At 40.9% G+C, this 72,089-nt stretch overlaps 3 protein-coding genes across 3 annotated transcripts in view; all 3 read left to right on the forward strand.

The window, feature by feature from the left end:
- The first annotated feature begins 5,877 nt into the window (after nucleotides 1-5,877).
- LOC140377292 (ras and Rab interactor 2-like) lies at nucleotides 5,878-45,533 on the forward strand. Its single transcript, XM_072462644.1, has 12 exons — nucleotides 5,878-5,961; nucleotides 18,358-18,449; nucleotides 21,191-21,407; nucleotides 22,334-22,448; nucleotides 23,913-23,985; nucleotides 26,148-26,239; nucleotides 31,473-32,777; nucleotides 36,887-36,969; nucleotides 37,326-37,554; nucleotides 41,560-41,691; nucleotides 44,106-44,269; nucleotides 45,207-45,533. The coding sequence occupies exons 1-12, from the start codon at nucleotides 5,893-5,895 to the stop codon at nucleotides 45,525-45,527; spliced, it is 2,892 nt and encodes a 963-aa protein (XP_072318745.1). The 5' UTR covers nucleotides 5,878-5,892; the 3' UTR covers nucleotides 45,528-45,533.
- A 3,817-nt stretch (nucleotides 45,534-49,350) lies between these two features.
- LOC140377831 (NACHT, LRR and PYD domains-containing protein 14-like) lies at nucleotides 49,351-66,173 on the forward strand. The gene is made up of 9 exons (XM_072463435.1): nucleotides 49,351-49,424; nucleotides 56,553-58,150; nucleotides 60,120-60,464; nucleotides 62,590-62,757; nucleotides 62,842-63,012; nucleotides 63,088-63,306; nucleotides 64,183-64,356; nucleotides 65,416-65,586; nucleotides 65,859-66,173. Exons 2-9 carry the CDS (start codon nucleotides 56,553-56,555, stop codon nucleotides 65,872-65,874), a joined length of 2,862 nt encoding a protein of 953 aa, XP_072319536.1. The 5' UTR covers nucleotides 49,351-49,424; the 3' UTR covers nucleotides 65,875-66,173.
- A 5,659-nt stretch (nucleotides 66,174-71,832) lies between these two features.
- LOC140377242 (NACHT, LRR and PYD domains-containing protein 14-like) overlaps nucleotides 71,833-72,089 on the forward strand; it is a 6,924-nt gene continuing 6,667 nt past the window's right edge. The window contains exon 1 of the mRNA XM_072462590.1: nucleotides 71,833-72,089. This exon is cut by the window's right edge and continues 954 nt beyond it. Coding sequence (XP_072318691.1) covers nucleotides 71,833-72,089 — 257 coding nt within the window.

Raw genomic sequence — 72,089 nt, forward strand, 5'->3', positions numbered from 1 at the left:
CTTGTGGGCTTAACCTTACTTCTAATTACTTCTACCGCGAATGGAGTAGCTCGGGGAAGGGTGCAGCAGGTAATTATCGGTCTAGTGCACGTTGGAGGAGAAACCATAGCAACGCGCATAAACATCAGGGTCTTTTTAACATGTCCCCAATGTATCTGCGTCTACTCTTTTGTCCGTGTCTTTTGATCTCACTGTTGGGATTGGCTGTTGACAGCAAATGTAGGATCTGTTTGGGGGAATATTTTGCACATGCGTTAAATGTTAAGCCCATACAAACATTAGAATGGGCGTTTGGCATTGACGCTATGACAACGTTTACCAGAGCAGTACAAATCATCGCAAACTGAATCACAATAGTAGAAAACATTGTTGCGTTTGAGGAAAATACAAATACCCGTGTCCAAATGACATTAAGAGACATTTTCAACTGTTGTATTTTTAGACGTGGGGGAGTTTTAGACAGTTTTGTTTCACTATTTTCAGTCTTTTTTGGGATGTTTTAATGAACGCCGTTTTGCTTCCTTTTCCTGTTTAACCAAAGCTTGTCTTCCACATCTCCTCTGACCTACAAATCGCTGCGTTATCTGCTCATTTGTAAATTCCTTTGCCTTATTTGCCTGACCTAGTCTTTCTCAAAGACTGAAGAAGCGTGGAACATAATATGGGGGAAATGATATGGGTTTTGACACACTTTCTGCTACTGCATGATCATTCCAAAGGTTTGTATTCGAGAAAGTAGACTCGTTTTTGTAACTTGCTATAATGGGACGTCCAGAGCTGTGGTTTGAGGTCAGGGTCTGGTCTAGGTCAGAGGCGTGTTGACTGGCACACATTTTAAAACATTTTGTGCAAAACTTGGAGTGGTTGCATTCCTCAAAGTGCAAAGGCTTCAGCAATATGGTTCAGGCAGTTCAAATAAACTCACAACATCCAGCGGCGCATTTGAGGAGAGTGGAAAAGCTTGTCACATGTTCAGGATTAATTCTAAGAAGAAACGTTTTTGTCTCACGACCTGGTCAGTGCTCGATCTCGTCTGATCTGAATTAAATCGATCTATTCTCACAGGCTAAGCGACTGATGTTTTCATGATCTGTGATGTGGCTCTGTGCATTCTTCCCTCTCTGTGCATTTTTGCCATCAAATCACGATCAGTACAACTGCGTGCTTCAACCAGGAAGTCGGCGAGCAGCTGCATTAGCAAATAGTATTGATTTTTGAAGTGTATAATTCCCTCTGCAGCCAGTAGATGGAGCCAAAGCTCAGTTGCTCTGGCGTCTTTCAAGGCTGTGGCAAAGTTATATTATTCTTGTAAAAACATGTCATCTTTTAGTTCCAAAACATGAAATGCCATGAAAAGGTACTCAAGAGCATGTTTAAAAGCTAATAACGCTACAAATAATGCAGAATATTTGTCCTTTAAGATCCAGCATGGACCAGAGATTTGTGTTTAGTTATAGTGTTAAGTGTATAAGTTCACAAATTAACACCCAATGTTTTTTTAAGTGCAATAAACGCATTCAAAAACTTGCTTTTATTTATTCTATAGTTTTTGGGGGGTTAAAAAGTTACACAGCCTTTTACCCCCTTTTTTTTTAAATCAACCAGTCACAAGTGTAAGTTATTTCTCAAAAGTAATAATTAAAAAAGGGGGGAAATGGCTTGTCTTTAAGATAATTGACTGTCTTGTTGTGGAGTTTGCTGTGGTCATTGTGCGTGTGAGAGTGTTTCAGCTTTTGCAGACGCAGCAGAACATTGTTTAAACCGCTACATTAAAAACAGGGAGTCAGATGTAAAAATGTTAATGTTGTTTTTTGTTTTTTTACTGTATGTGTGACTAGAGAAGGAATTATCTGCATTATTAAGATGATTAAGATGCTTGGAAAGTATTTGTGATCCACATATGAGCAAACATATGTCCCAGCTTGTCTCTGTTTGTATTATAAGTGTTTGTAGGGTTCTAGTGTGTGTTTTTGACTCAGGACAGAAAACATCATATTCATATTATTATTAGAAAGCTCATTTTCAACCAAGACTTTGAGGCATTGACAGACTTTATTCTTATATTTGTGTTTCTGAAATACATGAATATCACAGTAACAACGTAAGTTTACAGTTTGATGGTTGTTCATCAGCCAAGAAAGAAGATGCATTTTAATCAGATTTGAATCGAATCTAGATTTACTGTTTTTTATTTGGATTTGTTTTATTATTTATTGTGGAGCCAATCCAGTGTCTCTCAAAGCTTGTTGTTTGAGTTCGGACTTTGAATTACATTTTTTTTGGATGAAATTATTCAAATGTATCAGAAATTTGGGATTTCTCTCTCTTCCTTCCTTCCTTCTTTTTTTTTTTTTTTTACTGCTTTATCGCCCATCCTAAAGCTTCATTCTTGGCCGGTTGTATAGTTTTAGCTGCAGAATATGCTTATTGTACTGCATATTAGTGCGTAACCAATAATTTTACTAAATATTGGAACTATAGTCTCGCCACAAATTAAGATAATCCTTTAATATCCACACAAGGGGAAAGAGGAAAGGACAGATTATAGGAAGTTTCAAAACACACTCTTAATAGAACTCTTATGAACAAAAACAAAAAACTCTATGAGCTATATGATATCAGATGTATTAGATTTTACTCATTATGGTAAAAAAATAAAACGAGTAAGCAGGCCTGTAGGTAAAGCAGTTGAACAGACGGTCAATTGAGGATGTTTTCCTGGTGTTTCCTCATCGTTCGTGGAATTGAAACCACTTGTCTAGACGCAACTCAGACTTCACCAAAAATAGCTCGGGTCAGTTTTGTGCTGCTGCGAGAATCAGAGGAACATTTTGTCATCAATCTGTATTTTGAACACTTATAATTGACAGAAGATTGTGTGTTTACTTGGGTGTTATAGTCGAGTCACAGCATGACCAAAGACGGATGAGTTTAGTTGTGGTATTAATATTTTGTAGATTCATAAAACATTCAGATTACTGTTGTTGTCGAAGTGGTTTTCGATTCTTTTAATAACACTATTCTTGAGTCTCGTGGGGAAAAGGATATGAAGTTCACTGACACATTATTTTGCCCAAATCGTCATTGTTTTGGTTCACGCAGATGCATCCGCTCTGTGTCTGGTCGTCGGGGGCAGCGGGACTTCCTTCCTGTCTGAGATAAAAGTGCACGTGTCAGGGTCGACCCCCAACCAGGACTAAACCAGGACTAAACCAGGACTAAGAGTCAGGACCAGGAGTCAGGACCAGGAGCCAGGACCAGGAGCCAGGACCAGGAGCCAGGACCAGGAGCCAGGACCAGGAGCCAGGACCAGGAGCCAGGACCAGGAGCCAGGACCAGGAGCCAGGACCAGGAGCCAGGACCAGGACCAGGACGTGGAATGTTGTATTGTAACATCCACACTAAGTCTTCATAAATAAATGAGGACTTGGTAGACAGAAGCTGGATTTCGAAACCCTCTTGAAGGTCAGTATTCTAAGGTTTTAAACAAATCATTTCATGTGGTACAGGAACGTGCTGGAGTTGTCCTTAGTCGATTAACCTCGACCAAATGTTGTGTTTGCCGACTAATTATTTACATTATTTATTATGTATTTAAAGTTTCCAGCTTTATTGTGAGGTTATGCATTGTATTGGTCCCAATTTTGGCTAAATGGAGAGGGCTTTGCATCAATAACAAAATCATGATTATCTACTCTTCAAAAGAAATACTGACCTTATTTAATGTTTGTGGAAGCTTGTGTTTAGTTTGTACCTACACTTTTAGTAAGAAATCCAAATCAGGTTTTATAAATGAGATGTTTCAACTGCTACTTTGACACCAACACAATTTAAATACTCCATGCTACTTTTTCAATTGGAAAAGGTAGCATAGAGTTTTTTTGTTAAAAAACATGATGAAAAATCAACTGTTTGCTCTCACTTGGTCAAGTGTTAAATCAACCAAACCAAAGTCACTCAAAATGCTAACTGGGGCTTCAAAATGGTGGCTCAGCGGGGCAGGGCCTGGTTAGTACTGGGATGGGAGACCGCGGGAACACCAGGGGCCACAGTGGGGCGCTAGAGGGAATGACGTTGTGTGTAAATGAATGGCTGGTGGTGGTCGGAGGTGTCGATGGGGCAGATTGTCCCAGTTTGCCCCAGGGCTGCTGTGGCGACCATAATAGTTTAATCACTGAATAATGCAATGTAGTTAACCAAAAAAGTGCTGTATGATGCATAATAATATAATAATATGATGCATAATTAACCCTAATGTGTAATTTTTGTTTGTTCAAAATATCAAGCAGTCAATAATCTCTGCCTCTGGGAAATGCTGCTGTGAAAGTCTCACAAGATGGAAAATGAATCATGGTTCTGCAGAATAACATTTGACACAGACAGCAGCTGGAGGAACTGTCTAGAAAACTAATGAATGGACACAATTTCAGTCCAAAAAGTGGAGCGTTGGAACGAGTTTAAATAAAGGGCTGAAATAATGCAGAGAACTGTGAAACGAGAGTCAGAGCCGTGTCGTTCACTGTGGACAGAGCAGGCGTTTCCTCATGTGCACCGCGGCTGAAGTCTGCACTGTGTTTGACCCACACCTCTGTCCCGCAGACGCTGACCCACATCTCTGTCCCGCAGACGCTGACCCACACCTCTGTCCCGCAGACGCTGACCCACATCTCTGTCCCGCAGACGCTGACCCACACCTCTGTCCCGCAGACGCTGACCCACACCTCTGTCCCGCAGACGCTGACCCACATCTCTGTCCCGCAGACGCTGACCCACACCTCTGTCCCGCAGACGCTGACCCACACCTCTGTCCCGCAGACGCTGACCCACATCTCTGTCCCGCAGACGCTGACCCACACCTCTGTCCCGCAGACGCTGACCCACACCTCTGTCCCGCAGACGCTGACCCGCATCTCTGTCCCGCAGACGCTGACCCGCATCTCTGTCCCGCAGACGCTGACCCACATCTCTGTCCCGCAGTCCCGCAGACGCTGACCCGCATCTCTGTCCCGCAGACACTGACCCGCATCTCTGTCCCGCAGACGCTGACCCACATCTCTGTCCCGCAGACGCTGACCCACATCTCTGTCCCGCAGACGCTGACCCACACCTCTGTCCCGCAGACGCTGACCCACATCTCTGTCCCGCAGACGCTGACCCGCATCTCTGTCCCGCAGACGCTGACCCACATCTCTGTCCCGCAGTCCCGCAGACGCTGACTCGCATCTCTGTCCCGCAGACGCTGACCCACATCTCTGTCCCGCAGTCCCGCAGACGCTGACCCGCATCTCTGTCCCGCAGACACTGACCCGCATCTCTGTCCCGCAGACGCTGACCCGCATCTCTGTCCCGCAGACGCTGACCCGCATCTCTGTCCCGCAGACGCTGACCCACATCTCTGTCCCGCAGACGCTGACCCACATCTCTGTCCCGCAGACGCTGACCCACATCTCTGTCCCACAGACGCTGACCCATATCTCTGTCCCACAGACGCTGACCCACATCTCTGTCCCGCAGACGCTGACCCACACCTCTGTCCCGCAGACGCTGACCCACACCTCTGTCCCGCAGACGCTGACCCATATCTCTGTCCCGCAGACGCTGACCCGCATCTCTGTCCCGCAGACGCTGACCCACATCTCTGTCCCGCAGACGCTGACCCATATCTCTGTCCCACAGACGCTGACCCGCATCTCTGTCCCGCAGACACTGACCCACACCTCTGTCCCGCAGACGCTGACCCATATCTCTGTCCCGCAGACGCTGACCCGCATCTCTGTCCCGCAGACGCTGACCCACATCTCTGTCCCGCAGACGCTGACCCATATCTCTGTCCCACAGACGCTGACCCATATCTCTGTCCCGCAGACGCTGACCCGCTCTGAGGACCACAACATGGCCCACAGCCCAAACACAGAAGAGCCTCCAAGGCGACTCACGGATCGCAGCGGCAGTTTCTTCAAGGTATAACTTCAGAACATATACGTTTATTTTGTTTATTTGGGAATATAGACAGGTATATAGTTATATTATTATATATAATATAATATATATTATATTTTTTAAGACATATTTATTTTAACGCTATGATTACAGGTTATTTTTATGCACACTTTCAAGTTACTTTTTTGCCTGAGCTTGTGGATATTTTAAAGCAGTGGTTTTCAAACGTTTACACCAAGTACCACCAAAGAAAATATTTGGTTTTCCGAGTACCACCAGATCTAGATCGGGTCCAGGGAAGGTATAATCCTAAAAATAAAAATAAAATTAAAAAATGTATCATTTTAGAAGCAAAATTAATTCAATTCAATCTGTACTTCAAAAATAGACCTAAATGTAAAGTGCTTCTTAAAGTGTTTGTTTTATATCACAATATATATGAGAAAGTTTGATTACAGAAAGCTGCTTACATACAAGAGGAACTATAATGTATTATGAAAGAGAATTAAGGATTACACTTGTTTTGTTACGTGTCAATAATCGTGAATAATAGTTGTATCACAATGTTTCTTCTCACAATAATTGGATATCATGACATCCCTAATCGGGTCTGTAATGGGACTATTACAGGTCTAAATCAGGGCTTAACTAGGTCTTAAATAGGAATACAGCATTGCCACAGTTTAGTTTTAACTTTAGATGTCCGTGTGCCACCAGAAGAAGACTCTAGCGTGCCACAGTTTGAGAAACACTGTTCTAAAGCATAAATGTAAATGCCAGCTGACTGTAATTTCCATTAAGGGAAATGTAACTGTTAAATAACTCCATTCTAACATACATTTAAGCATCTGAAGTGTGTAACCGCTTAATCCCAGTTTTGCTAATGAGCTAAATAGTCTGTGGACGAAAAACCTGCAGAGATTAGAGCAACAAAGTTTTCCATTTTCCATCTGTTTGTGTGTTTGCTAAAAATACCACCATTTCCCGCAGGTGTCCAGTTTTCAGCCCATAATGAGCGCTGCAGTTTTTCCCCTCCTCACTGTGAAGGCACTTTGTTTAAGCCCCATGTGCTAAACCCAAACACATAGTTTCCTTTTGACTCCATGGTTCAGTGGCGGCTCAGTCACAGGGCACGTGCACATAAACGCCTGTGCGCGACGCGAACGCAGAGTTACACCCTGCAGTAGTGAGGGAAACGCTGTTCGTGCGGTTTTTAAGGGTGTTTAATTGTTTAGAGCGTGCTGTTTTTACATGTTGTGCTTAGACATACTGTAGGTGGCAGTGTATAATGGATAAGGATCAAACTGTCATGATAACAATTTTTTGAAGTGCGATAATTGTCCCGCAAAATAGCAAGATAAACAGAACTACTTTATACCAGCGACATAACGGTGATGAATAATAATGATGTACTAAAGTCAAATGACTGCACTTAACTGGAATTTGTAGGTATCTGCACTGCACTTGACTGTTCTGTACGTCAGATACTTTATGCTTTTACTCTGCTACATTTGAGTGCAGATATCTGTACTTTCTACTTGAATACATTTTAAACAGGACTAAAATGTATAAAATACTTTTATTAACTGTTTTACACAGCCTGGAATGCCTGAGCAGTCGTTTTTTTTGCACGTTCATAGTTTGAGTTGATGTCTCAACAAATAAAAACTGAAAATCGAGTCAAATCAACATGAATCTGCAAAAATTTTCATCCAAATCACTAGCTTTGCTGCTTTATTAATATTCAAAATCAGTCTGAAATACTTTTACTTTTTACTCTTAAAGGTTTTAAACGGGTTCTTCAATACTTTTTACTTTTGTTTGCTGCTTTTTCTTGAAATTTTTGCTCTTTTATCTGTACTTTTACTTAAGTGACAAAGATAAGTGCTTCTTCCTCCCGAAAGCAGGAGAATCCAAGTAAACTCTTTTCTAAATGTCATAAAAAATGAGCTACAGTTAAACACTTAGTTAGTTAGTATCATTACTGAGCCCTTAATTATTCATATCAAATAAAAATTCCATTCATTTAAAAACAGTCAGATCTTACCAAAATGCTGCACAGACAACAACACATTAGAACAAATACTAAAATACAAATTGTAAAAGCTTATCTCGGTGCCAAAGTGCTCAAGTGACTTTACATCTTACACTTTAACCCTCTAAAGCTTAAATGTTAATGAATTCCTCCCAAAATGTACAACAAACTTCTCTTTTGACATGAAGAAAGCAGAATATTTTTTTTGTGTGTTTTCCTTTTAGATATCTCTTATAATTCCATGTGATTAAAAGCATTTGCCTCGAGTGCGACGTCATCGTGTTGTCGAGTGGTGGAAAAATTGGACACACGAAATAACATCACATAAAAAAAACATCTTCCACCTTCTGAACGGTCCAAAGTCCAACAAATGGCACCGATAACATGAAAAATGTATTGAAACACATGAACTACACATTATAATACAAAAAGGTCTTCCCGGGTTTAGTGATAGTTCTTGTTTAGTGTGAAAGACGTCATTGTCATTTCACTTAATTTACTCCTCGAAAATCGTTGTTATCGCTGTAAATATGAGACGGTGTTTTCAGTCACGGGTTTCTGCTTCCGTAAAGCTTCTGGTGTTTGTTTTTGCCTTAAGTCCTCTGACCTTCACCATATCTAAAGAGCTTCCCTGTCTCCTCCTCCGGGTTTATTTTTCTCTCTGCACAAGTAACAATAGCTGCTCTGTTTTAAGCTAAATTAACCTGTGCGCAGAAGCCGTCCACAACCATCCAGTTTAAACATGCCATACATTCATGTACTTTCCTGGTCGAGATGTAAGATTAATTGAAATTGCAATTTTGAATAGAAGCAAAAGCTGCAATGTTTGAAGTACCATCATTTTCTCCTTAAAAAAACAAAATGCTTTCCACTTTATTCTGCTTAAAAAGATGATAGCGTTGTAGTATAGATCTGTACAAACATGTTCTGAAATACTAAAAACCTATTAAAACAGTGTTGAAACTAGATACCCATTTGAAGTATCAATACTTTATTATTATTATTATTATTATTTTTTATCGCATTAATTTGACCTTTCACACACTTTTAGGAAAGGCTTGGAGTATCAGAATGGAATATTATGATTATTATTATATTATTATCCATAATATTAAATGAACTACTTGAAAATTGTATTCAGTTGTCTAAAAAAGAGTTTTTTGGATTATTATTTCAGTTTTCAAGTCAATATCAAGTGTTATTCTTTGTAGGTTAACGACACAAGTCCTGATTTAGCCTCATTTACTTCAAGTTTCAATTCCTTTTTTCTATTTTATTTTTAGTTAACCTTTATAAAAACACAAAATTACTGTGAGACAAGAAGTTCTGATGCAAACAGTTACCAAATAAACAACATACTAACAGGGAGAAGTGCTGACTATGAAAATGTAAACGAGTCTTTAATATTATAGGTAAAAACACGTCCAATCTAACTTTCTCTCACACTAGAACCACAATAACGACTGAACACGTCACTGAACTGTCCGTCTGCGGTTCAGAGTGACCATGTGTTAGTTTTGTTGTGTAGATCTCTCTTTCCCAGAGTTCCACAGCTGGAGCTCGACTAAAAGCTCAGGGTTTTTACAGAACTGGCTCCACTTAGTCCAGTGACAGAGGGAGAAGGAGGAGACTGTGGCTGTGGTGCTGGTCATTGGAGGACAAGCCTGTAAAAGAGGTCCTCCTAGTGGCTGAAATGTGTAACAACAACCTTACACAGTATTCAGAAGTCAGTTTAGTTTGTTAAATACTTTTATGTTGTTTCAGTTTATGCTCAACTATCTTACAAAAATCTGCTTGAACTTGAGTCCGACCTGAGTTACTATATTGATGACTTGACACTTAAAGACTTAGACTTGGAGCCTATGACAAATATATATATATATATATATATATATATATATATATCTATATATCTATATATCTATATATCTATATATCTATATATCTATATATCTATATATATCTATATATTGATATATTGATATATTGATATATTGATAAAATGATAAATGATAAATGATATATGATAAATGATAAATGATAAATGATAAATGATATATGATATATGATATATGATATATGATATATGATAAATGATAAATGATAAATGATAAATGATAAATGATAAATGATAAATGATAAATGATAAATGATAAATGATAAATGATAAATGATAAATGATATATGATATATGATATATGATATATGATATATGATAAATGATAAATGATAAATGATAAATGATAAATGATAAATGATAAATGATAAATGATAAATGATAAATGATAAATGATAAATGATATATATATATATAGATAGATAGATAGATAGATAGATAGATAGATAGATAGATAGATAGATAGATAGATAGATAGATAGATAGATAGATAGATAGATAGATAGATAGATAGATGTATTTCGACAAAAGTACTCTTCTTTTTACATGTATACATATATACTTTTTGTTGTTTCACTTTACAGGCACAAACTCGAGAGAACTTCTTCTTCATTTATGGCCAGGACTTTTTTTGTTAACACAAAAATCATATAAATGGCATAAATTTGAACTGTATTTTGGTAATTTTGTTTGTAACGCCTTGAAAAAAGCAATTGACTTGTGAACAAAGATTTACAAAGCAAAAACGATTAGGCACTATTTATGAGGAAACTCTTTTGCATGTGAGTCAGTCCCAGCCAATCAGAGCAGAGTTTCTTCATTTCAACATGTGTGCAGTAAATGTAGGGAATAGGGAATTTGGATTATGTAGACAAACCTCAACAAATGTAACTAATTAGCTCTGATGTTTTTGCAAACTTTAGTGTCTCTAAACTGGTGTAGTCTGGGGGTGGAAAGTGTTGCCATATTTGGACATATTTTGTTTTGTATAAGATAAGATAAGCCTTTGTTTGTCCACACGGGAAACGGGGAAATTTTGGTGTTGCAACACAAGTACATACAGAAGTAGGAGAACAGATAACGTATAGAAAGCTTTAAAAAAAAACACTCTGAATAGAAAAACTCTTATAAACAAAACTCCTATAGACAGAACCTGTCATATTCTTAATAAGGAATAGAAAGAAAAAATAAAAATAAGATAAAATTAAAGCCGCAAGCGGCATCCAACGGCCCTCGCGGGCCGCCGGCCTTCCGACTCTGCTCTCTGCATTTTACAGAGATGGCGCTAACGTAATTGTCTAAGAACTAAGACAGCGACACATTGTACATGTTCAATGCTGTGCTTAACCAGTGCAAATGAACACAAATGTGGGTCGAATGTGCAGCTCCAGCGCACAGAGACCGTGACACTTGGAATAAAAATATGGATAACTTTTGATGCCCCGCTTGTGTAGATGATTCTCCCCAAATATGAACTTGATCGGGTATTCGCCCTAGGAGGAGTTTGTTAAAGTGTGAAGCGTAAAAATGTGGTCATTTTAGAGATTTTGCGGTTTCCCCATAGGGATAACATGGGATGTTTCTGTCATCGCTACGGCTACGCTTTACCAAATATGACTTTGGCTCCCATACTTTTATTTTGGGGATGGCAAATGAGAATTGTGTGCAAAATATCATGTCATTTGGAAAAACTCTATTGTTTATAGGCCACTCTGAAGGCCAAATAGTCAGAATTCTGGGAAACGTTTGCGGCTCCGTCGCACAGAGACCGTAAAAGTTATCCTTAAAATTTTGATAACTTTAGATGCCCCACTTGTCTAGAGGACGTACACCGATTTTGAGGTTCGTGGGCAAAACGCACTAGGAGGAGTTCGTTAAAGTGTGAAACATAAAAATGTGGATATTTGAGAGATTTTGCGGTTTTCCCATAGGGATAACATGGGAGGTTTCTGTCATCGCTACGACTACGGCGTAAAAAATAAGGCATTTGTCTGATTGGCTTTTTTGATCGGGACGCCAAAATAGAATTTTGGGTAAAGTTTAGAACATTTTGGTAAAACTAATTTTTGACCTTCAATGTTAATTTAAAGGTCACTCTGTAGGGGGCGCTATCACGCCCATTTCAATTTTGTCATCATAAACTGGTCCAAACTAGAAAGTTTAACAACTGATTCAAATTTGGTCCTAATCGGACTCGTTTTGATCAAATGGGAGCAATTTTTAGATCTGCAATATTCCAAAATAAGTTGTCCAACTTTGCGGCTGCGCCGCACACAGACCGTAAAAGGTATCTCCAAAAATTGGATAACTTTAGATGCCCCACTTGTCCAGAGGACGTACGCCGATTTTGAAGTTGGTGGGCAAAACGCCCTAGGAGGAGTTCGTCAAAGTTTGACGTGAACAAAATGGCTAACACAGCGTGTTTTCATTTTCAAAGGAAGATGGCGGCCATAGGGTAAGTCTGGGGGCATGGCCACAATAATATTTTTTTTTGTCCTCTCGAGAGGAATGCGTGTCCCGAATTTCGTAGCTTTACGCCAAAGTTGACCTCGGGGCGTCTCCCATAGGCGCAATGTATTTTGACTTTTGTCGGTGGCGCTGTCGCGCCATTTTTTAACGAAAAAAAAAATGGCCCAGGAAAAACAAAATTTTTCGCCGATTCTGAATTTTGGGCAAAGTTTGGTGAGTTTTTGAGCATGTTCAGGGGGTCAAATTAGAGTTCAAAGCGCTGAAGAAGAACAAGAAAAAATAGCCGCAAGCGGCAATGATCGGCCCTCGCCACGCCGCCGCCACGCCGCAAGAGGAGGGGGCGCTAACGCGCCCCAATTGTCCTTTTATTACGCCTACTGCTGAATCTGTGACGCTGTCACATCTTCTCCCCTTTGTTTTACCATCAAAAAGCTATTTTATTTTGAATTCTTGGCAAAATGTGCGGCTTTGCCGCACAGACACCGTGACTCTTTGAATGAAAATGTGGATAACTTTTGATGATCCACCCCTGAAGATGAGTCTCACCAAATTTCAGGTTAATAGGGCTGACGCCCTGGGAGGAGTTTGTGAAAGTCTAAAGTGTAAACATGTTCTGGCGATTTCCCCATTGGAATAACATGAAAGGTTTCGGTCATCGTTACGGCAACGCCATAACAATTATGACATGGGTCTCATTGACTTTTTTGATGGGGATGCTAAAATTGAGTTGTGTGTCAAATTTCATATAATTTCGCAAAACTAAACATTTAACCTCCATATAAAATCTGTAGGGGACGCTGTGGCGCCAAATGAATTTATTTCACTTCAAGTAGGTTTAGGGCAAAGAGTTTAACAACTGATTCTAATTTGACGCAATTCGGACTTTATCTGCGCAAACGGCAGAAATTTTAAATATGGGAGATTTCTGAAATTCTAGCTACAGTTTGCGGCTTCGCCGCACATAGGCCGTGAGAGGTATCAATGTAATTTGGATAACTTTTGATGTCCCACTCCTCAGTAGCATTTTCACCAAATTTCAGCTTTTTAGGGCTAACGCCCTGGGAGGAGTTCGTAAAAGTACGACGTTTGGAAAAACTCCGAAGTCATGTTTAGCCATTTTTGAAGCAATATGGCCGACATCTGGTTGGGCGGACGGCGTTGCCGAAATAATATTTTTTACTTCTCTTGTCACCATCTACCTCTGCGCCAAATTTCATGATTCTACGATCAGATTTTTTTTGGGTCATTTCCCATCTCTCAATGCATTTTTGGTACATTTGGGGGCGCTGACGCGCCAATTTTTTTTATTTTAGAAAAGGGAAATAGCCAGAATGTAGAGAGGCACGATTTTTAGAGGTGTGAACATTTTTGTGACTTTTCGTCAATGTTCACTGGGTGAAAAATAGGGGGGTTGGTCCCGAGAAGAAGAAGAAGAAGAAGAAGAAGAAGAAGAAAGAATTAAAGCCGCAAGCGGCATCCAACGGCCCTCGCGGGCCGCCGGCCTTCCGACTCTGCTCTCTGCATTTTACAGAGTTGGCGCTAACGCAATTGTCTAAGAACTAAGACAGTGACACATTGGACATGTACAATGCTGTGCTTAACCAGTGCAAATGAACACAAATATCGGTCAAATGTGCAGCTCCAGCGCACAGAGACCGTGACACTTGGAATAAAAATATGGATAACTTTTGATGCCCCGCTTGTGTAGATGATTCTCCCCAAATATGAACTTGATCGGATAATCGCCCTAGGAGGAGTTTGTTAAAGTATGAAGTGTAAAAATGTGGTCATTTTAGAGATTTTGCGGTTTCCCCATAGGGATAACATGGGATGTTTCTGTCATCGCTACGGCTACGCTTTACCAAATATGACTTTGGCTCCCATACTTTTATTTTGGGGATGGCAAATGAGAATTGTGTGCAAAATGTCATGTCATTTGGAAAAACTCTTGTTCATAGGCCACTCTGAAGGCCAAATAGTCCAAATTCTGCGAAAAGTTTGCGGCTCAGCTGCACAGAGACCGTAAATGTTATCCATAAAATTTGAATAACTTTTGATGCCCCACTTGTATAGAGGAGGTACACCGATTTTGAGATCGGTGGGCCAAACGCACTAGGAGGAGTTGGTTAAAGTGTGAAGCGTAAATGTGAACATTTCAAGGATTTGGCGTTTTTCCCATTTGTGACAGTATATTTGCAGCTCCACGGCACAGAGACCGTACCACTTAGAATCAAAATATGGATACGTTTTGATGCCCCGCTTGTGTAGATGATATTCTCCAAATATGAACTTGATCGGACAATCGCCCTAGGAGGAGTTCGTTAAAGTGTGAAGCGTAAAAATGTGGTGATTTGAGCGATTCAACGATTTTCCCATAAGGATAACATGGGATGTTTCTGTCATCGCTACGGTTACGCCGTACAAAATATGACTTCGGCTCTCATACTTTCATGATCAGGATGGCAAATTAGAATTTTGTTCAAAATATCATGTCATTTGGAAAAACTCTATTGCTTATAGGCCACTCTGAAGGCCAAATAGTCAGAATTCTGGGAAACGTTTGCGGCTCCGTCGCACAGAGACCGTAAAAGCTATCCTTAAAATGTGGATAACTTTAGATGCCCCACTTGTCTAGAGGACGTACACCGATTTAGGGGTTGGTGGGCAAAACGCACTAGGAGGAGTTCGTTAAAGTGTGAAACAGAAAAATGTTGATATTCGAGAGATTTAGCGGTTTTCCCATAGGGATAACATGGGAAGTTTATGTCATCGCTACGACTACGCCGTAAAAATTAAGGCATTTGTCTGATTGGCTTTTTTGATAGGGACGCCAAAATAGAATTTTGGGTAAAGTTTAGAACATTTTGGTCAAACTAATTTTTGACCTTCAATGTTAATTTAAAGGTCACTCTGTAGGGGGCGCTATCGCGCCGATTTAAATTTTGTCAGGCTAAACTGGTCCAAACTAGAAAGTTTAACAACTGATTCAAATTTGGTCATAATCGGACTGGTTTTGATCAAATGGGAGCAATTTTTAGACCTGCAATATTCCAAAATAAGTTGTCCAACTTTGCGGCTGCGCCGCACACAGACCGTAGAAGGTATCTCCAAAAATTGGATAACTTTAGATGCCCCACTTATCCAGAGGACGTACGCCAATTTTGAAGTTGGTGGGCAAAACGCCCTAGGAGGAGTTCGTCAAAGTTTGACGTGAACAAAATGGCTAACACAGCGTGTTTTCATTTTCAAAGGAAGATGGCGGCCATAGGGTAAGTCTGGGGGCGTGGCAACAATGATTCTTTTTCTTTGTCCTCACGAGAGGAATGCGTGTCCCGAATTTTGTAGCTTTACGCCAAAGTTGACCTCGGGGCGTCTCCCATAGGCGCAATGTATTTTGACTTTTGTCTGTGGCGCTGTCGCGCCATTTTTTAACGGAAAAAAAAATGGCCCAGAAAAAATAAAATTTTTCGCCGATTCTGAATTTTGGGCAAAGTTTGGTGAGTTTTTGAGCATGTTCAGGGGGTCAAATTAGAGATCAAAGCGCTGAAGAAGAACAAGAAAAATAATAATAAAAATAATAATAATATTTTTAGCAAAAACAATATAGCCGTTTTCACTATAACAACAAATTATACATCGTTTGAAAGCTCTAAGCCTTCCCGATGCCGCCATGGGGTGGAATCATCATTACGAGCGCTTACGCGCTCGTCACTCCCTATTCCGTCGGGATGCCCCGCCCACTCCCCATAGACTTCCATTGATTTGAGCAGATACAAGCATGGCCCATGCCTTCGGCATGGATTCTCGCATACGGGACGATGCCAGGAGGGTTTTTGAAGGAATGCAGCGCTTCGCGCTGCTGTTGTCAACAATTAGTGAATGGGCTACGCCCATTCACTAATTGTTGACTATTTCTGTCATAGCAGGAGTAAGTATGCATGATCCATGCCTTCGGCATGGGCTAGTTCACTGTACTTGCCAGGGGCGACGGGGTACCAAACATGCGGGCTGCGCCCGCATGTTTGGTCAGACAGTTGCAACGCTGCCGAAGGCAGCGTTGCGGGAGCAATAGGCCCTCCGCCCTGCTGGGGCTCGGGCCTAATAATAATATTTTTAGCAAAAACAATATAGCCTTTTCCACTATAACAACAAATTATACATCGTTTGAAAGCTCTAAGCCTTCCCGATGCCGCCATGGGGTGGAATCATCATTACGAGCGCTTACGCGCTCGTCACTCCCTATTCCGTCGGGATGCCCCGCCCACTCCCCATAGACTTTCATTGATTTGAGCAGATACAAGCATGGCCCATGCCTGCGGCATAGATTCTCGCGTACGGGACGATGCCAGGAGGGTTTTTGGAGGAATGCAGCGCTTCGCGCTGCTGTTGTCAACAATTAGTGAATGGGCTACGCCCATTCACTAATTGTTGACTATTTCTGTCATAGCAGGAGTAAGTATGCATGATCCATGCCTTCGGCATGGGCTAGTTCACTGTACTTGCCAGGGGCGACGGGGTACCAAACATCAGACAGTTGCAACGCTGCCTTTGGCAGCGTTGCGGGAGCAATAGGCCCTCCGCCCTGCTGGGGCTCGGGCCTAATAATATTCCGATACGAAAACAATGTTTCCCATTTTCCAAATATCATAAACCTCATGGCTTCGCGGTCGTCATCTCAATGTAAAGTGCTCGTTTAGTGCGCACTTTTGCACGGGCTTCGCCCGTTTACAACGGTAATGTTCCATTTTCCTACTACTAATTAGTATGCACGGGGCGTGCATGAGTGGAGGAGTGCGTTAGTGAGTGTTTGGAAGTGGGCGAGCGCTTCGCGCTCGATTTCGTGCGCACTACGTGCGCACTTTCGCAGCCGTGCTTCGCACGGCCTTACGAGATTAATAGGCCTCTCGCCAGCTTGTGCATGGATTCTCGCGTACGGGACGATGCCAGGAGTGATTTTGGAGGAATGCTACGCCCATTCACTCATTGTTGACTATTTCTGTCATAGCAGGAGTAAGTATGCATGATCCATGCCTTCGGCATGGGCTAGTTCACTGTACTTGGCTGCGCCCGCATGTTTGGTCAGACAGTTGCAACGCTGCCTTATTAGGCCCTCCGCCCTGCTGGGGCTCGGGCCTAATAATCTTATATTTAGCTCACAAGTTACAATATAAAAACAATATATAAATGTTAATAGAAAATAATCAATGTAGCAAATACGGTACAAATGTCCAGATTTGTACCGTACCAGATTAAAAATGCAATAACATATACTAAATAATAAATATACAATAAACACAAGTGAATCAATAGACTTTATTGGTAAAAGATGTGACATAGAAATGCCCATGGAAACATTTGGAAACTTCTTTTAAAAAGTGTGTTGACAATACATTTCTATTTGTCATAATTGAAAGACTCTATTTTAACCATTTAGTAGTTTTCTTTATAGGATTGACCTCCATCTTTGTTTTTGTTCTGTTTTTTTACTTGATTTAACACGATTTGAGATACAATTTTATTTTGTCTTATGTCGAACAGTTAAAATAGCTGTTTAATACTAGTTTCCTGAACAACACGTGCCATTTTACACAAAAATATGTAGTCAAATGTATTCCTCTAAAGTCTGAACCTCACGATAAAGTTAAACCCCAACAAATACATCAGTAAATTCACTTTTCACCCACTGGATACGTCTCATAATCTTATTTACATCTGATTTGCTCATTTTTAGTTTTCTTATTCACCGTAAACAACCAGAAAGTATTCATTCAGTCCATCTTGCATCACAGCAATTCAACCAAAATGAAAAATAAATGCTTTGTGTTTCTGTTTCCCACTTAAAGGAAGTGAGTCCTACGTCTTAGACAGAACGGTGTGACTAATCCTTTTACTGTCCATTGTTTGAAAAGTGACCGCTGAAGTCATGATGTTAGTGTCATTTATTCGGATCGGCCTGCGTTTTACCTCACGTCTTGTTTTGGACTTTATTAAGTTTATGTTCTGGCCGTGTCTGCAGCTGATTGACACATTTGCTCTGGAGCTCGGGGAACTTGAGAAGGAAATGGTCAAGAAATACCCAGAAGAAGTGAAGACGGTGGACGTTACTGGGTGAGTAGTGGCAGTAGTACATGTTATTTCACCTTTAATGTTCGAGTCATGAGGGAGGATTAGGTCTGTGCCAGTCAGAGCATGACTTAAGCTTAAACCAATAACAGATCTGATGAAACACTGTCTCCTCTTCACCACCAAAGTATTTCACTGATTGCTTATGGTGTAAGTTACATTTCTTAATTTTAATGATGCTGTTTTTAATTTGAGGCTAAAAGTTGTTGTTTTTTCTAAGACTTTTACCATTTTTGTTAGATGGCAGGATGTAATTCTTACCAGCAGAGGGCGTTAAAGTGTATCTTTTGTAAAATAGCAGGAGAAAAGACGACTACAACAACAACAACAACAACAATATCACACACGAAATCGTGCTCTAGCTTGGTGAATGATCCTATTATTTCTCAAAACCTGCTTCTGTCATTAACATGGTTTCCTCCTCTCAAACAATATCAAATAAAATGCTACTTATCCTTTATTTATTCAGGTAAAGTAGGTCGTTTGAAATTGTCGGTTTGCTCGTTTATGAAAGAAGGGGCAAGAATCAGAAAGTTCAAATCAATCAGATGTTTAATCCCTGCCATGTACAAGAATAATACAGATAGCAGAGCGCTTACCAAATCTGTCCCTATGCAAATGTGACCGGCGACTTACTCGGGCGTAGTCCGGACGCGCCGAAATCCCTGCTCCGCGTTATATTTATAACATTCAGATATAAGGCGGAATATGACGGTTGACACCTCCTTCCAGTCTTCTTCCATGAGCTTTTTCGCACGTCCGTGGCCTTGAAGTCTGTAGCTCCGGGAAGATGTCTGTCCTTATCAGAGAATGTCTCAAAAGGAGCAGTGAGTGTCTCAAATGGGACAATGGACTATATGTTGTGCGTATAAGGAGCTAACCCAAGTGTAACACAGTCTAAAATGAATATAGTTGATTATATAATATAGTAATGGTTAACATATTTAGATTCCCCTTCAAAATCTAGTTCTCATTTACAAAAATGACCTGCTCAAGAGGCAGAAGCACAAAGAGCAGAGCGACACTGTACGCAAGATATAACGTTGAATCTTGAATCGTACATGAGGCGATTTACACAACAAAAGAGTGTGAAAGAGCCACTTAAAAACACATGCACTCATCAGAAACAACATGAAGGACTGCCCTTGTACAGCCTGTAGAGGGCGCCATGCCACTAATGAGCATTGTTTTTAGTTACATTATTTAAGACATGTTCTAGAATCAACATTGTCAGTGAAAACGGTACACACACCATTAGCAGGTAATGAGGAAATGTACATCATGGTAAATATGGCATAAACATAACACAGTTCATAAGGCACAAACATGCTTTAGTTACAGATTTAAATCACATAGAAACAGTCAGTCTAAATGGGAAATATAGCATTTTAAGAGCTTTGTCTACAGCTGCTTTATAGCTCGTCCCAGGAAGAACAAAGGGGTTTTGGCTGCAGTGGAAAGGACTGGACACCACAGGGGTCCAGTCCTTGGAATTCAAACTTTTATCTCCTCTGCAGATAAGGCCCAGAGTTTTATGTCCTCTGTGTTTTTACAGCAGTGTCTGTGGGTTGTAAAGGCAAAGTGCTGCTTGACTTTATGGTGATGAGCGACATTCCATCCCAACATCTTTCTTTGTTCTCTCTTAGTGATGTGAATCATGTCCAGATCATGCACTTTTAAAGATCTACAATTATTATAAGAATCTTGCTGGAAACCTTTGCTTTTTAGCATTGTTGACAATGTAACTTACTATTTTTTGTATTTGTAGCACAGCTTTCTTTCACATTATACTCATAAAATCAGGTTTAAATGTGTTCCTTTGAGTGGCTCATAAAAATTTACTGTTTTGAATTAGATGCATTGAATACAGTGTCATAATTATCAAATCGACATCCTCCAAGACATCTCGCGACCCCCACTTTGGGAACCGCTGCCCCGCACAAACTCAGCCTTTCAGTAGACTCTACATATCCATATCTGATCCATGAAACTCCTCCGCGTTTTTAAAGTCCATGCGCCTTCACCGGAGACGAGCTTCTAAGGGGTTTTCCTGATGAGCTTTGAGGTTGTTGGTCAAAAGTGAAATTATTTTGTCACCTTTTTCAATGTATTTATTTACTGTCCGAAGCAAGTTCCTCTACTTCCTTCTTTCTTTTTACCACTTACATTTATTTTCCTTAAACAACATATTTAAATGGAAAGACGTGACAGAATATAATTATTTCAGGTAATTGTTTGTTTTTTGAGTGAGAATAATGCATAATATTGGAGATAGACATCAACTCATATCTCCTTTTTTTTAATGATCCCAATGATTTTCTCACAATATTTCCACAATGCATCAGAAATGTGCTAAAATGTGCTTTTAGATGTCTTGTTTGAGGCTCAAGTACCACACAAAACTTGAGTGGACTGTAAAATAAACCTCAAAAAGTCAGAAATATACACTTTTCTACACGTTTCAGTTCAATTTCTAGCGAATCAGCTCTTTTTTCCATCACTTTATTAGCTTTACTACAGACGACACACTCGATATTATCACTTTGCACATCTCCAAAACACCTATAGCGATATTATACATGTTTTGCTGCGTCTAAAGGGTGATTGCATGTGTTTCTTCCCTGGCTGCTCCTCTCATCCTGTGTGCGGTGCTCTGGAGTTGGTCACGACTTGATGAAAGGTGTGGTCGACTTCACAAATACTCATCAAATATGCGCCGCTCTCAGTCTCTCTGCCACTTTGTGCTTCAGAGACATGAGCGGCGTTCACCTGGAGCCCGGGCACCGCGGCGACACCGGAGGAGGTGAAAGGGATTCTGGGTACGATTCGCTGAGGCGCAGGATGAGCGTTTTGGACAGACTCACGCAAACGCACACGGTTTGGCTTCTGCTGTGTCTCAGTGAAGAGGAGGCGGGGCAGATCCTGCTCAAACAACCTCCAGGGGTGAGTGTCAATGTCCATCTTTATTTTCACAAGCTTTTGGTGGATTTTAAAGCTGTTCTATGTCACTTTTCTGGTGGCACGTCGACTGCTTGTTACCATGGAGTTGTTATTGTGTTGGGCTGAAATGTTTCACAGTATGGTATTATCTTTCTTGCATTTATTTGACTTATTGCTGAAGAATTTGAATTGCATTATATTTTTTCCTTCTTCGGATCATCTTTTCAAGTTATTGACGTTGGACTAGAAGGCACTGTGAAGGAAGCTCCGCCCCCGGCAACAGACTTAAGTTTGAATTAGAATAAAATAAAACTTTAATAAAATCTGAAGGTGAACTTAAAATGATATGTTTTTTAAATGGAAATGTATTGTTTTTCACAGTTCATTATTAAAACTTGCTAATACCCATAGCATGGGCATGGAGACTGGAAAAGTTACATAGAGCACCTTTAACTTGATATTATTGACTTGTTTCCATTTGTTTTTAAATTTGTATAGTATAGTAGTATAGTATTTGTTTGTAAAATGTTATTTGAATGTGTTTTATTATATTAACTATGTTTTACACAATAGAAAACATATAATTTACTACAATTATTTAAATTACTATAACTAGACTTTTGTATTATACTGGGGCTAGTACAGCTAGTACCGTAGTTAGCGCTCTCAGCCAGGAAGTTGTGGGTTAAATCCCTGGGATATATTCTGTCTGAGTGTTGCCTGCGCCCTCCCTGTGTTATTCCAGGTTCTTTGCAAAGACATGTGCGATTAGCGTATTTAAAATCAACTAAATGGACATTCGTATGTATATTTTAACAGTATTTTTCCTCTGAAGGATACTTGCTTGAGAAAGTGTTGAAACATGTGACTTTACAAAGCTCTTGTGTGATTATCTAATGTTTCTCATGTCGTTCCTGATGCTGTTGCAGGTGTTTTTGGTCTGTAAGTCTCCAGCTCTGCAGAGGAAAGTGTTGTCAGTGCGTTTGAAGGAAGATCCTCCTGAAAACCCCATCAGCCACTTTCCCATCAGAGAGAGCCAGTACAGTAAGTTCTACCGCCCCGGGATGTTCAAATCAGGCTGCCGCAATAACAGTAGTAACAAGTAACAAGTATGTAGGGTAACGGTCTAAGTTCTAAAATATGATTACTCAATAAGTATAATGTAGTGGTTCAAGATATTACTCAAGTAAAAAGGCATTTGCTAAACGATTTAAGCTAAATTAATTGTAGCTATCTTGAAAGTAACATTTGATTCAGAATTTAAATGTATTTAATTGGACGGACAAAAGTTTAAATAATGCACAAAGTCTGGTGTTTTTTTTAATTATATGCTACAAAACTAAATCATCATCAAGGAGTGAAACACAATTGTTCAAATCATTTAACGTTGTCAACACAAATCTGTTGTCACTTTAACAAGAGAACTGTACTGTGCATATAACTGATGTAAATAAGAGTGTTTACTTACCATTAGTATTATTTAGTCTTATGCTAGCTATTTTTACTTTACTTTATTTTATTATTATTTTATTCTATTTTATTTTATTTTTATCTTTTTATTTTATTTTATTTATTTTCCTCCATTCCCTATTATACGGAGTTTTGTTAATAAGAGTTTTTTGTTTTGTTTATAAGAGTGTTTTTTTAAACTTCCTATTAGTTATCTGTCCTTTTCCTCTGTATTACTGCGTTGCAACACTGAAATTTCCCCATGTGTGGACAATAAAGGAATATCTTATCTTATCACAATATTACTCAAACAGGAGCAAAAATATGGGGTCTGAAAACTACTGAGAAGTACAAACTCTTTCAAATGTTCCTCAAGTGAACGTAACTGAATAAATGTAGTGAGTATTGTGTGTCAGATTCAAATGCAGAGCTGCCAGTGGGTCATGTGTGGAGCGTGTGAGGTCGTGCACCAGCTCTTCCTGCTCAGAGACAGAACTCGCACCCGCACGAGGGGCCGCTGCCTTCGGCCCGATTTAGCCTCCAAATGTGGGTCAGCTGGCAGCAGTTGCTCTCACTCGATCATCGACTCTGTATTTACAAGAACACTTTAACGCTTCACTTACGTTTACCAATCACTTTCAGATAGAATTGACGATTAAAGCCTGTATTTCATTTGTAAGTTACTTAAAGTTCACTTTCGTAGTAGATCAACACTGACAGAACAGAACAGAATGTATCACCATGTGCACAGGCTCAAAACAGTGTGAGCACGTTGGAATTCTTGTGGTTCGTCAAACTCAAAACCGAGACTACTTTGTGAAGCAGACTTAGAAAACACAAGTTAAGACGTGCAACATGAATTAAAAACTTGAAAATGGCAGCTGGGAAAACGTTTTGTTAAAGGGTTTTACAATATTTTACACAATATTTATGAATTTCACCAGGGGCTGTATATGTATTGCTGCAACTTTACCACAAAATAATAATCAAAATAATGATTAAAAAGGACAAACCTTTAACATGCATAATAAAATAAGTTGTATTCATTTATCTTTGCAGCTTTTTCCCTTGAGGGCTCGGCTATCAGTTTTGCTGACCTGTTGCGCTTGGTGGCTTTCTACTGCATCAGCAGGTAAATAAATCTGTTTTATATATAGTTTTATTCATTTCTGTATGTCTAATTTGCTGTAATTGATGCAACATTAAACCATAGAGTTCAATACAATACAACCATGTGTATTTTTGAGCTATAAAAACACCTCGTATCACATAAAGCTTATATTTTATTGCTTGAAATGTTATATAAGGGACTTTAAGCTTAGTATAGATCATTTTTGTTTATGAAAAAACAAGAAACACAACTTGTATTGTTATTGATATGCCTGTTTTTAGATTATGGCATAGAAAATGATCACTAGGAGCACAGATACCTTTAACATCTGATTTATTACATAACGATAAGAACATAAAATTAGATAAAATCATAACAAAATATGGTATTTTCAAATACTAGACGACACAAATGAGAACAACTCTGGTTTCTTGAAGAAATGGTGCAAGAAACTAATTATTATTGTCAACATAAAGCTTTTTTTCACTGTTTCACTATAAAATATATGACATAAGTAGGAGTGAAAGTACAGGGTGAGTAGTGTTCTATTAAGAAGTGAACGTACTTGAGTAACTATGATTATCTCTGACTGTTTTGGTGATGGAAAATCTGATGTGCTTTGAGAAAGTACCTCGCTCTCACTTCTTGTTTTATCTCGTGCCATAAGCTCCGAAACATAAACACATTCGACCTCCAACGACACGCTCCGGAAACAGAGCGGGCGCCATTTTGTTTGGTGCCTCTCAAACCGCTGGTATCATCACTTTAGTTTGAGGATGTCGCCGGAGAATAGTGACGTTTTCTCTCGTGTTATTAAAGGAGAGGTCGATGTTTTGTCAGCACTATATCGTTTCACATGTGTTTTTCTCCTTGATGTGTCACTTCCTTCTCCTTTTAATGTTGTTGTTGTAGTAAAAGAACATTGAACATTGTCAATGATTTCAATGTACAGTTCTCAGTGATACAGCTTGGATTATAAAAACACACTTTAAGAGCAGTGTAGAGAGAGGCTAATTTCAAAGTATCAATGATATTTACTATTATATGACAAAAATAAGTCTACCGGTATTTACAATTTTATACAGTTTATGTCATTTAAACCAGGGGATCTTACAAAAGTTTATCAGCTTAACATTGCTGCTGCTCCAATGTTTTATAATATAATGTATAGATTTTATTCTCAATATTTAATTTGATTTGCTAAAAACACATGGTAGGCCTATTCTAAAAGGTTATTTAATCAGACTAGAGTTTGTTTGTTCATTATACAAGACAGTTTTGACTTCTCACTCGCAGCCTTCTCCGCAGTGGTCATGGGCGGTTACTATGACTACGACTGGTTTTGTCATCTTATAAAGTAATATATAGTAAAAGTACCCCATTGTCCCGGTTTATAGTCTGTGGTTCAATTGCCACCTGAGTCCAGCATTAAGTCATTGTAAAAGACTGGACTGTAAACCGGGACGAGGGGGCCTTTTTACTCTCGCACACCTGAGATAATGCCATGAAGAAGTCAGACTGCGCGTAACGTTGTCGCCCTGCCTCTTCAAAACTTGTGTGAATCGGCTGAGAAGACACGTTGCAGCAACATCACGTGGCAACTGAACATAGTTTAATCTGTTTTAAAAGATTAAACTATGTGTACTGTTGTGATTTGGGGTGTTACAAACATACACTGAATTGAATTGAACTCTGAAGAAGAGAGTGAGTGAGCAGCTGAAACAATATAAGAAATAGAAACAAACATGAAAAAAAACCTCAAAGGAACTTCATTGGACTAACATTATAGGTCTATTAATATTTTAGTTTAGATTAAATCCTTTTACTGTCATTGAATGGAAAAAAAACAAACGATGATATTGTGGAAATTAGTAAAAAGAGATGAGAGGAACGGTTCAGTCTCTAGTTTATTCACTTCCAACAACAAAACATGTAACAGTTAACAAAAAACTCTCACTGCATCTGCCAAAACACCTCAACTTCCTCCTTAGTTCCTTCACAATAAAACATGTTTGTGTGTGAGACATATATAATACAGGTTTGCCATAATATTACACATTCAGTTAGCACTCTGAAAGATGATACCCCATAGTTTAGTCTCACAACAGTCACAGCCTTATTAGTTTTCAATCTCCGCCTTAAACCCATGCACTAATCCCATTACTTTGGTCATTCATTTACAGAGATGTCTTGCCCTTTACACTCAAATTCCCAGAAGCAATTTCGTCCGCCAAGACTCAGACAGAGCTGGAGGAGGCGGCGCAGCTCGGAGCAGGTAAACTCTGATTTGTCGCTCCACATTTTGAACGATGCATGAAGTGACCGTTAGTGTCGTAAAACCCCCCGTGCCTCTATCAGTGCTGCTCGGTTTTATGGATCTGCAGATAAAGGCCTGCCACAACAACAACCGCATCGATTTATCATTCAGTAAATAAAAAGATGCACAGTATATTTTAGATTACATATTTATGTTGTTGTTTTTTTGTCTGGTGGAGTATGTTTTTGTACCACTTGAGCTTTAGAGAGAATAATGATATATTTGTGACTCTTTATTGATATTATTTATAGTGTGTCTCATTGTGCCATTTTTTTACTATCGTATTTTCTAGACTATAAGTTGCACCTTCTTTCATAGTTTTGGCCCGGGTGCGACTTATACTTATATTTATACTTATATACTTATACTCCGGAGCGACTTATATGTGATATTATTTGTTATTTTCACACTTGCAACTGCATTTCATTCTCCAGTGCAACTTATATATATATATTTTTTTCTCTATTATGCATTTTTTGGCTGGTGCGACTTATAGTCCGGAAAATACGGTAGATTTTTTTTTTCTTTTTTTACAATTAGGTTCAATAGGGTTTATTATCCTGCTAACTTCAATACTTCAATATTATCGTTTATTGCAATATTTTCTGTAACACTATACAACACTTTTATGGTAACTGGATTGCATACAGAGATTTTAAATACACAAATACACAAATTAAAGTGCAAAATAGTGAGAAATCTCGGGAGCATTGTTGAAACGCTACAATGTGGTTCAAAGGAAGGAGCAAACACATCAAATCTATGTCCAGTGATCATTCAAAGTCATTTCATATCACATTAAAGCTTATTATTATTTGTTTTTAAACTTTGACCTTTGTTTGAAAGTATTCTTAACCTGATTGAGCTCTGAAACTGCCATGCATGACTCATCTTTCTCTACTAGAAGTCTATATTACAGAGTAGCTTTGCACTTAGAGGAAGAAGGGTGTGGTCTTTAGAAACCCACACACACACACACACACACACACACACACACACACACACACACACACACACACAGCGCCGCTGCAGCCAGTTTGAAAATACACAAGACAAACGCACCGCCTGCTGCATTCCTCTCATTGAAAGCGGGTTCTTTTGCCTGCTGTCATTACACGGCTAAAGATGTCACTGGGTTGTGAGCGTCTTAGCAACCGTGAAACAAGGGAACTCCCATAAAGCTTCAGCTATTTAAAGAAACCTCAGTAAGTGTTGTCTTGAGTTATCAGAGTGCACTCCCACAGACTGAAGAACAAACATTCGGCAAACAGAGTCAAAGCAGGACAGGAGTATCCGGATGACGCTGCAAATTCCCCGCGTCGCTCCAGTAATTAAAGAAGATTTAAGGGTTTGAATCTGTGGTTCCTTTTGTTGTGATCTGATGTCTCTTAAGAAATATTGCTGGAGCAGTATATGTAATTTAGTCTGTCTGGTGTAGTGTTCAATTGCATTCACACTTGCCTTGGTTTAGTCCTGGTTTGAGTCCAGTTTACTCCTGGTTTAGTCCTGGTTTGAGTCCAGTTTACTCCTGGTTTAGTCCTGGTTTGAGCCCAGTTTACTCCTGGTTTGGTCCTGGTTTGAGCCCAGTTTACTCCTGGTTTAGTCCTGGTTTGAGTCCAGTTTACTCCTGGTTTAGTCCTGGTTTGAGCCCAGTTTACTCCTGGTTTAGTCCTGGTTTGAGCCCAGTTTACTCCTGGTTTGGTCCTGGTTTGAGCCCAGTTTACTCCTGGTTTGGTCCTGGTTTGAGTCCAGTTTACTCCTGGTTTAGTGCTGGTTTGAGCCCAGTTTACTCCTGGTTTGGTCCTGGTTTGAGTCCAGTTTACTCCTGGTTTAGTCCTGGTTTGAGCCCAGTTTACTCCTGGTTTAGTCCTGGTTTGAGTCCAGTTTACTCCTGGTTTAGTCCTGGTTTGAGTCCAGTTTACTCCTGGTTTGAGTCCAGTTTACTCCTGGTTTAGTCCTGGTTTGAGTCCAGTTTACGCCTGGTTTAGTCCTGGTTTGAGTCCAGTTTACTCCTGGTTTAGTCCTGGTTTGAGTCCAGTTTACTCCTGGTTTGAGTCCAGTTTACTCCTGGTTTAGTCCTGGTTTGAGTCCAGTTTACTCCTGGTTTAGTCCTGGTTTGAGTCCAGTTTACTCCTGGTTTAGTCCTGGTTTGAGTCCAGTTTACTCCTGGTTTAGTCCTGGTTTGAGTCCAGTTTACTCCTGGTTTAGTCCTGGTTTGAGTCCAGTTTACTCCTGGTTTAGTCCTGGTTTGAGTCCAGTTTACTCCTGGTTTGGTCCTGGTTTGAGTCCAGTTTACTCCTGGTTTAGTCCTGGTTTGAGTCCAGTTTACTCCTGGTTTAGTCCTGGTTTGAGTCCAGTTTACTTCTGGTTTAGTCCTGGTTTGAGTCCAGTTTACTCCTGGTTTAGTCCTGGTTTGAGTCCAGTTTACTCCTGGTTTGAGTCCAGTTTACTCCTGGTTTAGTCCTGGTTTGAGTCCAGTTTACTCCTGGTTTAGTCCTGGTTTGAGTCCAGTTTACTCCTGGTTTAGTCCTGGTTTGAGTCCAGTTTACTCCTGGTTTGGTCCTGGTTTGAGTCCAGTTTACTCCTGGTTTAGTCCTGGTTTGAGTCCAGTTTACTCCTGGTTTAGTCCTGGTTTGAGTCCAGTTTACTCCTGGTTTAGTCCTGGTTTGAGTCCAGTTTACTCCTGGTTTAGTCCTGGTTTGAGTCCAGTTTACTCCTGGTTTAGTCCTGGTTTGAGTCCAGTTTACTCCTGGTTTGAGTCCAGTTTACTCCTGGTTTAGTCCTGGTTTGAGTCCAGTTTACTCCTGGTTTAGTCCTGGTTTGAGTCCAGTTTACTCCTGGTTTAGTCCTGGTTTGAGTCCAGTTTACTCCTTGTTTAGTCCTGGATTGAGTCCAGTTTACTCCTGGTTTAGTCCTGGTTTGAGTCCAGTTTACTCCTGGTTTGGTCCTGGTTTGAGTCCAGTTTACTCCTGGTTTAGTCCTGGTTTGAGTCCAGTTTACTCCTGGTTTAGTCCTGGTTTGAGTCCAGCTTACTCCTGGTTTAGTTATACTCTTTGTATACATTTTGGGTTGTTTAATAGCTGGTCACCATGGAGATGTTATTGCTTTGCCTGTAATGTGCCATAGAAAGGCTTAAAACATGCATTCTTACTGAGAGTGAGGTCGCCTCTCCACAGATCTGGGCTATAACTTGGCTTAGTGGTGTAACCTGTGTGTCGCCATGGAGATAAGTAACTTGAAGGCCGTACAGTGAAACATTCCAATAACAGCTGCTTGGAGAAGGGCAGGGGCCAAACGGGAACATTTACAGTACATAGTGCACTTTAAATCAATGTTTTACCACATGCATTAAACTACTAGATTGAATTGCTACTATACAAATAAAATCCTACATAATAATGAACAATATATTTATCATTTTTGATACAGAATAAACAATACCTCACAAACTCAAGTATTAAAATGCTACTGTTTTTACTTTACTCCTTTATATTCAGTCTACAAAACACATAATACATTAGCATATACAGTATATATATATATCACATATTGACCTTGAGGCAGTGTCTCCATTTGGAGCGTCAGGTGCTCGGTGCTCACATGGCACAGCAAACCCCATCGGATCCTTCTCAATGTCGCCGGGGCTATTTTTAAATACTTTTATTGCTGCGAATAGTTTTTACATACATGAAACAACTGTAAAGGTTTTCTTTATCTGGACTTGTCTCTTTTAGAAATCCGAACTAGATCAGAACTTAACAAAGACTAGAACAGGACCAAACCAACTCCACATCAGAACGTAAAATGGGCTCAACTTCGGACCAAATAACGACCGCTTGTTATTATAGATGATTTATGCTTTTAGTGATTTATCTGGTTGTTAATTGTTGTGCTGTGATGTCCTCGTGCTCTGTCAAACACTTTCAATAACGTTGTGTGCTTATTTTCCTCTGCACATCATGTATTCGCCTTGACTTTTCGAGTTTATGACGAGCAGAACTTATTCTCAGTCCATCTCAAACAACTATTCAAGAACTAAATGTAAATTAAGCAACATTTTCTGTAACATGTATTGAACTAACCTCCTCCGTTCTAATGGGAAGTGGACGCAGAATAATACAATGCCCTCTGTACTTGACCCAGACTGTGAAAAATACAGGAAATGTTTAGGGAAAGCGGGTAGTCCTGAGGAAACGTGCTCATGGAGTTTTAGCCCTGCCTGGTTTCCTTTCTCCTCCCGCGGTGGACACTCCCTCTGCATGTCTGTGCTGTGTGTCAACCACAATGACTCACAGCCACCGGCCGGGCTCAACACGCCGCTTTTGCATGGAAGAAACAAGCAGGTTATAACAGAGAGACTCACTGAGGTTTAAGGAGTTTACCAAGGACGCTTCTCCAATGCTGGTGAGAGATTTTGTATTATCCTAATTTCAGTTTGGAATGTGTCCAAGTGCGGGAGAAACTAGTGAGACGGGACTGAAGGAGGCGACTTGGCCAGTGTTTGTGGGATTTTGTAGAATTGGTTTAGGTATTAGATGACGTTCAATGTGGCATTTGTTTGTGAAAGTGTGGAAGAATCGAGCCAAAACTGTGATTTGAATCTGTTAGTTCAGTGGAGTTTGATTTTCAGTGTTGTTTTAGTTTAAAAATGATTATACAGCCTTGCTTAAAATGACTTTAATACAGAATATTAATCTTAATTTGAGTAGTTTTGATCTAGATGGATTTAATTGTTTGGATGACACAGAATATACTGGATTTAATACATTTCTGACAGGTTACAGGATAATTTAGCTTGAAATAGGAAAACAAATGTGCCCATGAGGTACCGTAAGTAAAACCCACAAGTAAAATCATCTACATCCATCAAGTAATTACATCTTAACTAATCAAAGTGACTGAAAGTAAGATTAATATCCTAATTTCAAGTCAATTTGATGCATCTTATTTTGTTTTCCTTGTGACATACCATAACACAGAAATGCATTATGAAACACTAAAAGATTTCTCTATTAGTTTTCCAACATTTTAAAGACAGTCCTGTTTTACTAAATCTATTTATAAGCTGCGCCTGTGGCTTTAAGGAGATATCCTTCCTCTTTCCGGCAGCTGCCAGTTGTTCCAGGACTTGTAAAGGTGAGTTAATATTTGCCATGTGATGACGGAGTTTCTGTTTGCTTGTGTATTCCAGGCTTTTGGGACTCCGCTCTCTGCAGCCCGTGTGGCCCTCCAACGTCGCCCCGCGCCTGTCGCCCCGTGAGCCGAACCCTGAGCCCCCCACGTCCCAACAAAACGCGGGATCAAGACAGCGGATCCCCCCAAAGACAGAGCTACAGCAGCGACAGCGCACCTCCGACGTTAAGATCGCAAAACGTGTCATCGTTTCAGGAAAGGAGCCATTCGAGTGGCCCGCTGTGTTATGTTAATCCAGTTTTTCTGCAAACGCGTCATCGCAGCCAAGAGCGCCAAAGGAACCCTGAGTTTCCCCCCGTAAAAGTAGACACACAAGCGGTCAAGCTGTACAACCAGTCCCGTTTTCCGCCTCCACGCCCCCCGCCGCCCCGCTCCATGCCCCGTCGCCGACCCGCCCCGCCTCCTCCCACGCCCACAACCACAGTCTCTAAAAACACCGCCAGACCCAAAAGCATGCCCGCCACGCATGCCAATGCGACGCCAAAAAGAACGCAACCGTCCACCAAGCGGCCCGCGCCAGCCCCTCCTTCCACGCCCAACAAGAGCAGCACCAGCCCGTCTAAAAGTTCCAAAGTGCCACCTCCGAGGCCTAAAAACCCAGATTTAGAAGCTCACCGCTGCCACATAGCTCTGGATGACGAGACTATTGCCAAAGCGCTGTCCCGTGCCAAGATGCCAAGCACTCCACCCACTACTGATAAGCCAATGGGCGAAACAGATGTGAGTGAAAGAAGACACCAATGTATAAGTGACGTGAGCATGTCCACTTCCTCCTCTGACTCGCTTGAATATCCCAGATTCGGAAGAGGACCAGATCTAGCCTCCAGTCCCTCGCAGGATCAGGACGTCGTCGAGGACAGCAGCGACGAGGACGAGGAGGGCGAGTACGAAGACGAGGAGGACTATGGAGTCGGGCTCGAAGCCGATTTGGAGATGCGCCTGCGACCGTCGTTCAAGTCTCGGAGGCGCAGGATGGCCGTGAGGTTGAGTGGAGGGTCGTTCATTTTACCGCGAGCGCTCAAGGGACGGTTCCGGAAGGTCAGCGGCATGTTGAGTTCGCTGATGACTCCGGAGAGGCGCGCCGTGAAAAGGATCGCAGAGCTGTCCCGGGACAAGAGCTCCTATTTTGGATCGCTGGTGCAGGATTATTTAAGTTTTGTGCAGGAGAATAAAGGATGCCACACGTCCGGGATTGACTTTTTGCAAACTTTGAGGCAGTTCATGACGCAGATGAAGGCCTATTTGAAACAGAGCTCGGAGCTGGACCCTCCACTGGAGTCGCTCATACCAGAGGATCAGATCGGTAAGGACAAAAATATCTTACTCTCAGTTGTGTGTAACAGTGTGAGTATATTATTCATGCTAACCACATATAGTAGGAAGTAAAACATGGAACTTGAATTGAAAGTATGTACTTAATTTACTGCCTTGGGTTATGTTTTAACAGGGGAATCTGATGTGGGCTCAGTAGTATAGATTATTGTACATCTAATTATAGCAATTTTGAGCATTTTGTCTAAACTCGAGATTAGAATTGCATGATTTTAAAAAGAGGGAATACCAGTTAAAGAGACAATACATGCAAAACATTTATTTTGATTTTTTCTAATTTTCCTTCCAATTTCTCAACATCATACGCTTTCACTAACAACAACATCTTCCAGTCTGCCCTTTAATATGTCATAGATTTGTGACATTGTAACTTCAGAGGCCGTTCACCCCCTTAAAGTAGCATCTAAATAAGATATTCACAAAATATCTATGAAGTCCACAAAATGAAGCAATAAATGTAAACCTGTCTTTTTCCATAGCAATTTTGGTCATTTTTTCATTTGCTTCTTTATATGAAAACTTTTTGTTCTTACATTTTTGTACGTAAACTACTGAAGCAGTTTCAAATGGATACCTCTAAATGTCATTTTACTCTTGCCAACGCTTACTTTTACTAACTTTTACTTGAGTAAAATTATTATTCTTTCTCGAGTCCCAGGTAAAAAAAAAAAAAAAAAAACTACCACCCATTAAGCTCAAGATTCAGCACCATAAAATGAGCAGTGAATGTATATTACTTTGTTCTAGGCTGGTTAATTTAGTCAGATATAACTCTTCTATTAAAAACCGTCTTGAAAACATATAAATACACAATATACAGCGCAGAGTGGAGTCGTAAATAGGCCCATTGTCGCCATAGTGCAGTCGCATGAATATGTAAATATGCCCCTCTTGTGCTTTGTAAACAATAACAGCAAAGCCTTGTTCCCAGAGACAGAGAAGGGGTTCTTTCTTTTAACATTATAAACCAACCACAGAAATGCCAATAAACATGACACTTGTCCTCATGGAAAAGGGGAAACATAAATAAGATGATTTAAAACTGTCCTCCCATGCTCGCCTCTCACAAGTGCGTACTCAAATCCCATTCAAAACGAAGTCAAAGTGAACTGTCCTCAAGATACTCTGCAATCTCTGCTGTGGTCATCTCTGCTGTGGTCATGTCTGCTGTGGTCATCTCTGCTGTGGTCATGTCTGCTGTGGTCATCTCTGCTGTGGTCATGTCTGCTGTGGTCATCTCTGCTGTGGCCATGTCTGCTGTGGTCATGTCTGCTGTGGTCATGTCTGCTGTGGTCATGTCTGCTGTGGTCATCTCTGCTGTGGTCATCTCTGCTGTGGTCATGTCTGCTGTGGTCATCTCTGCTGTGGTCATGTCTGCTGTGGTCATCTCTGCTGTGGCCATGTCTGCTGTGGTCATGTCTGCTGTGGTCATCTCTGCTGTGGTCATGGCTGCTGTGGTCATCTCTGCTGTGGTCATGTCTGCTGTGGTCATCTCTGCTGTGGTCATGGCTGCTGTGGTCATCGCTGCTGTGGTCATGTCTGCTGTGGTCATGTCTGCTGTGGTCATGGCTGCTGTGGTCATCGCTGCTGTGGTCATGTCTGCTGTGGTCATGTCTGCTGTGGTCATCTCTGCTGTGGTCATCTCTGCTGTGGTCATGTCTGCTGTGGTCATGTCTGCTGTGGTCATCTCTGCTTTGGTCATCTCTGCTGTGGTCATGTCTGCTGTGGTCATGTCTGCTGTGGCCATGTCTGCTGTGGTCATCTCTGCTGTGGTCATCTCTGCTGTGGTCATGTCTGCTGTGGTCATCTCTGCTGTGGTCATCTCTGCTGTGGTCATCTCTGCTGTGGTCATGTCTGCTGTGGTCATCTCTGCTGTGGTCATGTCTGCTGTGGTCATGTCTGCTGTGGTCATGTCTGCTGTGGCCATGTCTGCTGTGGTCATGTCTGCTGTGGTCATGTCTGCTGTGGTCATCTCTGCTGTGGTCATGTCTGCTGTGGTCATCTCTGCTGTGGTCATCTCTGCTGTGGTCATGTCTGCTGTGGTCATGTCTGCTGTGGTCATCTCTGCTGTGGTCATGTCTGCTGTGGTCATGTCTGCTGTGGTCATGTCTGCTGTGGCCATGTCTGCTGTGGTCATCTCTGCTGTGGTCATCTCTGCTGTGGTCATCTCTGCTGTGGTCATTTCTGCTGTGGTCATCTCTGCTGTGGTCATGTCTGCTGTGGTCATCTCTGCTGTGGTCATCTCTGCTGTGGTCATGTCTGCTGTGGTCATCTCTGCTGTGGTCATGTCTGCTGTGATCATCTCTGCTGTGGTCATCTCTGCTGTGGTCATTTCTGCTGTGGTCATCTCTACTGTGGTCATGTCTGCTGTGGTCATCTCTGCTGTGGTCATCTCTGCTGTGGTCATGTCTGCTGTGGTCATCTCTGCTGTGGTCATGTCTGCTGTGATCATCTCTGCTGTGGTCATCTCTGCTGTGGTCATCTCTGCTGTGGTCATCTCTGCTGTGGTCATTTCTGCTGTGGTCATCTCTGCTGTGGTCATGTCTGCTGTGGTCATCTCTGCTGTGGTCATCTCTGCTGTGGTCATGTCTGCTGTGGTCATCTCTGCTGTGGTCATCTCTGCTGTGATCATCTCTGCTGTGGTCATCTCTGCTGTGGTCATCTCTGCTGTGGTCATCTCTGCTGTGGTCATCTCTGCTGTGGTCATCTCTGCTGTGGTCATCTCTTTTTTAAGATACATTCATTTAATCATAAAGTAAATAGTTGCATATAGCGCCCTGTGTTTTGCAGTTTTGTAGTGCCAGTTTTTGTCAAATTCCTCAGAAGTATTTTGTCGTTTTCTGTCAAACCAGATCGTTTCCTCAGAAGACCTCGTTAGTTTCATTAGTGTGTGGTGAATGTTCTTCCTCATTCGTCCTCATTCGATTCTTGTCTGAGCTTGATAATTCGCACTTTACCAAACACTGGTTGCGTCACATTATCTTGCAATAATCACTATGTATGGGGGAGAAAAATATTGAATAGTGTATTTCTCTAACAAGTATTGCAGTTTTAACCCTAACCCATTAACATTTATAAATACTGATATACAAACTGCTAACTTAAGATTCCAGAACTCTTTTTTTTCATCTAAAGTTCCCATGAAAAGCTTGACACGTTGTTGCTTATGCACATTACATGAAATGATAATAATAAAATCGTCATTTCCATAGTTTTAGTCCACTCAAAGTAGCAGTAACGTTTTTATCGTTGTGTTTTTCACTCTAAGAGCCGGCCACAACGCTCAAACAATCAGATTGAATTGTGTGGCGGTGAAATTCTGGGCATAGCCGAGGTGGGCAGCAGTTATTTGAAGCATATGGACGTAGGTAGGCCTGGAACACAGAATAAGCCATTGTACAGTAAACACTTCAGCATCAGGCAAATGAATGGGACTCACGCGTAAGCTGGAATTTCAGATTTCTATTGAAGCGTCCCGGCTGTACAGTAACTTATCCAGATCAAAGTACAGCCGTCTTTTGGACTGGGATTTAGCAGCTAGAGGCCAAAACGTCACGTAATGTGTAACGGTCTAGTTTTCTCAGTATTATTACAATGCACTTTGAACGTGTATTTGTGTTGGCTGCTAAGGGGAAAAGAGGATCATCTCTGTTTACTTCTTTTTATTACGTCATTAAATGGTCTTGTTATGCAGTAAAATGTAAGATTAATTTAGAGTTTTTAAGATCTTTGCATTGGAGTTGTATTCAGTTGTTTGAATCATTATTTCAATCATTATCACTGCACATTAACAATGCAGTGGTTGGACTAATTAAACAAAAAGAGGTTAATCTATCATCTTCCCCAACTCTGCAAAAAAAGAAGCACTAAACAGTATTTTCAAATGCAAAAAGGCAGGTTAAATGTGAGATTTGATTCGAAAACTCACTCAAGCTCCACCATGTCTCCTCATTTATGCAATTAAATCCTTATAATCCCTGAAAAGAATATGACCACCAACAAAAGCTCAAGTTATTTTCTTTCATTTGTTTGCTGGAGTGCTTTAAATGATGAGCTAACTGGTGGCTATGTCTCTTACAGATCAAGTCCTTGAGAAGGCCATGCACAAGTGTGTGTTAAAGTCACTGAAGAGCGTCATCGATGTGATTCTGCACGACTTCCAGGTCAGACAAATACAGCAGCGTTTCATTGTTGCCGTTATTGAAATTGGTGCTGGGCAATTGATAAAATGTTCTGTTTAATTGTCAATGATGTTTCTTCAACAGCCAATCTTCTGTCAGTGAAAGCTTGTGATATGGAGCAGAAATTAGGCATTTTATTTAATGCTTTTGTTAAAAGATATTGATTTAAAGTATTGTTTTGTTTATGTCCAGGAAATCCATTAAGATTTTGTTTTTGAAAATTTGCCTTGTCTACATTGAATTGTTAACAAATGGAAAAACTGAGCTAAACAGTGAAACTTGGTGTTTAAACTAAAAAGACTTTTTCACTTTTTGCTCCACTGTTTTGCCCCCTGCAGATGAGCAGTGGCGGTTGGCAGCAGCTGAAGGAGAATTTGGCCCTGGCGAAGTCCAAACGTCCGCAGGAGCTGGGCGTGGACGGGGCAGCGCTTCCTCCCGACGCTGTGGTCATCGAAAAGATCCGACACAAGTTTCAAAACATGAAAAAGATGTATTCACCTGAGAAGAAAGTCTGCCTGCTGCTGAGGATATGCAAACTAATCTACACGATCATGCAGGACAACTCAGGTAAATGGAATTGGACCAAATATATTCAGATCAATTCAATTGATTTTATTTAAATTTTGCCTAAAATCACAACATCAATTGTGATTGTTGATTCAACCAACAGAAAGATCACTCAATGAAACAGTCATTGGTCAGTGAGAGACAGGAAATAAACACATGCTTTAAACCCTCCATTTCGCCTGGAAACACGCCAGCAAAATATGTGAGATACATTTATTATTTTGCTGTACAGTCAAGTAAAGAGACTTCACCAGCTGTAACTATGAATAAACATAAAATTAAAACTGCACATTAAACTTTTCTGGTGGAAGGTCCACCAAGGAAGAATTGTTCACAGTTTGGCATTTAAAGATCCCATATCATGCTATTTTCCCCGTCTCGTAGTCTGGCCTAAGGGTATTTTTGATAATAATAAGTGTTGTGCAACACCCATAACATAATAGTTATGAAATATCACCCATACCTTGGACCCGCTCACAAACCCGGAAATGCAGACAGCTTAGTTTGAGAATCGCCCCCACCCTTTTGAAGAGTAATCTGCCTCCCCCGCCCACCCCGTGACGTAGTCTCAGTGAGAGCGTGTCCCCCGCCCACCCCGTGACGTAGTCTCAGTGAGAGCGTGTCCCCCGCCCTCCCCGTGACGTAGTCTCAGTGAGAGCGTGTCCCCCGCCCTCCCCGTGACGTAGTCTCAGTGAGAGCGTGTCCCCCGCCCTCCCCGTGACGTAGTCTCAGTGAGAGCGTGTGTCCCCCGCCCTCCCCGTGACGTAGTCTCAGTGAGAGCGTGTGTCCCCCGCCCTCCCCGTGACGTAGTCTCAGTGAGAGCGTGTGTCCCCCGCCCACCCCGTGACGTAGTCTCAGTGAGAGCGTGTCCCCCGCCCTCCCCGTGACGTAGTCTCAGTGAGAGCGTGTCCCCCGCCCTCCCCGTGACGTAGTCTCAGTGAGAGCGTGTGTCCCCCGCCCTCCCCGTGACGTAGTCTCAGTGAGAGCGTGTGTCCCCCGCCCTCCCCGTGACGTAGTCTCAGTGAGAGCGTGTGTCCCCCGGCCACCCGTGACGTAGTCTCAGTGAGAGCGTGTGTCCCCCGCCCACCCCGTGACGTAGTCTCAGTGAGGGGGCGGGGGGAGGGGCCGTGTTACAGGTACAGAGTGCTTCCTGGAGGAGGGGCTGAAACAGGGAAGGGATGGTGCGTCCCTGTAGGTATGATACGTCCCTGTAGGTACGGTGCGTCCCTGTAGGTATGATACGTCCCTGTAGGTACGGTGCGTCCCTGTAGGTATGATACGTCCCTGTAGGTATGGTGGTGCGTCCCAGTAGGTATGGTGGTGCGTCCCTGTAGGTATGGTGGTGCGTCCCAGTAGGTATGATACGTCCCTGTAGGTATGATACGTCCCTGTAGGTATGGTGGTGCGTCCCTGTAGGTATGATACGTCCCTGTAGGTATGGTGGTGCGTCCCTGTAGGTATGATACGTCCCTGTAGGTATGATACGTCCCTGTAGGTATGGTGGTGCGTCCCTGTAGGTATGATACGTCCCTGTAGGTATGATACGTCCCTGTAGGTATGATACGTCCCTGTAGGTATGGTGGTGCGTCCCTGTAGGTACGGTGCGTCCCTGTAGGTATGATACGTCCCTGTAGGTATGGTGGTGCGTCCCTGTAGGTATGATACGTCCCTGTAGGTATGGTGGTGCGTCCCTGTAGGTATGATACGTCCCTGTAGGTATGATACGTCCCTGTAGGTATTATACGTCCCTGTAGGTATGATACGTCCCTGTAGGTATGGTGGTGCGTCCCTGTAGGTACGGTGCGTCCCTGTAGGTATGATACGTCCCTGTAGGTATGGTGGTGCGTCCCTGTAGGTATGATACGTCCCTGTAGGTATGGTGGTGCGTCCCTGTAGGTATGATACGTCCCTGTAGGTATGATACGTCCCTGTAGGTATTATACGTCCCTGTAGGTATGATACGTCCCTGTAGGTATGGTGGTGCGTCCCTGTAGGTACGGTGCGTCCCTGTAGGTATGATACGTCCCTGTAGGTATGATGCGTCCCTGTAGGTATGATACGTCCCTGTAGGTATGATACGTCCCTGTAGGTATGATACGTCCCTGTAGGTATGGTGGTGCGTCCCTGTAGGTACGGTGCGTCCCTGTAGGTATGATACGTCCCTGTAGGTATGATACGTCCCTGTAGGTATGGTGGTGCGTCCCTGTAGGCATGATACGTCCCTGTAGGTATGGTGGTGCGTCCCTGTAGGTATGATACGTCCCTGTAGGTATGGTGGTACGTCCCTGTAGGTATGGTGGTGCGTCCCTGTAGGTATGATACGTCCCTGTAGGTATGGTGGTACGTCCCTGTAGGTATGGTGGTGCGTCCCTGTAGGTATGATGCGTCCCTGTAGGTATGATGGTACGTCCCTGTAGGTATGGTGGTGCGTCCCTGTAGGTATGATGCGTCCCTGTAGGTATGATGCGTCCCTGTAGGTATGATGCGTCCCTGTAGGTATGATGCGTCCCTGTAGGTATGATGCGTCCCTGTAGGTACGGTGGTGCGTCCCTGTAGGTACGGTGCGTTCCTGTAGGTATGATACGTCCCTGTAGGTATGATACGTCCCTGTAGGTACGGTGGTGCGTCCCTGTAGGTACGGTGCGTTCCTGTAGGTATGATACGTCCCTGTAGGTATGATACGTCCCTGTAGGTACGGTGGTGCGTCCCTGTAGGTACGGTGCGTTCCTGTAGGTATGATACGTTCCTGTAGGTATGATACGTCCCTGTAGGTACGGTGCGTTCCTGTAGGTATGATACGTTCCTGTAGGTATGATACGTCCCTGTAGGTACGGTGCGTTCCTGTAGGTATGATACGTTCCTGTAGGTATGATACGTCCCTGTAGGTACGGTGCGTTCCTGTAGGTATGATACGTTCCTGTAGGTATGATACGTCCCTGTAGGTACGGTGCGTTCCTGTAGGTATGATACGTTCCTGTAGGTAGGTCTGTGGAGAATGCATGTTTTTCACTGGGCAAAAAAAAAATGTGTTTACTGGACCAATAAAAATATATAAGAGTAATTTTATTTTGTTGAAATAATGTTTAGAGAATGAAAAAAATTGTTTCTTTGTGTAAATTCTGCATAAACTTTGACTGGAATGAGTATCCTAGTGTGATGTCTACACAAATACCTACTTGATTGGTGGAAAACTATAATTTATATGTACAACACGTTAAAATATACAAAATAGAGTAAAATACACACTTTAAATGCAAAATGACATCAATTAGATGTAAAGAAAATTAAAAAAACCTTGACTTAAAGGCGCAATGGACGATTTTTCGGCGATTTGAGAACTCAGGTGGAAGTGCGCATGCGCACTCCCCCGTGTGGACTGATACAACACACATGTGTGTTTGTTTATTAGCGCAACGGAGCGCATCACATCTCTCGTCTCCCGTAGAGTTACGTCTTCTTCTGAATCAGCTCGAACTGTCTTTCTCCGTCTTCATTTTGTCCCGTACACTGAGGGAACTATATTATGATAGATCAATGCGCTTAGACACGCGGAAATGTGGGGACGAGCCACACGCAGCTGCAGGTGAGCGATAGGTGCGTTTTATGATTGATCCGTGGCAGGACTAATCGGCAGTCCACGCCACGAGGAAATAAGACTCAGATTTATGCCAAAAAAATCGTCCATTCAACCTTTAACGCTCGGAATTATTACTAAATAAACGTTTGGTGAAGTGTATCATCATCAGATTGCAGAGTGGGGCAGCAGTGGCTTAGCGGTGAGAGAATTTGCATTATCCTGAAGGTTGCCAGTTCAATCCCTGTTCAGGCTCTATTTGACTACACATGTCAAATAAAAAAGAAACAGCAGCAGGTTAACAATGAATCAATTAACTGTTTGTTACAGCAACTAACACATAAATGTACTAAATACGCATCACTCACTAGCACCAAATTTAGCCTGAGGTTATCTCTCATTTTGCCGCTGCCGTATCTGTTTCCTCACAGGGAGGATGTTCGGAGCTGATGACTTCCTGCCCATGTTGACCTACGTCTTGGCCCAGTGCGACATGCCTCATCTGGACTCCGACATCCAGTACATGATGGAGCTGCTGGACCCCGCTCTGCTTCAAGGAGAAGGTAAACAAATGTCAACGAAAATGGAAATCTATTCCACAGGGAATGTAAGATTACGTTTACTTAAAACATGACTACCGTATTTTCCGGAGTATAAGTCGCACAAGCCAAAAGAATCTGAATCAGAAAAGGGTTTATTGCCATTTGTCGATGAACAAAAATTCACAAACATAGGAATTTGTCCTGGTGGTTTGGTATGATAACGGCATGATATGTAAATAATAAATAAATATAAAGTTATGTAGTGCAATGCATAATAGAGAAGAACAAACATATATATAAGTTGCACTGGAGTATGAATTAAGGTTGCAAGTGTGAAAATAACAAATAATATCACATATAAGTCGCTCAGGAGTAGAAGTATATAAGTATAAGTATAAGTCGCACCCCGGGCAAAACTATGAAAAAACATGCAACTTATAGTCCGGAAGATACGGTAGAAACAAAGCTGTGATTTTGATTGCACTACAACAGTCACACTATTGTTCTTGAGTTCTTAACTGTGGCACAGCAATTAAGAACATTCTAATACAAATACTTATAACTTTTGAAATGGGAAACATCCTCAACATGTATCAAACCACTCCAAAGTGTGATAGCAGCTTGTGTCTTTTACTTTTATGTTGTTTTTTGTCCCGACCGAGAGCATTGTAAGTTGTTTTATTTTCTTGAAATCTTCTAAGACAGAAACACAGTTGACCAACACATCAATCTTGTCATTCTTTGTCATAGCAGAGTGACCGTAAACGTAATACGTAATCCAACTATTTTTGCAGACTTTCACACTACACAGACAATAAGTAGTAAGTATTTGCACTCAAATACTCTTTAGTTATCCATATGAGGTGACATTCCCTGGAATGTTGGCCACATGGGATAAACATAATTGCGTTCACAGCGTCCAAAGCGGCACCTCACCGGAGAACACCTCCTTTACTTTCCATTATGTAACTGTGCACATTTCCGTCTTGAGATGAGAAAACTCACAGTGAGACGTCGGCTTTAACCTGCTGAAAGGAAGTTCTGTCCAAGAGGCACTTAGTGGAAATTACACAATGATGTTATCACGGACTAAAGGAAAAGCCTGGAGACATGTTCACGTATATAAAGTGTTAATCGTTTTACAGCTGGGATCACATTTAAAGATAGTGTTCAAAAAGTCAATTCAATTTAGGGTCAAACCACTTTTTTTTACCTTGATCTTTTTAATATTTTGCACTGGAGATCATGAAGATTGTTTTCTCTTTTTACATGAACAATTGGAATTTCCTAAAAAGCACTTTACACCTCCTCCCATTGTAGACAAATGGATCTGTTCAGAGAGTCCTTAGAAGGGGTGAATAGGTGGGACGTTTTTGAAGTTTTTGAAGGAGGAAATACCAGAGTGAGGTTTGAATGAGCTGGAGCAGGTTCAGAAGAACGCCACTCGCCCGAGAATATTTTCCAATCCGCGTCAATGTGTCACCACTGGAATACAACAAGCATAAACCTGTGTCATTTTCACCTTCAGATGACGCTTTATTGACATTTATGGACAATCTTATCTAGCTTTGTTTATCCAGATAAGAAGTCGTTGAGCTCAAAAACCTGTGTCAAAAAAGCTGTAATATACATTTGATAGTTTTGCTTTGATCGCGGTGTCCTTGGGCGTAGATTAGGGGCCCCAGGGCAGCAGTGACGACAATATATAAAGCCAGTGATGGAAAGACAACGGAAAAATGTTTCTCAATTAAAAGTACAGTTACGTGCCTAAAGTGTACTCGATTACAAATACATTTTCTGCAGCAAAAACCTGATTAAAGTAAAGGTAAAAAAGAACACATTAAAATACTACCAAGAGTACCAGTTGCTATAGTTACAACAGTAACCAAGTTTTGTATAAAAGACAGATCTAAAATGCTAATTCAACCGTTTAAAACACTGAATTAGGTTGTTTTAAACCACATTTCACTTATTGTTTGAGTAAGTAAATGAGCAGATACGAGTGCAAGTACAAGTTTAACAATTCACTCAAAAAAGTACAATTAACCAAAGAAATCTACTCTCAAATACAGAATATTTATAATTTGCAGTGCTGGAAAGTAACAAAGTACAAACGTAAACGTATTTACTGTAAGTACAAATATTTAGTTATCTGTACTTTAAGTAATATATGATTAAAAAATCCGAACACTTTTAGTAGTTTAAACGTTTTGACTAAAAATACACTTTTAATTGGGTACTGCAATACTTTTACTTAGGTAGATTTTGTATGTGACACTTTTATTTTCTGAGTTTTTGTTTTTTGCTCTTGTATCTGTACTTTTACCTAATTAACACAATTGAGTACTTCTTCCACCGCTGGTAATTAGTTACTTTCTACTCTTCTTGGACTCCTGTCAAGTACAGTGTTTTTCAAGTGTTCTCTTTCTTTTTAGGAGGCTACTACCTGACCAGCGCCTACGGAGCCATGTCTCTGATTAAAAACTTCCAGGAGGAGCAGGCGGCCCGTGTTCTGAGCTCCGAGACCCGAAACACGCTGCACCAGTGGCACCGGCGACGCACCGCCCAGCGAGCAGCGCCCACTGTGGACGACTTTCAGGTATCACGCCTGACCTGAGCCCACCATGAACAACCAGGCCGTGAGTTACAGTTGTGCCAACTCGTAAGCAACCCGAAAGCAACCTCCTCTGGGCAACGGAACAGTGCATGGCGCATGATTCACAACAATTAACCCCAATTTAAAGACATTTTTCACTAACCCCCCACTTTCCCAGCATGTTTTCGTTTTGTTTGATTTTCTAAAGGCGTTCTCAAGTGGAAGATGGGGTAATTGCACGTGTTCTTCAAAAATGACTATTATTGTGTGGTAATTCGGGCTGCATGAAAATGGAAATTATTGCAATTTGGCTGTTCAGTACAGCAATTTCTATATAATTTTCACAAAAAACATTCAGTTCTATTAAAACAAAATTAATTAACTAATCAAACTGTCAAAAATAAGGAATTTAAGAGGCAAAACCAAGACTAACTCGAGGCTAATTTAGAACGTATGAGAAAAAAAAATTCTGTAGTTTGTTAATTAGTTATAATTAATGATATTTCTGTAGTTAGTTAGTTAATTAGTTTGTTGCTTTGTCAATTATTGTGTCAGCCCTAATTGTGATATTGATGTTTTTTGCAATATATTGTGCCGCCCTGTCTTTCGTTGGTGTAGTTTTACTTTAGTTTCACTACAGGGTTATTTCAAAGCATGTATTTAATGTATTTTTTAAATTTAACACGTTTGATCTGTTTTTTTCTTTGCATTTATTATCATTGCTCTTTTAAGTGGCACGTTTGCATGCAAAAACAAAACTACAAAAACAAATTCCTAGCTTTCCCATTTTGTTTGACATCAAAAATTGAAACACTGATTATTCTAAATTAAATGCATGTTTTTTGTTTTTGTTTGACTGTTAGAAAAAGTAAATCTTGCTCTTTATTTGAACTCACTCTGAAACCTCTCTTACCTCTTTATTACTCTGTCGTTTTTGCAGAACTTTCTCCGCGTGGCCTTCCAAGGCATCGACACGGGATGCACGGCCAAAACTCTCCACGTCCATCCCTACAACACCACAGAGGAGGTGTGCTCGCTCTGTGCGTACAAGTTCAAGATTTCAGACCCGGAGAACTACGCCTTGTTTTTGGTCACCGAGGACACGAGGCAGCAGCTCGCCCCGGACACGCACCCGCAGAAAATCAAATCGGAACTGCACAGTCGACCGCGGACACAGGTTTTCCATTTCGTCTACAAGAGGATTCCCAATCTTAACTTGTGTTTCCCGGCGGTGATTCACAACGGAAATGACTTACGATAGCAGAAAGTTCAAAAAAAGGCACTTAAGTAAGTTTTGGTTGGTTTTGTTATGACATGTTGTATGTAAGTAAGTTTTGAAGACTGATTTGAGGATGTTGTAATGATACGTGTGTACTTAATGAGCTCTGTGGACTAGCTCAGTCTTAGCGCGAGGACTTCCTGTCTAATTCTATCTCTTTTTTGCTAAATCAGTCCAAGCTGTGGGTGAAAGACTTGGCAAAACAGGTGAATTAGTCAGCAAAGGACATAAAAGTGTTTCTTTTGTGGGGCCGTCACCTGCTTGTCTCCATGGAGATGTTCCCCCCACTGTATAGCATCAAAGTGCATATGACAGGCTAGACTACACATTTCACTAGAATGTAGGGAACACTATTATACTTCAGATTTTACCACAAAAAAAAGTCTATTTGACCCCGGTTTGACCATTTTTGTGAAGTTCTAATTGTATTTCTTGGTTTGACATGGGCAGAAAATAGGACAGAAAAAATATGATGGAACGAGGCAATTCCACAACTGTTACCTAGCTACCATACTGTAAACAAGAGCCAAAATATATCATACACAATATTTATGTTTCACAAACGATACTAGCATATAACAACTTTATCAGTTAAATGTAAATTGTCTCTGTGTTTTCAATGGCACGTCGCATATTGATGACACGCATTGGAAACATGAGTCAATCACGTAAAGTCAAAGTGTTCGGGGGAATTGGTGTTGAGCGCTTCAGCTTCCTGTTCTGTGCAGCGTTTTGAGGGATTCTTACCAGTGAAAAGATACCATATTTTGTCTTATTTCCGATCATTCTGAAACCCACGGATACGGGCTGTTAATGGAGTCTTGGAGTTGAGTTATCTGAGTTATCTACGGTCTACTTTAATTTGACTTTTGACTGAACAGCATTTCATGTGCTGTGCATCTGTTTAGTTATCGCTTTAGTCGACTCCAGACATTGTTGGTCGACTAAAGAGATGGAATAAAAGAGGCGTGGCACTGACAACAGCTCTCAAACGTTTTGAGTTGTATCTCTATGATTTGACTATGTCTCTGTTCCCAAAGTTCACTGACAATTACAACTATTTTAAATCGTATTTATCTGTAAAAAGTATTAAACTCTACTCATAAACAATTCATTTTCCCAATTCTCAAGGTAACTTACCACATATTTATTTCTGCTGTTGTGCTGTGGATATATTGTAAATCCTTTAAAATCCCCCCTAAAATAATTAGTCAACTACAAAAATGTTGGCGACTCAAGTTCAACAGATCCTAATAATATGTCATCCATGGCTTATGAAGATTTACTTTAGGCATGACATTTATTTTTGACTTTTATCTGTATTGAATTGGTCAAGATTATAACACTAAAGCAAGAAAAAGACAACATATTAATCTAAATATTGCTGTATTGTAGAAGTTAGTTGTTTGACGCTAACAGATACTGTTTTTAGTCTCATTTACACTGCTTTTCTTCCTCAACAGAGGTAAAGTGCCTTCTGCTGGTAACTGTGGCATTGTGGGAGATTATTTCAAGTTGTAAATTGTAAAATACCCAAACAGCTAAACTAGCACATTGGGCTGTTTAATTAAATAAAGCCAAAAGCATTTGCCTTAATTAACTGCTGCTGTCCAAAGTGCCTTCAAACAAACTTAAAATAATGATTGCTACTGCAACTTATGAAACAAATAACACAGGGCGAAATGGATAAATATCAGTGTATACAATTGTAAATTATTTTGATTTTATTTGATTACCGTATTATTATTATTAAGTTCTTGCAATTGCGGGACAATTGCAACATGTTTCTATGAAGAGGTATTTTTATATTGAAAAGTTGTTGATCTTATGTTTGTAGATATCAATTCATACCATTTCCATCTGAGGCCTCAAACAAAAATGACAGTGTTTTTTTTTGGGGGGTTTCTAAGTAAAACAGATGTGTGTGCTGATGTTTAAAACAACATATTTTGTTCTGGATTTTTTTTTTTCAATCCAATAAACAAAGAGACACAATACTCTGCTGTTTCCATTCATTATCAAAACCAGAAACCTTAAGTTATTTGCAGAAATAGTGACTGTAAGTAAGTTCTGTTGTAGTTGTTTGTAATATAATGTGATCTATGCTTTGCAGTTCAAGTCCTGTCAAGTCTTTACATCAAATAGCTGCTTTTTTTTTGTAAACAGTCCTTTTAAAAGAGTCACAAATAACAAAATGGGAAGCGACATGTTACATTTTGTCCCTGTAAAAATAAGCACTGAAAGAGAAGATGCATTTTTTCACATTTATTTTATTTTCATTTAAATATTCATCAGATTTTCATACATTTTAACAAAACACAACATCGTAACAACATGGTCAAATAAAACACAGAATAACAACAGTGAGGAGAAGACTCAAGTCGTCACAAGTCAAGTCCATGTTGAGTCTCTAATAAGTCTCAAAGTTATTTACTGCGAGAATATTTCCTGCCTATGAGTCCCCTCTAGTGAGAAATGTTGTCATTACAGGTTATGTCTCGTGTGAAATGCACAATCACATGTTCAATTTGAAAAGAAATCCTCTGTGTGTTGCATCATGCTGTTTGTTTTGTCCTCCCAGACCAGCAGAAAAGGGCAACACAGTCTTATCTGAAACATTTGGGACCTGTAGTCATGGTGTGGGGGGTTTCTTATCTTTGAGACCTTCACACTCTGAAGTAACGGTGCACTTTTCCACCATGTCCAGGCTGTCTCTTGTATGTTCAGTCAAGTCAGCACCAAGCCAATATATTTGGATTTTCAACTTAAAAAGCTTTCAGTGTGGTGATGACCAAAATGGGAGCTGTACGTCAAATACTCAGAACGTACAATTGGGAAAGAATAGTATAGTAAACTCTTTTCAACCACTGTAGAAGTTTAATTAAGAATATTGATAAAAAGACAGACAGTTCAGACAAATCCCACAGAGACATTTAAACATTCAACACTGTAGATGACAGCACTGGTCATTTAAGTCTGGTGATCTTCCACGTGAAAAAACATCTTAAGTCACCTCGGTTGTGCGTTATATTCAAGGTCAGTAAACACATTAGAAGATAAGTATGTGCCAGTGTCAGGGATAAGATTGAGCAAGTTTGTGTCCAAGCTTGACAGTTTGACCTGATGAATATAAGTCCCAATTGAGTGTTCTTACATTATGTTGTGTAAGATTGATCTCAGATGTTTCTAGTGTTGCCATCTGTGTGTTTTGTGAAAGGCCAACACTGCTCACTGTAATGCAGGCTTATAGCAGTGGGCTAAATATTAGTTGTAATTCCAGGCAAAGCATAACAATCTCCATGCAGTTGGCCCCTATCGCAGAACAGTGCACTTTTAACATGTGCAGTGTGATTTGAAGGAGATTTCTCTGTATAACCTTCTCTGAACAGACAGTTAATTCCTTCACAGTGTAAACATAAAGCAGGTCATGAACTAGCCTCAACAGAACTCAATATGGCACTGGTTCAGTCGACACAATGACCCTGTGGCCTTTTTATTTTCCAGAATACTATTGTTAAAATGTAAAACTATAACATATTTTAACAAACAGTATATTTGTTTGTTTATTTAAAAGTCTAAATAAGTTCCCGACCCTAAACCAGACATTTTCATAGTATTTTATTTGTATTAAACCTTTTTTTTAAGCAGAATCCATTGTGATCTTTTCATTGGCTGCGATCAATGAGGAAGAAGACTCAATGACCACGCCCACTCATCCTCGGCTCTCTCAAAACAAGAGCCACGAGCCGCTTTTTCACAAATTGCATAGTCTTGATTTATTACTTGAGTGTTCGAACAGATAATATAATACATCCATGGTTAGAACACGTTTTGTTTGAATGTTGAGGCGATTCAACACACGCCCAGCGTCGTTTCGTGGTAAGTTTGCAAACACAAACATTAAAAGCTGAGCATATGTCTCGTCTTCTCATAAACTTTAACGCGCTGCAGCGACGTGACATTCTGCACGGGAAAGTCATCGAAGATAGTTTAACATTGTCCGACAATTTACGGAATAGAAAAATGTACTTTTAGTTTCACTTTCGCGCAGTTATGATTCGGGGGTGTTCGTTAAGAAGAGACTGGATAAGGCTGAAGTGACTAATGTTTGTGACTTTGTTTTATTGTTTCCTTAAACATTGAAAAGAAATGAGTGACTTCAACAATTGCATTTTCTTTTTTAAGATGTTGTGCCCATAGGCTTTATTGACTGGAAGATAGTGTGAAATGGTGGATGAGAGAGAAGGGAGGACATGCAGTAAATAGTCTGAGTCAGGAATCGAACTCTCTTTTCTGGTGGTGGTGGTGGTGGTGGTGGTGGTGGTCTGCCTCCTGCACGTTACAGTATTGCACTATGTCCAAACATCTGGCTACACTACACTATCAAATAAAGCTCACAAGCCCAAACAATTGGCAAAAAAAAAATATAAAAATCTAAAAGCTTACTGTGACTTGGGGCGCCTCTCCACAGATCTGACCCATTTGCCGTGGCCGCGTCAACAGCTTATGCCGTGGAGATGGGGCTGGGCCATTAATCGAAAGAACGAGACGTTTAAATTTGCTCAAAACCACAACTGAGGACTTCCCCCCAGAGGTCAGACTTTGTGTGTTAAATGGCACAGATAAAGTCTGTATAGTGTAAGTTCATGAAATAATTTCTAAAAGCCATTTTTACTTCATTTCAGGAAAGACCAACTAAAATAAAATTCAAGATTGATCTATATGAGGGGAAAACGATCAGTAATATTTTATATAAACAAGCTGGTGATGGACCATCTACAACATGGGTCTCCAATTATATTTTCAAAAACTCCACAATTTTATTTTCTCTTAAGATCCACAAACAAATCACAATGGCACAATTCAACAACAGAAATCAACATGGGATTTTACTTACTAGAGAAGTAAAAATATCATAACAAAATACCATTTCTAAAAATAGGACAAAAACATTAAAACCCATGCAATACGAGCCGGACTACAAGCCGGACTACAAGCCGGACTACAAGCCGGACTACAAGCCGGACTACAAGCTGGACTACAAGCCGGACTACAAGCCGGACTACTAGCCGGACTACTAGCCGGACTTTAAAGCCCGGGTCCGGACTTTAAAGCCCGGGTCCGGACTTTAAAGCCCGGGTCCGGACTTTAAAGCCCGGGTCCGCACTTTAAAGCCCGGGTCCGGACTTTAAAGCCCGGGACCTTGTGGGCCGGACCTTGTGGGCCGGACCTTGTGGGCCAGTCCTGGAGCCGGACTTTGACTCTGTCTAGAACCACACAGAACTAGTCTAAACCAGGTCTTAAAAGGCATTGAAGAAGGACTAAACCAGGACCATCTTAAAAATAAATGTGATTACAACATTTGTTTCAAATGATATTAGAAGCATTGTAGCCCACGGTAACTGCCACAAACAGAGCTCACTTTGCTATTTAATGCACTGAGACGCAGCGGCCACTAGGCTGCATGCACAGTATCATACATGTTTTTGGAGTCAGCAGCAGTCGCCCTAATCCATGGCATCTATTTTTTCAACCCGCTTCACGTCTATTAGAAATAGCCCATAATGAACATTGAAATATATGCAACGTAATGAAATGGACTATGGGAAAATTTCCTGAAAGCACGAAACTGGTGACAACGGATCTGCACATGAGAAATAATGTATTTTTATCTTTCCTTCGCCTCCATAGTCACGTTCTGTTTATTAAAGGCGGTATGGACGATTTTTCGGCGATTTGAGAACGCAGGTGGAAGTGCGCATGCGCACTCGCCCGTGTGGACTGATACAACACACACGTGCGTTTGTTTATTAGCGCAACGGAGCGCATCACATCTCTCGTCTCCCGTAGATTTCTGTCCACTTCTGCGTCAGCTCGAACTGTCTTTCTCAATCTTCATTTTGCCCCGTACACTGAGGGAACTATATTATGATAGATCCATGCGCTTAGGCACGCGGAAACGTGGGGACGAACCGCACGCAGCTGCAGGTGAGCGATAGGTGCGTTTTATGATTGATACGTTGCAGGACTAATGATTTATCCACGCCACGGGGAAATATGATAAAAAATTTGCTGAAAAAAATCGTCCATACCACCTTTAAGCTGTGTGTTTTATTACAACCTGACACATATTCACAGACGAATTATCATAAGAGTTTAGATGAGCATAAAGCAAAGGTGCACATGTGCCGGGACGAGACGGACGAGACCCATGTCATAACCTAGCCAAAGGTCGCACATCACGCACAGCGGTCTGACCTACCGTGCACTCACGCAGGCCTTTCAATCCAACGACCAAGCCCGGGAAACGCGCTGACCTCCGGTGCCTCGGAGCACACGGCCCTTGTGCATGTTCTATTTACACCAAGTCATCAATGAAGCTGTTATTTACTGTTCTCACATGTTTGTGCTTTGACAGATGAACCTGGTTGATTTGATTTAACCAAATAGAGATGCACCGATTGCAAAATCCTTGGCCGATACCGATTTTGGTTTTTAAGGTCTGACCTGCCAAAACCGTTTTTTCCGATACCGATTTTCTATCTAAGAAATAATCATAATCATATAATGGACACATAGTATGTATTGTTTTGTCACATTAGGACTGTAGGTCAAATTACATTTATAGCTATAATCAGATTTACATTTATTCAACAAGTTCATTCATGTTCATTATTCTTATTAAATACATTGATAAACAAAACAAACTGAATATAATTATATACCGCTTAACTTATGTTTTTTTATTTCTTCTCATTTGATTAAAAAAAAAATCTGCATGTTGGCTAAATTATATTATGTAAATTAATAACTGAAAAGTTAATAACAAAATAAATACCCAAACCAAAAACACGTTATAACTCCTCTAAATGAGCAAGAGTAATTCGTTTTCAATTAAACCGGACTTTTTATCTTAACACTTCTTTATAATTATCTTAAATATCAGACCTTTACAACATGATACATGTATAGACCGTTACAAGTGGAAATATTACAAAAGTGTGAGGAGAGTGAGACAGTATTCAGGAAGTAATGCGGAACTAAAAAACTTTTTTGGAGCCATACGCCAATGAGCACGCGGTTGGCACTAGGTCATATAGGGAATTGGAAAGGAGGAAGTGACGACAATACCCGTGACGACATGGCGAGGACGACATGGCGGAAGTAAACAGGTGGTCGACCGTAGTAAACATGGCGAACGGTCCCGCTAATTCTGCTGATCCATCAATAATTTTCACTCTTGGGTCCAAACCTGAAGTTTACAATGCATTTGATGTGTACAAGGACCAAACAATGAGTTCCTGGCGGTGTTGTCTTGGTGAGAAACAATTTAAATGGGCCTGCATTGAATGTAAAACAAAGAATTGTGAAAATGTAAATCACATGGGTCTGGGTTTAATCCTAAACCCTTAACCTTAACCCTAACCCTTAACTCTAACCTTAACCCTAACCCTTAACTCTAACCTTAACCCTAACCCTAACCTTAACCTTAACCCCTAAACCTAACCCTAAGTTTTAGGTTTACTTCGTTTGGCTAAAATTAGTTTATACCATGACTTTGTATTAGCAAAAGTGTAGCTAACACAAAAAAATTGTTAAACTTGAGATAATAAAGTTCCGTGCAGGAATCGAACCCTCGAACGCTTTGCGCAAAACCGTGTTTCTAACCATTGGGACAGCAAGTTTGCTATATTACAGATGCCGAACCGAACCTGAAGTGACCGCAAGTGATTTGGGCCGCAAGAGCGCTGCCATCTTGGATTTTGTCACTTCCTTTCCAATTCCCTATATGACCTAGTTCCAACCATGAGCACGCTCCATAGGCTTCAATGGCGGCCATCTTGCCTGTCGGGGGCTTGATAGTTTTTAGCTGTTACATGCGGTTTTACACAGACCGTTACCCCGATTCTGGAGACATTTTCTGTCTCGCAATTAGAGCTATGTTTCGATTCAAATTTCAAGAATCGATTCGATTCCGATTTTTACGTTTCAATTTTTTTTTTTTTTCGATTCGATCCGATTTCGGTCTGATTTCCGATTCGATCCGATTTGGATTCGATCCGGGGGTTAATGTTATTAAAAATGAAAAATGTATTTGAACCGTTTCCTTCACTTCATGACTGTGTAGAGAAGCAACATAATAAAACTAGTATTATATCAATATTAAACAGTAAATCTTACAAGTATTGGTAGTTACTGATGGCTGGAAGACTGATGAAAAGGTTAAGGGTCAATCTACCTTCAAGAAAGATAATCCAGGACAATAAATGGAGGACATAATTGAGGTGACTACATCTGCAACAGTGGATTCTACTGGGACACTAACCAGTGCATTATTATTATATGCTTGAAAATAATTAACCTGTTACCACCCACCTGTCCGCCGGCGAACATTTTCTATATCTCAAATATTCTCTTACATCATCACTTTTATTTCCGTGGTCAATACCAGCAAGCCATACATCATTTTAAAGCTTATTTTCTCAACAAAACGAATATGTCATTGATTTACATTGAATAATATGCCCCAAGAAGCAATTGCCAATAGTTTGTGAGAAAGTCTCAACTTTTACAAACGCATGTCCTACCTGTTTGCTGTTTATGACGGACGAAACGGCTTTAATTCTGTACATCCTTGTACTCAGTCTGTCCATAAGGAACCATTGAAAAACAATATCCACTTGTATTTTTCCTGAAGTTATCCGATTTCGAGATATTGTCAAGTAAACAAACTTTTCTTCGTTTCTCACCGGACGAGAATGCGCTTGTTCGGCGCATTTCTCCGTCCATAACAAATGACCTGTTTGACCTATAAAATAATGTTGGATATCCTTCTTTTCTTCAGACTGTTTCCTACAGAATGAGACCATCCACGAATTTTTCTGTCCACGGGTTTGTTTGCTACAGTCTCCACAAAAAAAAATGCGCCGCTTGCGACGCACATGGATTAGTCTGTTTACATCTAAATAGCGCCGCGTGCGAATGACGTAGCTGAGTTTGATTGACAGATTATTCTAGCCAATGAAAATAGCTTTAGAAAGAGAGGCGGGACAAAGGGCTGATTGACACAGAATCTTCTGTATTCTCGTGCGTAAGGCTCCAGGAAGGCTGTAAAGAGCCAGATTTCTCGGCAGGATTTTGCGCATAACGTTTTCTGATTTTATTAGCCTTTTGGACGTGCATATTGTTAGATATATGTATTATTATACCAATACAAAAATAAAATAAAAATATTATATATATATATTTTTTTTTAACCTCTATATGGGAAATTCATGGGTAAACTCATATTTACACATTTTCACATATTTTTTTTTTAGCAGTTATAATTGCTATTAGTGGCCTACAAAACATCAAAATGTATGTTTTATGATCATAGAGGAGCTAAAATTGTAATAAAACAGTTTGGCACAGTGTGGCACATATTTGGATCACTTGTTCCGAAAATACTTTTTGATACAAAAAGGTCAACATCACCAAAATGCCTGTTCCTAGAGATCTGAAACTTTACACAGTTGTTGTCAACAAGATAAAAAGCATGTACAGTGAACAGCATATGCACACAATGAAGTATGTCATGCTCAGGACCATTACAAATTAACAATATTCAGGCGAGACTAAAAAAGGATGTTTTGTTTATGTTTGGGCCTCTGTAGTGTAAGTTATAAAGCCCTGACAGTGTTCATGTGCACATCTGCAGAAACTAGAAGGCCTAAGCTTTCTAATGATGCATCACACTTGCATGTGGAACATAAGATCCTCTTTTAATAAGCAATGCCATTTGGGTATGTCCAACCATTGTGCACAGGGCGAAAATAGGTGGATAAGATAAGATAAGAAAAGATAATCCTTTATTGTCCCACATGGGGAAATTCCATTGATGCAACGCAGGTAGATACAGAGATAGATACAGAAGAAAAGAACAAATAACTTATAGGAAGTTTGAAAAACACTCTCAGTAGAAGATCTCTTATAAAATTCTTAGGATGTCCGCCGGGATAACGTGACGATCTCCGGGTAAGACGACTGTTCTCCGCAGTTTCATGAGTTCCTCCTTTGTGTAAACGCGGTACGGCGCCGGCCGGGGGGGCGCAGGGGATGGTAACAGGTTAAGAATTCACCCAAAAGCGGTTGCTACCAAAAGCATTTTTATTTTAAAACTCCTCACACACTGTCAGTACTGAAGCTGGAAGTATAAAATGTAAACGTTGAGCATTTTTCAATTTAAAAAAAAAATATTCTTATTTATTTATTTTTAATAAAAAAACAAAAAATCGATCTTTGGACGTACGAATCGATAATCGGTCATTAATATGCAAATCGATTAAAAATCGGAAAATCTATTTTTTTCAACCCAGCTCTACTCGCAATAGTGTAACAATAAGACGCGTTGGCCCAGCGGTTAGAGACACAGACAAATCCAGACTCCCGCTTTGCCCAACAAACTTATAAACTTTAAACTTATAGATTGCACAGTCTAGTTTGTTTTGGGATGAGTTGGCTACACTCTTGCTAATACAGATCCATGGCATAAACTAGTTTTAACCAGACGAAGTAGGGGTTAGGGTTAAGGGTTAGGTTTAAGGGTTAGGGGGTTAGGGTTAAGGGTTATGTTTAAGGGTTAGGGGGTTAGGTTTAAGGGTTAGGGTTAAGGGTTAGGGGGTTAGGTTTAAAGGTTAGGGGTTATTAATATGATTTTTTTTCATTTATTTCAACAACAAATTACCATGATGACGATCAATAACAATGTTACTGTCTCTGAAGTCTAGTTTCTGGGCTCCAGAATCGAGGTAACGGTCTGTGTATAACTGTACGTTTAACCGCATTTTGATCGGCCGAAAACTGGAAATTACGACAGTGACCGGGATTGGGGCCGATTGGATATAAAACCGGCTTTTTTAATCGGCGGCCGATTGATCGGAGCATCTCTACCAATTATTCATTTTTGTATTCATATTTTGCCTCTTTTTAGGGTAGTTTAAAAATGTATTATTTTTCTCTTCGCAGATGGACCTCCAATCTCATTTAAAGGTGCTTCTCAGAGACAAATACCAGAATGTGAATGACCTCGTCCTTCCCATCAACCTGCGCTTTCGAAACACTCGAGACTTACCACATTTTGCTACGCATTATAGTCGGCATATCGATCAATCACACCTTGATGCGTTTGAAGATTTTCTCTCTTGTTCATTTGAAGATCTTCTTAAATGTACTTGTAATCATGGAAGAAGTCAAAGAACCGTCCTCACTTTTGGAGCGCCTGGCATCGGGAAAACCACGGCTGTGCAGAAGTGTGTTCTGGACTGGGCTGAAGGCAGAGCTCATACACACATAGATTTATTGTTTCCAATTCCGTGCTGGGAATTAAGTCTTCTGGAAAACGAAAAGCTTAGTCTGATTCAACTGCTTAAGTTGTTTTTCCCAGATTTGAGAGAACTCAGTGCTAAACGTTTGTCTGGTAAGACCGTATGGTTTGTGTTTGACGAGCTGGGGGATTTAGATGACACTCTGGACTGGCCTCATCCAAAAGTAGGCAATGTCAACCAAGTAACCCTTGTGGAAAATCTTCTGCCAAACCTATTAAAGGGCAAGCTGCTTCCTAATGCACACATTTGGATAACAACAAGATACGCTGCCATAGATTACATTAACCAACGCTTTGTGCTGAGGGAAACAGAAATGCATGGATTCAACGACGAGCAAAAGGAGCAGCACATCATGAAGCTGGTTGGTGATGAGGTCCTCGCTGACAGAGTCATCGACCACATCAAAATATCCAGAAGTCTTGACCGCTTGTGCCAAATCCCGTACATGTGCACCGTAATGGCCACTGTTCTGAAAAAACGCGTAAAAACAAATGACTATAAAATCCGTCCGATGACTTTGACTCAGATTTACAGCAGTCTGATCGACCATTCACTTTATGACTTTATTCTAGGACTTAGCATTTTTAAAGACCAGTCCTTGGCTTATTACTTTTGCTGGACTTCTGAAGAAAGTCTAAATGAAATGACGGTTGCTGAGCCATCTACTTTTGCTCGAGAATACCCCCTGGTGTTCAGAGAGGAGAAGAGCGTCCGTGGAGTGTCCATGTTTCGTTTTGCTCATTTAAGTATCTTGGAGTATTTTGTCGCTATGGCCAAACTGAATGAAGAAACTACAATGAACCCCCCAGAAGAGTATTCAACCGCCTTTCTCAAGATGATTGATAAGGCAGAACGTGATTGTAATCATGGACAGTTTGACATCTGTTTTCGCTTCTTCTTCGGCCTTCTCAAAGAGCGAGGGATACTACAAATTTCCGATCCTTTCTTTGTGGAGATCAGGGAAGAGATGTTGTATTACTATTACGACAACACTAACGTTAACCGGTTTCACTGGCTGAGGGAGTTCGACAGTCAGGCTTTACTGAATGATGTGGAGATTTTCCAAAACACCGGTTGGTATCCCTTTGACAACCTTACGCTCGAGGCCTGGTTAACAATCTATTTGATGATCGTGAACGTGGAAGGGATGGATGCAACTATTGAGCTGGAACTGTCCATGAGGTGTGACGAGAAAGTCTGCAGATGTGTCCGTGAGCTGCTGAAAGCGAGGAAAGCTTTGTAAGTAAATGTGCTACTTTACCCTTCACAGGTCTGCATTGTAATTCGCCAAGTTTGCCATACTGTGGAACATTCCAGGCATGCGGGTAGCATACCTTCCACCTGACATATTACAATGCACTTTTAATAGTTGTGCTGCAAAGGTCTGGACTTATTACTTACTCGTTATTGTGGCATGAAGTCCCGTGAGGTTTAGGTCTAGGGATTTCACGATTTGCTAGTTTTTTTGTTTAAACTTGCAAATATTCCTGTGAGAGGATTTTTTTCATAAATCACAATTAACTTCCCTACTCTTTCATACAGCATATAGATTTTTTTTAAAAAGGCCACAAATGTATTAAATAATATAAACGTATGCTTATTGTTCCCTCATTGTAGCCCCCCCCCAAAAAAATGGTGTTTTTCCGGTAACATTGAAAAAGAATCCGGGTAGGTAGGTCGAATTTTTTTTTAAATTTTATTTTATTTTTAAAATCCTTGTACAGATTTTGCAGAGTTTTCTTTTCTCTGAAATGAGCGCTTCTCATTGAAGTGGCCTTATTGGTATGCAGATATTGAATAAAATAGTGTTCTGCAAATCACCACTCAGTTGCCCGCTCTGTTGCGGTGTGTCCGCGTTTATCTCACCGGTTAGATTAACTCGCCGGAGACCGGAGCGGGGCTTTGGCTTCTAGCCACTCCGGGCCGTGGCTCCGATGAGGAAATGGGCGAACGCGGGATTGTTTGGTTTTGTAGTTTCCAATCACTGCGTTCACACGTGCTATCACAGGCAACGCCACAACGCTCTGTGACGAGTCTTTGCTGGTTTGCTCACGGCGACAAACCACACTTTTTGGTCGCTGCTCTGAACAGCTGCAAGTTCCCCGAGTTGATCTGGCGCTGTACTCTCATCACTTTTGTGAAAGATGTTTGCTCATAAAAGGATTATATGATTATATCCCACAAGTAAAGCGGGCCTATGACTTCACTGCTGAAACACCAGGTGTGCATATCGCCCCCGCCATTGCAGCCAGTCTGCACGCTGCCCGAATATGAGCATTAGTGAACATGGATGCGCCCGTAGGTAAAACGAAACCAATCAAATCAAAAGTGCGACGATTTTCTTACTTCTCGAAACATACGGCCAGTAAATATGCAATAAAATGTTTAAGGTTGGGTTTTCATTACTTTGAAATCCAGGTCGGTCGGTTTACCGGAAACACACTTTTTTTTCTTCTTTGCCTAAGCATTGTATAATTTATTAGTGAGATGAGCTCCATGGTAACGCTCTGAGAAGGGGCTTGGGACTTTGAGAAAGTCACTTTCCTTTGGCCCACACCAACAACAAACAGGTTTGCGAAGAATAAAAAAGCATTTACAGGTAAGATTACCACTCTCCACTCTCTGTCCGTAAGGAATCATAGAAAAACAATATCCACTTGTATTTTTCCTGAAGTTATCCGATTTCGAGATATTGTCAAGTAAACAAAGTTTTCTTCTCTGATGATATTCAGGATTAAGGCTCGTCCGTTGTTAACAAGATTAACAGCATGTACAGTGAACAGCATGAGCACACAATGAAGTATGTCTTGCTTAGGACCATTACAAATTGACAATATTCAGGTGAGACTAAAAAAAGGATGTTTTGTTTATGTTTGGGCCTCTGTAGTGTAAGTTCTGAAGCCCTGACAGTGTTCATGTGCACATCTACAGAAACTACAAGGCCTAAGCTTTCTAATGATGCATCACACATGCATGTGGGCTGTAACATCGTCTTTTAATAAGCAATGCCATTTGGGTATGTCCAACCATTGTGGACATGGCGAAATAGGTGGATGGTAACAGGTTAAAGAACGGTTAATCTTGACACCCCTATTGTTATCTTGTGAGTGCAGGCAAAGAGAACTACATTAACCCAAATTCTTTGTTTTAATAACAGCCATGAAGAAAGATTCTAACTCTTGCTAAACAACTAATTTGTCTTTTTAAGGCTTGGATTTTCAAACCTGTCAGACGCCTGTTGTCCCGCCCTGGCCTCTGTTCTTGGCACTAAAGAGTCCCATTTGAGGAAGCTGGACCTGGGCTTCAACAGCATCACTGACAGGGGAGTAGAGAGCCTGGTCCTGGGGCTGAGTGACCAGGACTGCAGGCTAATGTCACTCCGTCTCCATGGCTGTGAGCTGACTTCCTCTGCCTGTGAACCCCTGGCATCCGCCTTAAAACTGTGTCCTAAACTGAAGGAACTGGATCTAAGCTGTAACAGTATTGGAGATGTGGGACTGAAGCATCTCGCCAGAGGTTTGGAGTCGCCCAAGTGCCAACTAGAAACACTTAGGTAAGTGTAGCACCCTGTCTGGGGGGGAATGCAATAGATATTACTACAGATTACTTCCTCACACAGCAAGAACTGGCATTGAAAGGCCAGTAGTACCCTCTAATATTTGTACTCAGCAGGGTCAATGTTAGTGGAAGACACTGTAATCCTGAACTCTTAAGACAACATACACATGCCTATATTCATTGAAACAGTTCACCTACAGAGCCAGGAACCTATGCCAGGATCCTGTTTGTGGACTTCAGCTCTGCATTCAACACCATCCTCCCCGCTCTGCTCCAGGACAAGCTCTGAACGTGCCAGACTCCACTTGCAGGTACATCACTGTCTTCCTGGCGGATTGGAGGCTGTGCGTGCGGCTGGGGAAGAATGTCTCAGACACTCGGACTCGGATCAGCACAGGAGCTCCACAGGGCTATGTACTTTCTCCTGTGTACGACACCACCCTCACTGCTCATCCCGGACAAGGATGTGTCTCTACAGGAGGGAGGTGGACCGGCTGGTGTCATGGTGCAGCGGTAACAACCTGGAGTTCAACACCCAGAAGACAGTGAAGATGATCGTAGACTTCAGGAAAGTCTCAGCCCCCCAGTCCCCCCTCACCATCACAGACTCCCCCATCACATCGACTCCCTCTGCTTCCTGGGCAAGTGGGAGCCCACCATCAGCTCCCTCATCGGGAAGGCCCATCACCATGTGGTACGCTGGAGCCACAGCCAGGGGCAAACTGAGACTACAGAGCATTGTGCGCTCTGCTGAGAAGGTGATCGGCTGCGAACTTCCATCTCTGGACCTGTACGTCTCCAGGACTCTGGGACGAGCAGGTCGGATTACAGCCGACCCTTCTCACCCTGGACACAGACTTCAGAGCTCATTCACCGACGTCACAAGACCTCGTGATCATACACGTTGACGCCCCTTTGCACTGATAGAGCGTGGAAAGTGATCTCAAGCGTAAATCATGGAGGCCCCAGTGCTTTCAGATTCCACAAACTCCTTGGATGAGCTACACAAAGGTTGATATTTAGAAAAGCTGTGATCAATCAACTCGCATCCATATTTGATGCCTAAATCACAGTCTTTCAGATATCTCGTACCCGGACATTATCCAAGCCCACTGGTCCGATGGTTTTGAACAAAGGGTCTACGTGCCTAAGTAAAACTGATGTTAATTCTAATAGCATGCGCGGAACACAATAGATTTGATATATGCGGAGCTCCGGGGTTCAGTCACCTGCACGGGGCTGAACAGCTGTCAGCTGTCCGATAGAACTTCTCTCCGTTTATCTTTCCGGTTGCTGCCACACATACCTTCACCGTTTTGATTATAGTAAAGCGTGCAATATTATTAATGAGGTTTTGGGCCTCTTTGAACCGTGTTTCGTTGTAAATCGAAGCAGACAGACTGCAGTCTTGAATTGGCTTGTAGTGGTAAACACGATAAGCAGACAAGCTCATTCACGTGACGTCACGTGAATGAGCTCTATTTGAGCCACTCCCATCAAGCAGGAGGCTACGGTCCATCCGGACCAGAATCTTACGCCACAGTTTCTGTCCCTCTTTCGTTGGACTCATGAACACTTAACATCTGCCACTTTAACAATACTCAACCAAAACTATTCACGCACTGTTTTTTTTTCTTTCGCCACGATTTCCGACCATCTGTACATTTTTGTGTAAATACCTGTGTACATACTGAGACCAAATTTATTTTTTACCTTATTTTATTGAAATGAAAATTCTTTAATTATGCATGCCATATTTGACTCTATAGATGTTGCTGTTATTATTTTAGGTTTCAGGGACCGCGGCATTTCCCTTATAGCCTCATGGCTAACCTTAACCCTAACCTTAACCCGGCGCGGTCTAAAACGGCGCTAAAATGCGGTCAAATAGCGGCGCAGTTTCAGGAGCCGCGGCGCGCGGCCGGCACAAAAATAACATGGCAGTTTCGGCCGCGCGCCGCGGCTCTGCAGACACTCCCATTATTTTATTATTCATTGTTTTATGTTGCACCCTAACGCCGAAACAAGTTCCTATGTTTGCGAATTGTGTTCAATGACAAAGGCAATAAACCTTTTCTGATTCATTCTGAATTCTAAATGGAGCTATTGTTTGTTCATAGACTTTCTCAATGCAACATTAAAAAGGCGGGAGGCTTTCATCTGGCCTCAGCTCTAGAGAAAAACCCTGCTCACCTTAAGTGGTTGGACCTGAGCATCAACAAGATCGGAAACGCCGCCGCCAATGAACTTTTCACCAAGTTTGACATATCAAGACTAAGAAAACTGGAGTAAGCATCGCACACACCTCAAATGTTGTCATATTATTTTTAATATATATATATATTTTTTCTATGATTTTTTTTTTATTACAGAATATACTACTGTGGCCTCACAGAACGGTGCTGTGCCAGAATTTCGGATGCGCTGAAACTTGAGGAGAGTAATCTGGTTGAATTGAACTTAAGCAGCAACAATGTGAAAGATGCTGGAGCCTACTTGATCAGTTCAGGCTTGTTTGCTTGGTCTAGACTGGAAAAACTCAAGTAAGAACAAACATTTGTCAACTCATTTTGAGGAACACGTCTTATAAACTTTTTGTTCTTTGTCTTTGACATTAGTATTTCGAGATGTGGAATCACCCAGATGGGAGGTTTTTACCTCTCCAAAGTGCTGTCCTGCATCTCAGCGTTGTACAGTAACGATATGCAAATGAAAATAGGCTGGCAGGCCACAGAGCTGAGAGAGATGGATCTTAGCCTGAACAAACTCACAGATGACGGGGCTGGGTACCTTTCAACTGGATTCAAGAATCCTTACAGTCACCTCCAAAGGCTCAGGTAAGTCCAATAGAATAAAAACAGAATGGAGATATAATCTGTAAAGGCTGAACAATGCATCAAATTGGCAAATCAAGTTGAAGTTGCATTTTTGACACACTACTGGAAAGTATCTCTACAGAGAATCATCGTACTATAGTACTAGACCAGTGCTCTAGACATTTAAAGTCATGTTTTATCTTCATTCATTCATCTTTTATGAGTTAATTTACTTTTTTAATGATTAGGTCCGTGGTAACATCTGCTACTTGACATGAACATGAAAAAAATAATACACTACAAATATCCAACTACAAATACAATTTAAACACTTTTAAGGATCTCCTACTCTACTTTTAATTTATCAAGTATTGTGGAAAAGTCTCTAATAATTATCAAGAAATAAAGTAAATCAATGGAATAGAGTTGTCTTATCTCAATCGAACTGAATTCATTTGTCCCTGATCCAAGCGTCTCTGTCTGAGCCTCAAGCTCCAACTCAGCAGTGGTACTTCTTTATATAGTTTTACACTTGAACAAAGGATCACATGACCCACGTCACACGGAAAGTTTCTGGCTCTGAAACAAATGGAAGGTAGAATAAAAGAACAGAGTTAGTTGATTGCATTTAATTCCTGACCGACTGACACCGAGGAAAAGACCCCCGGAGTCTCTATTCGAGAGAGATCAGTCTTCAATCAAAAGAATCACAGCACAGACATGTAGTTAGCAGTTATGCTAACAGTAGGCTCCAGGTTCAAATTGGAGATGTGAAGTCTGTAATGTCACAAAGAATAAAGGCCAAATGATATTTTTCCATAACACAAGCTTTTTTGCTTATACAGAGCATCTGCACAATTTATCTGAAGTTTGAAGCTTTATTTTGTGTGTTTTCAGCCTGGTTGACTGCAGTCTCACTTGTGACTGCTGCTCTGATCTGGCGTCTCAGCTCTCGTCCTCTGAATGTCTTTTGTCTGAGTTGGACCTCTCCAGTAACTACATACAGGACGGGGGTGTCAAGAGGCTCTGTGTGGCCCTCAAGAGCCCCCAGTGTAGTCTCCAAAAGTTATTGTAAGTCCTGCATTTTGATATTGGAGAGAGAAATAGATCTGTAGATGTTAATTTGGATCTTTAGATTTTCGAATGTGTCACATAAATACTTTTTGTGACTGTATGCAAACAGTGAATAGATTATGGTGCACTGTGTCACTTTTCTGCTTGTCTCCATGGCAATGTTCTTGCTTTCCCTGGAATGTTCCATGGTATTTTGTGATGTGGGATTTTCTAATCAGACTCTGGGATGGTTTTTAAACTATTTAAATGACTGTAAACAGTGTGCACAGTTTGGTGGTCAGACGACGATGTAGCTGCACATTACATTAGGAGTTCTACAAGGCTCAATATCAGGAGCCACTCTTTTCACCAGAGGTCGACCGATATCGTTTTTTCCTTGGCCGATGCCATTTTTTTGTTTCTTCTGCCTATGGCTGATGGCAATAGCTGATTTTCAAGGTGGACTTGAAAAGGCAGATTTTCTTATTTCTTCTTATCATAGATATTGGGAAAAGGCAGGTGGTGGTGGTGGTGGTGGTGATGGTGATGGGCTTATAGAGACAGTGATGTTCAGCTCTTGTTCAGAAAAGCAGGTCCAGGTCGTGACCTCTTTATCCTGTACATGGTGCACAGCACTGAAAGGTGAAAGGTCACAGGAGGAGCAGCAAGCTCTGGGAGAAGAACAAACTCATCTCAAGCAGAGGCTCTACAGCGAGCTCCTGTTGGCTCACAGAGGACACTTTCAGAGGTTGGAGAAAGTCTATTCTGGTTATGTGCATATAAGTATTCTTGGGCACAAAACATTTAATGAAAAGACTTTTAATGAATGAGTAAAATGGTGAGTTTTTACAGTCTTCCCTGTCTCTTTAGCCCATGCAGGGTTTTTGTATCTGTGAACACATGCTTCTATTGATCAGACATGCTATAGTTAAACTGTGTACAGTAGGTTAATGTGTAGCGAGCCTTTGACAAAGTTTCCAAATAATTGCGGTGTTGATTATATAGCAGCAGCTCTAAATTGTATCTAAACAAAAATCTCATATTCACCGGTTATTTAAAGCATGTTTTTGTTCTTAGCCTCAGAAACTGTGGCTTCAGCTCCAGGTGTGTTCCCTTCCTCAACACGGCCCTGAAGACCAACCGTCACCTGACCGAGCTGTATCTAATGGGCAACAAACTGGACGACGGCTCCATAAAGGTGTTACTGGACATGACTCGGAGTGATGCATACAAGTTAAACACTGTTGAGTAAGTAAATATAAATGTATTAATCTAAGTGTGCATGTCTATATCTATATCTATCTCTCTATCTATCTCTATATATCCATACACAATGCTGTCATATTCATGTGCAATACTCTGACATAATGTCAATCATATTGGTGCAATATTCCCTGTCCATACAACTGCTGTAAATAAGAGTGTTACTTACTATTTTCATTTTTTTTATTTTAAACTTTTATTAAGAATATAAGGTTTGCAAATTATGTGCAATTTAATTGTTCTTTTCTGTCTTTTAGTGTGTCGATTGACTGAGTGAGAAATGAAGATGAGTTCTGTTTGGACCCTAGGTTATTTTTGATGGTTTCCTAATATGCCAAAGTGTCTTAAAGTACAAACATTTATTTTTTAAACTTTTGATAGGGCAAAGCACTCAATTTATCGGTCAATCTACGTTCCTGCCCTCACGGGTAATGACCTAAAGGACAAGATGGTGGATACGAGCGGTGGAAATTAGTTCTATTTCATCCCTATTGATGACACGGATAACCGCCAGAAGCACCGCCTCTGTGCTTCATGCACCGCCTCTGGTGGTCAGCCAGGATTCATAGAACCATAGTTACAGTTGTAGCTTTCGTTTCTTTCCCAGGGTGGCTGAGATGGGGTGGTAGAGCCTTTGCTCCTTCATTTTAAGAGCAGCCAACTCGGGTGTTCCAGATGCCTCCGGGACGCCTTCCTGGGGAGGTGTTCTCTTTTTTTTTTACCAAAAATCGCCCTCTTAACCTCTTTCAAACCAACTCTTGAAGAACACTCCTGGATGAACGAGGGATTGCATTGACTTGTTTTGATCAATTATTTCAACTTTACCACATTATTGTTGCTCATGTTTTGTGATTTATTAAGAGGCAAAAAATGAAAGAAAATAAAGATATTATATTTATTTTAAGTGCTTTACATTTTAATGTTGTAAATGAAAAAATAATTTGTATATGTATAAACTTTTTGAGAGAAATTTAATTTGGGCGTTTAATTTTACGTTTGAACTGCCCAAACGCGTATCAGACCTACATGTCACACATATATTAAAGTACATTGCAAAACTGATAAGTAGAATTCTATATTCATTTTTTATCTATGTATTTTTATATTAATGGCCAGATGCCTTCCAGACCCTAACGTCTTTAAGTATTGTAAAAGCATGTGGTCTTGGCCCTTTATCAGCCAGGCCGGGCCATGGTAAAGCCGACAGGGCAGTGGTTGGACGAGGAGCGTCTTGAGTGCGTCTTTTAGTTTCTTAAACAGCTGCTTCATGTTCTTGTTGTCTTTGCCATATATGGCAAAAGTATAGCCACTGCCTTGGTTGATGAGGCTTTTCACACTTTTCTCCTTTTCTTTCTGTCAATCTTGGGTTGTTGCTTTTGTCCCTTTTGCCAATGTTGGTGGCTGTTTTTGCATTTTGCATTGTATTTATATACTGTCATATTCATACGCAATAATGTCATATTCATGTGCAATACTCATAAGCAATAAGGACATATTCATGTGCATATAACTGCTGTAAATACGAGTATTTACTTTTGCCACTATTATTATTTGTGTCTTATTTTATTTTTATTTTATTATCTCTATTCCTTATTAAGAATATGAGAGGTGTTGTCTATAAAAGTATTGTTTATTAGAGTTTTTCTATTAAGATTTTTTTTTTTTTTTTTTAAAGCTTCCTATAAGTTATCTGTTCTTTTACTTCTGTATCTACTTGCGTTGCAACAACAAAATGTCCCCATTGTGTCGCCAAATAAAGGCATTATTTGCATGTACTGCTTTTTCTTGCATAATTTAACTCATCGCCTGTATTTGCCCTTTTGCCATCTCAGCAGCAAATGTCAATCAGCGTGAGGTTTGGTTCACTTAAAAGTCTAATTTAAGGCGCTTATCATTAAGACTAAACACAATCTTGTCTCTGATCATGTCATTTTTATGTGCCAAATTCAGTCTTTGCTTCTTCTTTTATTGCCTCATCTCAGCCACATGTTTCACTGTGGTAAGTGAATCTTCCATGGGACATATGCCACAAACTGATGAGTGTTTTTCTTAGGTAACCAAAATGTACAGAATACCACCAATATAAAGTCCGGTCCATAAATATTGGGACATCATCACAATTCTATGCCTTATGGCTCTATACACCACCACAATGGATTTGAAATTAAATTAACAATTAGAGGGTATGTATATTCCACATGTAAAATCGTTTGGCAAATCCACTTTTTTATGTACTGGAATAAAAGACTGGAATCAATTACCTAGTCATGTACAGAATGCTCAAAATACGTCATTTTAAATCTCTAGTCAAACCTTTTTATTTGAATGTCTGAATTGCCAGGAATCAAACTTGTATGTAATTTATTAACATGTTTTACATTTCCTTTTTACTTTATTATACAAGGACCACAATGGAAATAAGTGCTTGTTATCCTGGCTTTTTAAATTGTATTCACATGTGACTATATATATATGTTTACAACTATTTGTTTATGTTATGTTTATGTATTACATGCTCATGCACTTAATGGCAAATAAATCAAATCAAAATATTAGGTGAATGTTGTAGGAAGTGACCAAATGTAGCAATGAAACCTGATCAATCCGATGAATTAGACAGACTTAGTGCTTGTGTGAAGGATATAAACCGTGGATGACACTTATTATCTGCCTCTGCGCCCTAAAGTTCTACTGAAGCCTCCAGTTCTATTATGTTAGTATTCATGTGTTTAACGGTCTGACCAGTGGGGGGCAGTAATGCGCCAACTGTGGCTGGTCTGGCTCCGCCCCAAAGAAACAAGAAGAAGACGCAAAGATTTCGTTCGAATGTTTGGAGCTTATGTTTTCCTCACGGACACGGCACGCATCGTTTCGTGGTAAGTTTGCAAACTCTAATATTTGTCCCTCATTAAAAGCCAGCGTGGGCATGTGTGTCGTTTCTGCTGCAGCTGCGTTCATGCCGCATGTGAAGAAGAAGACGTTTTACCGCTATCATCTCTTCTTCTTTGAGCCACAATGTTTCACGAGACAGAAGTTCAAAGAAGAAAAACGTCACATTCGAGTGACTAGATGCGTTTTTCTGATCTATTAATCAGCAATATACAGTAGACGTATATGTATTTGGTTTTGTACAAAAATGAAAAAGTCTGCAGCACGTGTCCAAACAATACAGTCAATGAGCGCACAGTAACACTGTAGTATGCCTGATAATACAATGATTTATGCATTTTATATGTCCCTTTCCTGTCTTCTATTTGTTCTAAAATGGTTAAATATATTAATTGTCGAGCATATATCGGGGTGCTTTGGATTTAGTTTGTAATACTATAACCAGGGATTGTAGCAGTAACTACAACTGTACAAGTACGACTGAAGTATTCCCGTACTGTTATTGTGCATGTATACAGTACACAAGAGAAACCAGTGAGACTATGAAGCTAGTGACAAACCAGTGACAAACCAGTGAGACTATGAAGCTTGAGACAAACCAGTGACAAACCAGTGAGACTGAAGCTAGTGACAAACCAGTGAGAATGTGAATCTAGTGACAAACCAGTGACAAACCAGTGAGACTATGAAGCTTGAGACAAACCAGTGACAAACCAGTGAGACTGAAGCTAGTGACAAACCAGTGAGAATGTGAATCCAGTGACAAACCAGTGAGACTGTGAATCTAGTGACAAACCAGTGACAAACCAGTGAGACTATGAAGCTTGAGACAAACCAGTGACAAACCAGTGAGACTGAAGCTAGTGACAAACCAGTGAGAATGTGAATCTAGTGACAAACCAGTGACAAACCAGTGAGACTATGAAGCTTGAGACAAACCAGTGACAAACCAGTGAGACTGAAGCTAGTGACAAACCAGTGAGAATGTGAATCCAGTGAGAAACCAGTGAGACTGTGAATCTAGTGACAAACCAGTGAGACTGTTGTTGGGAGATTCTCCTTTGTTCTCCAGAGGAGGCCTCGCTTGACCTTTTATCACCCAGTCTCTTGGTCTCCTCTCTTCCCGATTCTTTTGGTTCCTGTGGTGACTGTTCTCAAATGATGACTGAACTCAGATCTCTTTCTGTATTTAATAAAGTTCAATAATCCAGGTAGTTTACAAGATGCAATCAAGGGAGAGATGGAATCGCGTCTGTCCTTCACCTCCGCAATCTCACCTCTGCCCTTTACATTACAAAAGTCACATCCTATCCTTGGCCAAGCCCCCCAAGGGGCAGGGCTCACCCTATGTGGATCAATCAGTCTATGTGTGTATGTAATCCGACACTCGTCAGACCTATCTGTTTTACAACCATTTGTTTCAAGCCCTAAATGTCGGGTGTCCGCGAGCGTGTGTCTGTGTGTGGTGCAATACAAATACATCAAACAATAAAATTATCTCAACACTGTGAAGCTAGTGACAAACCAGTGAGACTGTGAAGCTAGTGACAAACCAGTGAGACTATGAAGCTAGTGACAAACCAGTGAGACTATGAAGCTAGGGACAAACCAGTGAGACTATGAAGCTAGGGACAAACCAGTGAGACTATGAAGCTAGGGACAAACCAGTGAGACTATGAAGCTAGTGACAAACCAGTGAGACTGTGAAGCAAGTGACAAACCAGTGAGACTATGAAGCTAGTGACAAACCAGTGAGACTATGAAGCTAGTGACAAACCAGTGAGACTATGAAGCTAGTGACAAACCAGTGAGACTATGAAGCAAGTGACAAACCAGTGAGACTATGAAGCTAGTGACAAACCAGTGAGACTATGAAGCTAGTGACAAACCAGTGAGACTATGAAGCAAGTGACAAACCAGTGAGACTATGAAGCTAGTGACAAACCAGTGAGACTATGAAGCTAGTGACAAACCAGTGAGACTATGAAGCTAGTGACAAACCAGTGAGACTATGAAGCTAGTGACAAACCAGTGAGACTATGAAGCAAGTGACAAACCAGTGAGACTATGAGTCTAGTGACAAACCAGTGAGGCAAAAGATGAGGCTGAGCAAAAAAACATGTTTGCCGTAACCCGACCGCCCTGGTGAAAAACCGACTGAAAAAAAAAATAGGGAGTGTCTGCAGAGCAGGCACAAAATAATATGGCAGTTTCGGCCGCGCGCCGCGGCTCCTGAAACTGCTGGGCTATTTGACCACACCGTTTTATACCACGCCGGGTTAAGGTTAGGGTCAAGGTTAAGGTTAGGGTCAGGGTTAAGGCTGCTGGGCCATTTTACCGCACCGCGGCACTGCAGCCACGGCCAAAAAAAATATCAGCATTTTGTCAGAATGATGCCAAATATTTTTTTTTGGTCTTGCATCTCGCCGAACTATATCACTGGAACTCGCTAGAAATATTCCCAAAAATTTAACTTAACACGAACGTCAATGTTCTCCGTCATTAATTGTTGAAGCATGACCCCTGGCGGTCACTGCGGGTCACTGCCAGAACAAAAAAATGGTGACGATTTGGATATTTCTTTGGGGCGTGTCTACAGAGCCGCGAAACTGCCATGTCATTTCGTGCCACGGCTCCTGAAACTACTGTGCTATTTGACCGCGCCGGGTTAGACCGCGCCGGGTTAGGATTAAGGTTAGGGTTAGCCATGAGGCTATATAGCTGCCTGGCTCTGCGGCCACGGCCATTTTTTTTTGCCTTCAAAGTTTACCTAGCGACCGACCCACTTGAAAAATCTTGGGTCGGGTTACAGCAGACATACAATTCATTTGGGGCAGCCTGAGCTAAAATATTTTTTAATTGCCATGCACATTGTTTGATTTATAGTTTTACTGTTATTGTGCCATAATGTATTTTGTACAGCACTTTGGGGCAGTGATGATACTTAATATATACTTGACCTTGACCTTTTTCTTCTCTCTTCAGATGGACCTCCAATATCAGTTAAAGGCTATTCTGAAAAAAAACTACCTGAATTTGAATGACCTCATTCTTCCCATCAACATCAGCCTTCAGAAGCCTGCTGAATTTCATTTTGATGGGCATAGTTCGAAAATCGATCAGGCTCACCTTAATCCTTGTAAATATCTTCCCCCTTTTCCATTTGAAGATCTTCTTAAATGTGATCATGAACACCATCATTGGCAAAAGACCGTCGTCACTTTTGGATCGGTTGGCGTCGGGAAAACCACGGCTGTGCAGAAGTGTGTTCTGGACTGGGCTGAAGGCAGAGCTCATACACACATAGATTTGTTGTTTCCTATTCCATGCTGGGAATTAAATATGATCAAAGATGAAAACCTTAGCCTGATTCAACTTCTTCAGTTCTTTTTCCCAGATTTGAATGGACTTGATTCTAACAGTGATTTTTCTAAGACAGTATGGTTTGTGTTCGATCAGCTGGAGGATTTTGGGGACACTCTGAACTGGTTTAATCCAAAAGTAGACGATGTCAACCAAGTAGCCCCGGTGACCACTCTTCTGCTAAACCTAATAAAGGGCAACCTGCTTCCTAATGCACACATTTGGATAACAACTGT

The sequence above is a fragment of the Eucyclogobius newberryi genome, unplaced genomic scaffold (assembly GCF_026437365.1).
Source record: "Eucyclogobius newberryi isolate DKJ021-1_F unplaced genomic scaffold, fEucNew1.0.hap1 SCAF_4, whole genome shotgun sequence".
NCBI classification, from domain to species: domain Eukaryota; kingdom Metazoa; phylum Chordata; class Actinopteri; order Gobiiformes; family Gobiidae; genus Eucyclogobius; species Eucyclogobius newberryi.

What these genes read in the sequence shown, in the direction of transcription:
- LOC140377831 (XM_072463435.1), top strand. Translation starts at nt 56,553, where the DNA reads ATGGACCTCCAATCTCATTTAAAGGTGCTTCTCAGAGACAAATACCAG. An exon ending in TGCCAACTAGAAACACTTAG is followed by an intron (nt 60,465 to 62,589) that starts GTAAGTGTAGCA and finishes GTTTGTTCATAG; the next exon opens with ACTTTCTCAATGCAACATTA. An exon ending in TCTAGACTGGAAAAACTCAA is followed by an intron (nt 63,013 to 63,087) that starts GTAAGAACAAAC and finishes CTTTGACATTAG; the next exon opens with TATTTCGAGATGTGGAATCA.
- LOC140377292 (XM_072462644.1), top strand. Translation starts at nt 5,893, where the DNA reads ATGGCCCACAGCCCAAACACAGAAGAGCCTCCAAGGCGACTCACGGAT. An exon ending in GATCATGCAGGACAACTCAG is followed by an intron (nt 37,555 to 41,559) that starts GTAAATGGAATT and finishes GTTTCCTCACAG; the next exon opens with GGAGGATGTTCGGAGCTGAT. An exon ending in CGCTCTGCTTCAAGGAGAAG is followed by an intron (nt 41,692 to 44,105) that starts GTAAACAAATGT and finishes CTTTCTTTTTAG; the next exon opens with GAGGCTACTACCTGACCAGC.